The sequence below is a fragment of the Callospermophilus lateralis genome, chromosome 4 (genome assembly GCF_048772815.1).
Source record: "Callospermophilus lateralis isolate mCalLat2 chromosome 4, mCalLat2.hap1, whole genome shotgun sequence".
Classification (NCBI taxonomy): Eukaryota; Metazoa; Chordata; class Mammalia; order Rodentia; family Sciuridae; genus Callospermophilus; species Callospermophilus lateralis.
The window spans coordinates 156,928,089-156,997,254 of NC_135308.1; the positions used below are offsets into that span (position 1 = coordinate 156,928,089).

A 69,166-nucleotide genomic window follows, 5' to 3' on the forward strand; every position below is an offset into this window, starting at 1 on the left:
AGTGTCAGCGTGCGTGCATGTGTGTGTGTGCATGTGTGCGTGTGTGTGCATGTGTGTGTGCATGTGTGCATGTGTGTGCGTGTGTGCGTGTGTGTGCAAGTGTGTGAGAGCGCCCGCGCACGCCTGTGTGTTGGGAGAGGAGCTGGGTGGGGAATACCAAAGCAGCGGGACCCCCACAGGAGGAGCGAGGTCAAAGTCGTGCAGAAACAGCCAAACATTTCTGAAATCTGAAGCACGGGGAGACCCAGTGTCCCCGCAGCGCTATCCCTGTCTACCTGTTGAGCACTTTTCCCACACTTTGGGCCGTTTGCAGGCCTCCTTCCTGACCCCCTGTAGAGCACTCACATTGTTTTATTTAGCTGCGTCCTCCGTTGCCAGGAGGCCCGACCCTGTGCCTAGTGTATGTTCTTGCCGACATCTGTCCCCAGCCTCTCCTTCTCTTTCTGTCTCCAGCTGTTGGTGGGTCTTTGCACTGTGTGGCCACGTGGCGCTGCCTTCAGTGGTGACCCGTTTTCCCCGCTCTGGGAGGCTGTCGCCCCGTGGTGTCTAGGTCTCAGAGCAGAGGAGCCACGGGAATTCCCTGGCTCTTTTGGCAAAGGAACCTGCCCTCGGTTTATTTCCTTATTTTCCTCCTGGATACATCACCTGTTGGTGCCAGCTGCCACTCAATTGTCTCAGCTCCAAAGCTGTCCTTCGGGCTCTGTTGGTGCCCCGCTGGTCCTGGGGCTCCCCAGCGGGGGCCGCTCCAGGGGTGCGCTGCTCTCCTAGCTCAGAGGGGCTCTGTGGCTTGTGCAGCAGCAGCAGGACTGGCTTCATGGAGACCCCCGCTTCCCCACCCTAGATGCCCGCAAGGGCTGGACAGTGTCCCCTCCCACCGTTTGCTGGGTTCTCCTCCCCGTTTCTGAGTCTCTGTCACCCAGCTTCCCCCTCTGTGCCCCACCCCCAGCTGCCTCCAGCAGCTGCTGCCTCCGCGGCTCCCTCTTTTTTTTTTTTTTTTTAAACTTATTTAACTTGATATTTAATTAACAATTCTTTACGTCAAACTCTCCTGCTCTGGTCACTGATGTGACTTCTGCCTCTGCCCAGAGGTGTCTGGCGGGACAGTGTGCCTTCCTTCTGTCCATTGCTGGGTCCTCCTCTGGGCCTTGGTTTGTGTTCCAGGTCTAAGTCCAGAAAGCAGTGGTTCTCTCGCTCTGTCCCCCCCTTCCTGGGGACAGAGGTCTGCCAGCCACACTGCTCTTACTTCCAGGAAATGATAGCAACAGCCCGTGTGTGCGTCTGTTGAGGCCACGAGGTTCCTTATTTCTGCTTTCTCAGTTAGATCTCAAAACAGTTCCATGGAGCAGATGTCAGCATCATCGCCATGGAGTAAACACTGAAACCCAGGACGGGTGAGATGTGCCCGAGAGCAGGTCGAGATGGTAGGTGGCCAGGGCACGGTAGGCGCGTCCCCATTGGCTGGTGCCAGCTTTGCATCCCAGTCCTGCAGCAAACGGGATGAGGCCGAGGTCCTGGACGGGGGTCTGGTGGAATGACAGCTGAAAGGAAGGAGACAGTGACCCAGGCGCTAAGTTCCTGAGGGCCAGTAGGGGCCAGCGTCATCCAGGGACGGGGTACCTGGTGCCATGAGCTTCCAAGAGGCAGCAGTGTGTGGAAGGTGGCGTGGGGAGAAACAGCCTCCGATAGAGGGCTGCGAGGGCTGTCCTCAGGGGACGTGTGATGTGCCCCTCGCTGGGTGGCTTACACTGCAGGGATGTGTCCTCTCCATCCTGGGGGCCGGAGGTCTGAGGTCAGGAGGGATCTGCCCCAGGGCTCTCCTCCTGGCTCGCACGCTGGGGAGACCCGTGTTGTGTGAGTGTGTGTGAGTGTGTGTGAGAGAGACAGAGAGGGAGAGGGAGAGACAGGAGTAGGCACATCCTAGAGAGAAGGGGGACAGGTCCCCCTGATGGTGGGCCCAGGTGGGGACAGGGGCCATGTGAGCCTCCTCTACCAGCTCCCCTACCATGACCCCAACCAGGGCCATGCCACAGGGTCCCCGCGCTGGGCAGCCAGCACCGCACACCAGCCCTCCCAGGTCCCCCAGAGGCAGCCCTGCCCCCGTGCCCCGGGTCAGAGGCCGCGCCAGGCCTCTCCCCGCATCCCCCCAGCACCCCTTTCATTCTTTCACGGAACACGGCCTTCAACCCAGAGAACAGCGTCCTCAGTGACGACCCCGATTCCTGCCCCGTGGTCTCTGCAGCCGAGCCACCTGCCCCGAGCCCGCAGCCAGCAGCTCAGAAGCCTCTTCGTCCTGAGCTAAGCAGGAGGCATCTCCAGGGCACTACGGTTTCTGGGGGCCTCTGGGGCCTGTTCTCCCTCCTGACAGCTGAGAGCCTACACTCCTTCCCACGCCAGGTTCTTGGTCCCCAAAAGCTCAGGGGGAGGCCTGCCCTGCCCTGTGGTCCACCCCAGGTCACGGCCATGCACCCAGGGCTGCTGGACAAGGCCCTGGGCTGGGCGCCCAGCTCCCTGCTCCTCAGAAGGACCCTGCTCTCCCGACACTGTGACCAGCCTGGGGTGAGCACATCCCTCTCCGTGGCTGACTACCCCAGCCACTAGTAATTCCTGAAGTCCCTCTGCCCTGAGCCAGGGACCTGCTCTGGAGGGAGCACTGCTTCCCAGCGGGGTTCTCTGGAAGTCTCCCTGAGAGCAGCCGCCTTATCTGTTCTGCTCAGGGCCGATGCCCACAGGCCCTTATCTTCCTCGGGACTCAAACCACTCGGCTTGGTTCCTCCTATCTCCTTCACCACCTTGGTCTGCCCTCAAAAAGCAGCAGGTGGTTTTGGGGGAGAGAGGCTTGGCCTCCCCTGCAGTTCCCCCATTCTGAGCTCAGGATGCCCCAGGAGTGGGGAGATGTGTGCCAGGCACTTTTCTGGCCTGGGAAGAGCTTTCCTGGCCCAGGGCGAGGCGGAGAGGTGGACGTGATGGGGGTGGGGAGCAGAGCGCGATCCTGAGACCTTCAAACACAGACTGTGCTCCAGGCTGGGAAGGCAGACGGCTCTCCCTGCCAGGGAACCTGCGCCTTTCACAAACACGAAAGAACATCTTCCCAGGGCAGAGACCAGGGCCGGCTGACGGCAATTACCCTGGGAATCTGAGCTCCCCGGACTTGCTCAGCTCTCCACCTCGGGAGCTGTGCTGCATGGCAGGCCGTAGAACTGCTCTGATCCGACCTCATGGCCAACAGCTGAACGCGTGGAAAACCTCGGCCACCAGAGTCCCTTCAGGCTCACCCAAGCCCGATAAACAAAGCCACAGGGAAATTCCAAAGTGAAGTGAATGCTAGCCAGAGGCCGTGCCCACAGCGCCCTTCAAAGACTCAGGTCAGGAAGAGGCAGGATTCTAAAGGTCAATGTTCACCGAGGACCAGACCCGAGTACGGGGTAGGGATGTTGGTGGTGGCGGCTAAGGGGTATCCATCAAAGCGGGCCATCTCCATATGAGGGGAAGGGAGCGTGTCAGGGAGTCGAACGGTAAATCAGATGGCGCATTCCTACTCCTGAAATCCCCAATCCGAAATGCTCCAAACTCCAACACCAGTGAGGGTCACCATGATCCCACCAGCGGACAATTCCACACCTGACCCCTGCCACAGTCCAAATGCATATGGGACAGGGGTGTGTGAAGCAAACGTACTTCACGGTTAGACTGGGGCTCCTCCCCAAGGGATCTCTTCTGCATATGCAAATATTCCAGATATCTCATTATGTGTATGCAAATATGCCAAAATAAAAAAAAAATTCAAAATCTGCAACACTTTTGACGCCAGCACTCAATCTGTGGAAGTTAAAGTTAACCCTGACTGTAAAGCGGTCAAATCTGGGGCGGAGAGAAGACAAGGGAGGCCGCGATCAAGCCAAAGTGGAGGGCGGACTCCTACCCTCAGGAAGAGGGCACCCGCAGCAGAGGGAGGCTGGGCCAGGCGGAGTAAGGGTCTCCACCAAGGCCAGTCGCCCAGTGCCACTCTGGCTGCCTGGGCCACCACGGCGATGGCATTGTAATGAGCAAAACCCAGCACGGGGGAGGGGAGGGGAGGGCAGCTCAGAGTGAGGCTGCCCATCCTTGAGCTGTGACAAGCTCCTTGCAGTACCCCATTGGGGACCCAGGCCCCCAACCCCATCAGAACCTCAGCGACCTCCCTGCTTCCACTCTGCCAGCCCAGAATGGTGTGATGGGGGCAGAGGGCCTCCAGGTGTCCCATGAGAGCACAATGGCCAGAGGCAGAAGTGGCATCTTTCCCAAGAGGTGACCGTCACGTCTCATGGCCAGAGAGAGGTCTGTGTCCCTTCCTAAGCCTGTCACTGGCAAGAGAATTACTGCGAGTAGCTTTGACTGACCAAGTCCCAGGGTCCCGGGGCTGGGGACAGGAATGCATTTTATATCTGCCATCTGAGGATTTCAGTGTCGTGGGGACCTGCATCTACTGTGGGTTGTCCCTGCTTGCTCTCTCCAGGGTGGCTGGTCCCCTTGGAGTCTGGTGATCGTTAATCACGGGCTCCTGTAGGGAGGACGGGACGAGGTGGAAAGTCAACAAGGCTCAGAAGAACAAATGTTTCCCACGAGGAGTGAGCTGGGGCCATCGCAGGCCAGGGAGCCGTCCCTTGCCCACAGTCACCTGCCCTTTCCTGGTGATTCGGGCTTGAGTCCACCACCAACGTGGAACTGCCCAAGCCCGGGGCTGGGGCTGGCTGCCTCTGGCCTTGGGCTGCGCTGGTGACTGTGGTTCCGGGTTCACCTGCTCCGCCTCAAGCACCAGTGCGGCCTGAGCGTCTGCTTTTCCTACGAGGTGGCCGGCCCCGTCCCTCCTCCCACCCAGACCTCAGACCTGAGCCAAACCTTCCCTCTTCCTGCTGAGCCAGGGAACCCAGATTCCATGCGGAGCGAGGCAGTGGCCTGAGGCCCTCTCTGGAGACCAGAGACCAGGGCTCGGAACAGGTGTGGGCTCGCAGCAGGTGAGGAGAAAGAGCCCAAGGTGAGCCGAGGCTCTGGGGAGCCAGGAGACACCTCGCTTGAGGGACGGGCAGTGACACAAGAGGTGGCCAAGGACCTGCGGGAGACCTGCTGGGAAAGAAGGAAATGGGAAGGTGTGCCCAGGAAGGGGTCACCTGGCCAAGCGCTGCTGTGGAGACCAACCGGGCCTGGGCTGGGGGAGGGAGGTCCCTGCTGTGCCCAGTGGCGCCCGATCCTCTGGGTGAGGAAGAAGCGGGAGGTGAGGCACCATGACGGTCACTGGAGACCAGAAACCAATGTCCCTCTGCCGAGCAGGCTGGCCCCGGCCGTCCCCTTTGGTTCTCTGATCTGCCCTCCCCGAGCACCCTGGCCCCCCACTGGCTCTGCTTCTGTTTGCAGCCCCCCCCCCCTCGCCGATGGCCCACAGCACCTGCCCACCTCGTGTCCAACGCCGCTTGTGACCTCCCTTGAAGACGGAGGAGTCCTGAAGACAGAGACTCTGGTGGCTTTGGTCACTGCTACGTCCCCCGTGTGCAGAACCAGGGATTGGCACCAGCAGGTGTTCAGAAAGGGCGGCTGAATGAGTCGAAGGCAGGACGGGGTTGAGAGGAACTGGGCCAAAGGGAAGTGTTGGCTTTAAAGATGGCTGCAGCTGGGTCACGCTCGTGGCTGCGAGAAGCTCTGCTGGGAGCAGAGGAGGGAGAAGTGGGAAGTGAGGGCTTGGTTGGGGGAACTGGGAGCCTTGAGGTGGGCGGGCGGGCTCCTTAACTGGGGCGGGGGACCCCGGGGGTGACGGTCACTGTGTGGCACAGTGTGAGTGTACCCTGGAGTTGTGCCACAAGGCCACCCTGTGAAGAAGAGCTGGAACCAAGGGGACAAGAGGCAGGACTGCCCAGTGGGAAGCTCTTCGAGACACAATTAAGACCTGGCCTGGGGGTGGCGGAGAGGACAGGGAGAGAGGGCAGACCTCTGCAGCCTTTCCAGAGCAGAATGGACACGAATTCAGACCCGGCCACAGTGGGGGGAGGTAAGAGGGCTGGAGGGACCGGATGTCAATAGTTTAAGGAAGGACCTTCAAGCACAGGCTGGCCGTGCCCGGGAGATAGCGAACTGAGGTTTGGTAGTTGCAGTTGCTCAAGAAAGAAGAAGGAAGTCCACTTAGATACCGTAAAATCCAAGAAAGAAAGAAAAAAAGATGATGATTGCAGATAAATGCCCAGAAGCCACTGAGGGAATCCAGAATGACCCATAGAGGACCTTTGGAAGGTCCCACAACTCCCGAGGGTCCTGCAGGCAGACCACCCTGGGCTACTGCATCACCATCTTCCCCACCTGACCCGGCCCCGTCCTGTCTGTTCCATTCTAGTCCATTCCACAGACTCCAAATGAGCATCTCCGAGGCCTCAGTGTTAGGGATAAGGGATGGCATGGAGGAGGGAGGAGGAGGAGGGAGGAGGAGGAGGGAGGAGGGAGGAGGAGGAGGGAGGAGGGAGGAGGGAGGAGGAGGAGGGAGGTGGTCCCTGATCCTGATGGGTAGTCAGGCTAGCATGGGAGACACAAGTGCAGGCAGCCACCAGGGGCCCTAGAAGATGCTAAATCAGAGGTTCCACAGAGGAGGGAGGAGGGAGGAGGGAAGAGGGAGGAGAAGGAGGGAGGAGGGAGGAGGAGGAGGGAGAAGGGAGGAAGGAGGAGGAGGGAGGAGGAGGGAGAAGGGAGGAGGGAGGAAGGAGAAGAGAGGAAGGAGGAGGAGGGAGGAGGAGGAGGAGGGAGAAGAAGAGGAAGGAGGAGGAGGGAGGAGGAGGAGGGAAGAGGAGGAGGAAGAGGGAGGAGGGACGAGTCTTAGGGCAAACTCCACTGCTAAGAAGGTTCACTCCTTGCCCTCTGCCTGACAAGAGCCTCCAGCATCTCCAAGGCCCAGCTCTGGGGACACCTCTTCTGGGGATCATCCTCTGACCTGGCAGGAGGTAAGTCCTGGCTTCCAGTGAGTGGGGGTCCTTCAGGTGCACAGGAGACACAGGCTGGTGCACCCCCTCTGAGCTGCAATTCCTCCCAGGTCATCATCGTATTCTGTTAGTGCATACAGCAGGTGCTCAGGGCTCGTTGGATGGATGAGTCAATCAATGAATGCCAAGGTCTCATATCCTCCTTCACAACCCAGCGCCCTCGTCCTGCCCCTGCAAGGCCCCCTCGTCCCTGGGTGGACGTCGTCTCTCTTTTCCTCACACTGTGTGGGATGCTGTTGGCACACCTGTGCCTGAACAGCGCTGGCCACTTTATATAAAGATCCAGGGAGTGGACGTGGCTCTGCGGTCGCATGGCCTCTGTTTCAATGATTGAACGTTACCCCTGCAGTTGCAGAAATGTCACAGAGCTGTGGAGCACACACGGACAAATGTAGCTGTGCTCAATCAAGCTCTTTATGGAAGCTGAAATTTTAATAACTTCATATAATTTCCATCTGCCAAGATACATTTCTTCTTTTGATTTTTTTCCCCCAAACGTTTTAAAATGTCAAAGCCATTTGTGGCTCACAGGCTAGACACCAACAAGTGGCAGTTTGTGCTTGACCTGGGAACCCAGCATCCCAGCACCTGCTGTGGGACCTACTAAGATGCTGCTGGCCAGTGCACAGATCCCTCCTACTGTCTATAGAAGGGGCAGAATAGATAAGGGTACAGCCTTTGCACATGGATGAGTCTGTCCTCCGCTCATAAGGACACCAGTCACACGGGACTAGGGCCCATCCCGAAGACCTCATTGCAACCTGATCAGTTCTGTAAAGAACCTATTTCTAATAAATAAATAAACAAAAAATAAATAAATAGATGTCCCACGTGGAGGCTCTTGGGGTTTAGACTTTGCTTGTCATTTTGGGGGACACCACCTGACCCCATAACTGAGGGTGCCGGCGCAGGGCGGAGCCGAAGCCCTGCAGGCTGCCGAGGAGGCGAGAGGCTGAGTCGTGTTCTGATGACCAGTCTGCCTCCCCACAGCCCAGAGGGAGGTGCAGGTGCAGACAGGAGAGTGACCGTGAACCCCGGGGTGAGGGGCTGGAACGGGCAGGGTCAGGAAGAAGGCATTTTGAAAATGACCAAGATACACGCACACGGTGATGTGTGCTTTCACTCACACTCGTTCCTTCATTCCCTGGCTCTGTCCACCAAGAGGCGCCAGGGCAGGGGCCCCCCCAGGAAGCACTTGATGAAGGGGGGGAGGGGGGGGATATGGAGCAGATGGAAGGAGCCCCGGCTGCCACATCTGGAATGACGTCAGCATCCAATGCCAGCAACTGGTACAACCCAGTTAATGACCCAAATCTGCATCCAAAGCTGATTAAATAAGTGGATAAATACGAAGGGGGGGGGAGCTCTTCATACAGTAGAACGCCGCGTAATAAGCACCGAAGGGTGGTGGGATTTTGAAATCCCCGGCCGCACTCGAGGTCTGGGTTCTATTTAATTTAGTTAATGAGCATCACGGCGGGTTGAAATGAGTGGAGGAAAAGAGTGAGTCAGATAATTTCCCCACTAGATACTTACTAATTACGAAAAGTAACTTTACGACGGGTTCAACGGGACAGGTTGACACTGCACCTGGAGGTTGCAATGAGAGAATCCAGTGCCACTTCTCGGTTCTTCTGTCCCCAGATGCAGGACCTGGTTCTATCATCAGGGCAGCCCCAGATCAAGGGCCACGCTGCGGGACAACCGGCCTGCAGACTTCAAAGACACCAGGGAAACTGAGGCAGCCGTTCTGATCTAAAGGAGACCGTAGAAATGGGACAGCTAAATGTGACACGCGGTCCCAGGTAGGATCTTGGGCTATGAAAGACATCGCTGAGGCCACTTGTGAAACTGGAGGGGGCCCTTAACGCTCTTTCTATCTTGAAATGGTCTCAGGAGAAAAGAGAAAATGGAGGGAAAATGAAATGTCACCATAAACTAAACCAGCTCTGTTACTGTGGGTTCTTTTTTTTTTTTTTTTTTTTACTGTTTCGGCCTCAGTCTCCTCATCTGTAAGTAAAGATGATAACAGTTCCCAAAGGATGTTTTGAAGAGTGCTAGAGGTGAGGAAGTGCCGTGTCAGACTGTGGTACAGATGCCCAGTCCCGGGTCACTGTACGTAGCATGTCCTTGCCCAGATGGTGCTGGGTCGCCCAGACTCTAGGGAACGGCATCACTTGTAAGAGACGCTGTTGCTGTGCACTGAGGTGGAGGGCAGCCCTATTAGACCCCGACACTGATTCTTCCCTCTTAGAATTTCCAGTGCTGAACGAGAGAGGTCTGAGGCTTCCTGAGATGTGATCCTTGTCCTCTGCCACCCTGTGGGTTAGATGACACGGGAAGGAAGCCCCGGGACCTGCCTCCGTGCTCCTGAGACCGCGGGTCGGACCCGGAGCCTCCTTGTCTGTCTTTCTGCACCTTCGGCATCCTCGGTGCCTTCACAGGCCTCTGGGATGTCCCCACTAATGTCTCTGGGATTTTCTCACGGCCACTAAAGCCCACCGTTTTGGGTAGCTCAGAATATGGGGAAAAGGAGAAAGAAAAGAGGGAGGGAGATTAGGAGAGAAGGAGAGTGGGACTTTCATCGCCCTCCCACAGCTGTTGGTGCCCGTATCTGGTTGTCCCCAAGTCCCTGCAGTCTAGACCTCTCTGCCGGTTCTAAGGCCACTTCTGTCCTGGGAGACATGCATTTGCTTCCGCCGGGAGCCAGGGCTTCTGCTCCTGGGGTGCGTAGGTCCCTGTAACCCAGGTGGTCCCAGCTGCTCCTCCGCCTTTGCATTGGTAGCATGAGACGTCACTTCTGCTTCGTACTCACATTTCAGCTGGCTATTTTTGTTGATCTTTTGGGTTTTGTTTAGATGCAGGGTGCTTCCCTAGAGGGTCCCTTCACCTCCAGGGAGGGGGCGAATTGCTTTTGAAGAGTAGGATTTTCCAGGATCTAGATGTTTTGTGGTGAAAGTGACCCTCAGGCCACCCACTTGTCGTGTCAACTGAAACTAGAGTTCTTCCAGGGTCTTTGGGCACAATGCACTGCGGAAAGTCCCCACGGACAGGTGCGGCAAGATGAATGTGAGGTTACCCGCAGGTGGTCAGGTGACGCAGGTGACCAGGTGACACAGGTGATCAGGTGACACACAGGGACCTTGAAGGCCCTTCCTCAGCCCTCCTGCTTAGTGCCTCGGCTCCCCTCCACAGAAGGGCATATCTGCCTACGGTGGTTGACGATCCTTCTTTCTCCATATTGCTCTGGCTGAAGGGGCTTAGGGACACGTGGTGCAGGGCCACCAGCCTCCCTCGGGGCTTTGCTTGGTCTGTCCTGGGAGACAGACTGGTCTAGACGCAGCAGGCAGCACTGGGAGAGAGAAGGGCAAACTTTACACCAGTGGGCCCAGAGGAGGACCAACTCCAAATCCTAGCCCCATCCTCAGCGTCTCACAACATTTATAGGTTATTTGGGGTCATCTTACACCCATCCTATCACTGGGCTTTTTCCTTTAAAAAAGAATCCTAATCCATGCGCTGGAGGTTTGTGCAGAGACGGGGACATGAGGCATGCTCACAGGGACAGGTGACAAGAGAGGGCTCTGTCCACGAGCATCATTTCAAGAGGGAGTGGTCAGACTCCCAGGGCAGTAATTGACCATCCCAAAGGTCGGACCCAGGTTCCTGGAGAAAGGCCAGGGGGCAGGGGATCGGCCGCCCAGGCATTCACTCTCATTTCACAACCAGGTCTGCTCTGGCCCTCCCGGTCCCCTCCAAAACCCAGTGCACACGGCCTTCTCTTTCCTCACCGGTGGCTTTGGTCACTCCTGGTACGTTTTACACCTGAGGTCATCTCCACCGGCGTCAGGGAGACGGGGTCTGGGGCTTGGCCCCACTCCGTCGTTCCGCCTGGAGGTCTGCCCGTCGGACGGCTCCCCGGAAGTCGCAGGTTGTCTTTGGACCAGGATTTCAGATCAGCAGTGGTGCCCGTCACGGGGGAATCGGGTTGGGATTGACAAACAGAGCAGGGCAGGCTCAGCGACCATGTTGGTGTCAGGAAACGTCACCCCTGGGTTTGTCTAACTGAAATCATTATATTGTTTCCACCCAATCAAAGTGACCCCATGCAAGTCAAGTTTAAAAACAGACAACCCGGTTGAGTGGTTCCTCAAAACATTAACCATAGAATTAACCCATGAGCAGTAATTCCCTTCTGGAAACACTCCCAAAGAAGGGGAAGCAGGGACTTGAGCAGGAAGTGTACACCCATGGCGATAGCAGTATGATTTGTGATCACCAGGACGGACACCAACCCGAGTGTCCACTGATGGTAAACCAACAGTGGTATGTGCCTATGAGGGAATATTACTCAGCCTTGAAAAGGAAGAAAACTCAGACATATGCTCCAACTTAGATGAGCCTTGGGGACATTATGCTAAGTGAGATAAGCCTGTCACAAAAGGACAAAGCAAACACTGTCGATTCTTATATACTTCTATGAAGTACCTAGAGTAGTCAGACCCAGAGACAGAAGGTAGAATGGAGGTGGCCAGAGTTAGTTAAGCTTCCTGGAGAAAGGCTGAGAGGGGAGGGGAACTGACCCTTCCCCAGGCCTTGGTTTCTTACCATAAGGTCTTCATAATTTCATTCCAGGTGGGAAAGGGGTTGTTACTCAGTGGGTACAGAGTTTCAGTTTGAGATGATGAGAAAGTTCTAGAGTTGGAAGTGATAGTTGCACAGTAATATGTCTGCCCTAAGGCCACCAAACTGTACACCTCAAAAATGGTAAAAATGGCCAGGTGCAGTGGTGCACGCCTGTAATCCCAGCGGCTCAGGAGGCTGAAGCAGGAGGATCGAAAGTTCAAAGCCAGCCTCAGCAACTTAGCAAGGCCCTATGCAACTCAGTGAGACCCCGTCTCTAAATAAAGTATTTAAAAGGGTTGGGGGTGTGGTTCAGTGGTTAAGTGCCCCTGGGTTCAGTCCCTGGTCCAAAAAAATAAAAATAAAATATAAAAAAACAGGCGAAAATGGTAAATGTTATGTTTTGTATATTTTACCACAATCTTGTAGAAAGCAGGCAGAGGTGACCTACAGTGACAGAAATGAGTAGCGGTCACCTGTGACTTGGGAGAGGACAGACTCTTCTGGGGCAGAATGTTCTACCTCTTGGTGGGGGTGGGGGATTGTGCGAGCACGTAGATGGATAAATATCCACCGCCCTGCCTCTAGTCCTCTTGTGCCCACGCCTTGGGGTCCCCAGCCTCAGCCCAGCACAACAGGGCAGCTCAGGACTCAGGGACAGAGCCCAGTGGAGGTGCCCAGAGGAGGAAAGGCCAAGACAGGAGTCCAGTCTTCCTCTCCAGCCTGGGGTAATCCGCAGGACTTGGCACACTGGGAGGGGACGTCACACAGGGCACCCCGTTACTGCCCTCCGCCTGCACTTCCTCGGCCAGGGCTGGCGCTGCAGGCCGGGCCCCAGGCCTTTCCTGGCCGAGGAAGGCAAACCCAAGGGGGTCAGAGGTCAATGGCGTTCCAGGCCTGGTCCCCTGGCTGACCTCCTCCCCCGCCCCAGGTCCAGCTTTTCCCCTGGCCTCAGACTCCAGCGTGGCTGGGCAGGCGCTGCGACTGACCCTGACTCTATTTAAACGGTGCTCTTTGTCCATTGTATCTGGGGATTGACCCTCGGTTCCGCCATGTTGCATGGACATGCTGTCTGTCTGGATGACCAGGTGTTGGTGCTCAGTTCTGCCTGGAGAGGGTGCAGCCTGCCAAGCCCCCGGCTCCTCGGAGAGCAGCCACCCATCTCCCCTTTCCTCCAAGGCCCCGCATGCCCAGGGTCTCCTCTGAGCCAAGGACTGCAGGACAGGGTGGCCGCCTCTCGCGGGGCGTCCTCACATGCCCAGCTCTGAGCTGAGGTCTTCCTGCGCAGCCTGTCCCTGGACTCCCTCATCAGCCTTCCAGGGAGTAACGGATGGGGGTCCCGCGGCTGGGAGAGGTCACCTGCAGGTGATGTGCACAAGGTCACACCCTGAGAAGCACTGGACTCAGAGTCCAGCCCTGGTCTGCCTGGCCCCGGGCACCCACCTGCTGCTGTGTCTGGATGCCTCCCTCTGCTCCCCGCTGGGGCAGTCCAGGATGGCTGCCTGGAGGAGGCCCCACAGAACCGAGTAGGAGTTAACAGGGAGGTCTGCCCAGCAGCGACAGATGTCACATGCCCTGTCACAGTTCTGAGAAGCCGTGGTGCTTGCGAAAGGCGCCCCCCCCCAGCAGCACCTCGCTTCCTCTTTCTGCTTCTGTTTCCCGACCGGCAGCTCAAATAAATAGGAAGCTCGGGGCTCACTGCTGCCGGAGGCTCCGGGAGGAGGCCGCCTGTCGCACGCACGCACCGAGGTAGGGCCTGGCTCTGGGCCAGGGCTGAAGGGTGCAGAGTCCAGGGGGGAAGGGACAGGGAGCTGGGGTGGCGGCTTGCTCTGGGGACCTGCGGAGATGGGGACTTATCTGGGGAGGACTCAAGCCCAGACTCCGGGCAGCCAGCGGGCGAGGAGGCAGCCGGGGAGCCGACGTCCTTTGGCCCCATGTGAGGGCTCTGGGCCAGCGGCCTCCCCAGCCCAGCTGGGGTCAGGCACCTCGCACCGTCTGCCTCGGCTTTGTCACCAGGGTGTGGGTGGCAGGGAGGGCACCCCCTCTGCCCTGGGCTTCTGTCTTCCCATCAGTGGAATAGGAAGGGGACAGAGAGTCCCCGGAGAGGAAGAATGCTGGCGACACACAGCCACCGAGCGCCGGGAGGGGAGGGCCAGGTCTCCTGCTCTCCTGGACAACACCGTGGCTTGGTCCAGTCCAGGCCCAGACGTGTGTGTCCTGGGCCCAGATGGGTCAGCTGGTGTGGGGCGCCTGAGCCGGCGACCCCGGGCCTGTCACAGCTGCACCCCCGGGGACAAGGGGGCAGGTGCCGGGTCCACCCAGGGTGTGAGCTTGTGGGGCCTCTCCAGACAGGCCCCGGCGCCCAGCGGGGAGTTTCCAGTCTCAGTTCCCTGCTGTTCCATTTTACATAACCAGACGCTGATTCTTCCTGTCGTCCCTCCTGGTTTTAACATGGCTCTCTAACCAGCAGACCTGGCCCGTTAGCGACAGGCCACTCTTGTCCACTCCTCGGCTTTACATTGTTGGGTCAGTCCTCACAGGGGCCCGGGCCGCAGGCAGCTCCCGGATCTCCTGACAGACGAGTCGACGCCCCTGCTTTATTAGAAATCAGGATGATCCAGACCCAGGGGGCATAAAGGCCAAGTTCACAGCCACCTGCGCCCTGGTTCCCCGTCCCACCCTCCGCCACGTCATCTGCCGGGCGGGTTCTCTAGGTGTGACAGGAGCGCACCGTCTTCCTCTTACAGGACGGGGACTCCGGCACACGCACTGATCCGGGGGTGGTTATGATTTTCCACCTGACATTGTGCTTTGGGAACCCTCCACCTGCTTCCTACGGCTCTGCCTCGTGAATGAGCCCTGAGAGGTGGTCAGTGCCCTGAGAGGTCGCCCCCACCTCGCCCCATATCATAGACGCTGAGGCTGTGGCTGACTGTTCCACCCCCATCCAGGGGTCTCCGGAGCCTGCATTCCCAGGGGCATCAGTTACTGGGCAGATCTTGGTCGTGCGTTTGAAATGTTGATAGGAACTGTCCAATCGTCCCCAGTGGCTGGACTAACACGCACACGGGCACAGACGTGCCTGACAGGCCCCTTTAGGGAAACCACCAACCGTTTCATTTTGTCCCATGTCATGGATGTCCCACGTCTCTCCCCGTAGCCGGATCCCCCCGTTCCCTGACTGTGGCTGGACGGTGCGTCTTCCATGTGCTCATGGCCCCTTCATGATGGACACGGGGAGTTCTTTGCCCATTTTCTGATGTAAAGCTCCACTTTGCAACAGAATCACTTATGAGGCGTCTTGATATTGGATCCACACCTGTGGCAAATACATTCTCCCAGACTCTCACCGACTTTTTACACTGCCACGTTCAAGACGTCTCACGTCGTATAAAAATGTTCTGTTTATGAATTTATAAGTCAAATCTGTCATTAGTATTATTTTTGACCTTCTGATTTCTGGTTTTGTCTTGTACAACCCCAGATATTAAAGAAAGATGCCTGATAACTTAATTAACTTGTTGAGGTACTGGCTCCAGCACTTACCCACTGAGCCACACTCCCAGACCCTTTTTAAATGTTTTATTTAGAGACAGGGTCTCGCTGAGTTGCTGAGGCTGGCTTTGACCTCGCAATCCTCCTGCCTCAGCCTCCCGAGCTGCTGGGATCCTGCGTGTGTCCCTTTGTGCCCAGCTCACTTTTATTTTAAACTATATTTTATTTCATTTGGTTTATTTTAGCTTTGCCTTTTTAGATCTTTAATCCAGCTGGTATTTGGAGGGATGGGTCATCTGTAAGGTGATAATCTAACTTAGAAAACAGCTATGGTCTAGTTATCCGAGAATCATAGTTAGTGTGAGGTCCCTCTGTCCCTCAGTGCCAGCGTGTGACTTCCTAGTGTCCTCCACATTCGCGGTTATTTTCCTGTTTCTGGTCCGACGGGTCCATTCCTTATTATTTTTCTGGCAGACAGAGCAAGCTTCAAGTTAGAACCGGCTGGTCAGGTCTGTTAGAAATCCTCTTGGGACCTTCATTGGGATCACATTGGATTTAGGGATCACTGGGGGCAGGAATGACCCTGGGAGGTGGACGAGGGGTCCCCTCCGTGGGCGCCTTCCCGGGAGAGCGCTAGGGTTCCCCTGACGTGGATGGGGTTTCTGGCACATTCTGGATCACCGAGCGCCCCCCAGCTTTCCCCGGGGTGAGTTTGCTTGTTTGTTTAATGAGGGATGATTCGTGCCTTAGCAAGTATTCCTGGGCATCTTTTGTGTCTCCTTCGTCCACTTCTCTGGGTCTCACAGCTGGGTCCCCTTGTCCCACTTGGCCACCGTGTACCCTTCCTTAAGAAACCTTTGTGACGTGGTCCCGTGAAGTTGCTTTGTCTGGGGTGAATTCGTCTTTTGCTTCTTTATTTCTGTTTTTATTCCTACCAAATAATCTCTCCATAAATTGAGGAATTCTGATGTGTGGGTTGGATTTTGAGTAAGGGGTTTAGGTTTTCTCTTTTCTTCTTCCACTTCTTCTCGGTCATCTGCTTGTCCCTATGCACACCCCTTATTTTTAGTGACTTTTTAAATTTTATTTGTCGATTTATTTATTTGAGATGGGTCTCCCATCTCGGCCTCCCGAGCAGCTGGGACTACAGGTGTGCGCGGCCACGCTGGCTTACACTTAGTATGACTGACCCCACACTGAGTTTAAATTTCGCACCAGCATCTGGGGTTAACCAGCACTCGTGTGCCCCTCCAGCACCAGGCAAGATCCGCACCGCGCTTTCAGTTCCCCTCCGCCCTGACTTCACCCCCCACTTCCACGACGAAGTCCCCTGGTTTTGGTTCAATATCGTTTTCCTGCATTTGCTTCTTTTTACCTTATGCCGTGACAATTTTTCTTCCTTCAACTTTAAGTCTTTTTGGTTTCTTTTTCCAGCAATGCGTGTGATCTTTCTCTCTTTTTTTTTTTTTTTTTGCAATTTTTCTTTCCTGAAATATATCCTAGATTAATACTTTTAAAGAAAAGATCTGAAATTTTTGTCCTTACCTTTAAGAGACCCAAAATTTTGCTGCCTTTGAATGTCAAAAAGAAAAAAAAAAAAAAAAGGAAACATTTTTGCCTCTTGTGATTCTTGTTTATACGACTTTTCTGGGGACTTTTCAAGACGGCACTCTGCTTAAGGTTCAGGGCTGCTTGTGAGGAATCTCTTGCTATGCTGACCTTTGTCCCAGTGAAAGTAACCTGCTCATTCACTTCCCTGTGGAAGTCTTCGCAGAATTGCCCTTTTATTTTGGGAAGACGGGAAAGTTCCATCTGCTTGTGACTGGGTATGGCATTGGTAGAAAGGAACCTGGGGATTGAGCCTCATCTCTCTTATTACAACCCCCCCCCTCTTTAAATAAAGTCTTCCTTGTTGTGTTAAAAAAAAAAAAAAGAAAAAGTCATCTTGTTCTTTGCTTAGCAGACTGTTGTCTCCTTTAAAGACCTGGGAAAGTTGGCAACTGTATCAGATGGGTTGCAAGTGAAAAATTCCCAAAACACAGTGGCTCAGCAACATAGAAGTTCATTTCCCCCTAATGTCCAGTGGTGGGTCATCGAAGGCTGATACAGTTGCTCCAAAGCAACAAGAGGAATCCAGGCTCCTCTGTTTCTCTTGCATGGTCCTTGCATATGGCTCCCATCCCCAAGGTAACCTCATGGTCCAGATGGCTGCTGGAGTTCCGACCATCACTTCTGAAGGGCAGGCTTGGAGGAAGGAGGAAAGGCAGAAGGGCACAATGGACCCCTTCCCACCTGAGTCCTTAAAGCATTCAGTTCTGAAAGACATACAAAGAGCTTCTACTCCCAGCTCCTTGGACAACATTTAGTCACCTGTCCATGACTTATGGCAGGAAAGGATAAAGAATAGAACTTTACTGTGTGCAGCAATAATAAGCCCAGCTTGGGTCTCTGTTTCCAGGAGAATGGGGACAGCCAGGCGCTGGCACTGCCCTCCATGTGTGCCGATTCTCTCTGCCTCTGCTTCTGGAGGTTGGAATTCTTGGATCCTTATTTCAGGTCTCAATGTCTATAAAGCCTCCCACTCGCCCCCGGGCCATGTGCTCTATCAATAAACATCTGTCTCTGCAGTCTGTGGGGTTCTCTCTGGGATTTGGCTTGTTATCGATCCTTAAATTACAGATCTCTATCTTCACACTCCAGGAACTCCGAGTTCTATTTTTTGCACATAAGTCTGGGGTTTTTAATAGCTCTGATATCTCCTATCTCCCTGAGGATGCCGATTTACAGGTCTCAAAGTTTTCCTGTCTTTTGGTCCGTGAGGTCTGTAGAGTTGGCCTAGGTCAGAGAGGACCCGTCTGACACTGGCAATGGGGAATTACAACCTCCTCTTGACACAGTGCCTGAGACTGCAAAGTCCTGAGCCCCCGCCGTGTGGACCCCCTACTCGCCTTCCCTCATCTGCAAAGTGAGGATCCTAACTGTAGCCCACACAGATGCATTAACACCTGCCAGCAGTGCCGGGCTCCTGGTAAACATTAAACAAACGCAAGGCACTAAGGAGAGCTCTCTGGGCACGCGGGAGTGTTCTTTTGCATTCTTTAATGATCTGGGTTCATCTTAATCTTTCCAGTAGGACACAGCCACCTGTTTTCTCTCGTTTTGGTTGCTATGATCTCTGTGTTTGTGTTCCCCCAAAACTCATGTGTTGACTCGTGGGAGGTGGAGCCCCTGAAAGGGATTAGGGTCCTATAGTAGTGGCCAGAGAGCTCACGGCGCCTCCTGCACCCCATGAGATTATGGTGAGGAGTCCACAAGGAAGCAGCCCGCACCAGATACCAAATCAGTCAGCACTTTGATCGTGGACTTTGGCTCCCAGAAAAAGAGAAACAAACATCTGCTGCTTATGAACTGCCTGGTCTGCAGCCCTAACAGATTAAGATATTGGTGCAGACATTGTGTGTGTGTGCATTTTGGGCTTTGCTTTATGATTCTGTTAGTTTTTATAAAACACAGAAGGTTTAGCTTTGCAAACCTGTCTCCGGTCAGTCTCTGTCTCTCTGATTCCTTCGATTGCTTTTAAGTTTAAATAGGTCAAAGGTTCACCTCTACTGTGAAGTTTAATGGGATTCGCCTTTTTGCATTTGAATTTTTGGTTGACCTCCCGTTGGGGGAGTGGTGTGAGGTGGAGATCTTGACTGGCTGTTCAATTATCCTGGCAGGTTTTTAATTGAATATTCGTCCCTTCGCATTGTTTACTGATTCTTCCTCTATCAGGGAAGTTTGACCCTATGATGGCCACTGGCAGGTAGGCAGGCAAGTAGATAGACAGACAGAGGGACAGACACACAGACAGGCGGCGTGGTACGTGCATTCCGAGTGAGGTTTCAGGCAGCTTTGCAGAGAAGGAAGCCACCCTGACTGTGCTCTGCTCCTGGTACTTCCCAGGGCTGGGGAGGTAATGAAAATGAGGAAATCCCCAGCCTCTTCAGGGAAAGGAGAACTGGAGGCAGATGGCCCGTGGTACAGATGCTGGTAAACGGAGCCGGGGCGGGGGGCGCACAGAGAGCTCACACCTTGTGGTGACACCCAGCCTCCAAACCCTGACTCCCCAGCAGCTGGGCTTGGAAGGCCAGGGGGAGCCGGGTTCAGAGCAAACCCCAGGCCTCTCTCTCAGGTGACCGCACATTGGTACCAGGGGACCATGGTCTCATAAGCCTTTGAGCCCCACCATTGCCCCCAGGCCCCTGAGGTTCCAGGGAAGGGCTTGTCTCAGGGCGCCACGCGGGGGCCTGGGCTCTCCCCCGGGACATGGGCCAGGCCCTGGGCAGCTCCCAGCAGTCACATCTTTGTGTAGGTGCAGAGGAGCCAAGTCTTGGAGAGACGAATCACAGGAGCCGGTGACATGGATTGGGCCCAGAGCCCGGAAGGACAGGAGTAGAGACTTCTGGGACAATGAGGACCCGCAATCTGCCCACAGGCAGGGCTCATCTGCACAGCCACATGCAGGCTCAGGGCTGACCGGGAGATGGCGCTGATCTGGGGGCTGCTCCTCCTGGCCCTGCAGGCTCCCTGGGGCCAGGGGGTGACAGGGGCAGAAGGTGAGTCTGATGGCTCCCTCCTTCTCCCCTCCCCCTCACTGCTGGGCCCTGGGGGGGGGCACTCCCACTGGACCCCAGAAGCTCCCAGAACCAGGCTCTGGCCCTCCTCCCTGGGCTTCCCTCATTTCTTCTGCCCGTCCTCTTCCTCCTCCCTGGGCACCTCCCCTGTCCCCATGTCCCCGTCCCCCCTTTCCTGGCGTCCTGGAGAACCTGCATGGTCACTTCTCTGCCCACTTTTCTCAGCGTGGCCCCCGAGGCCCTGCCTCCAGGTTGGCCCAGCCCCCTCTGCCCTCCCTCCTCACAGACCCTCCATCCTCTGGTGGCCTCAGGGTCCCACCTCCGGGTCCTGGGTTCTGTCCCACTTCAGCCCCCGGGGAACTTGACTTCTGTGGTGACCCCAGGAGCCATGTCCCCTCTCCACGCCCAGCCTGGCAGGCTGAGGGCAGGGAGCAGCGGGCCCAGGGCCGGGCAGTGCCTGCGGTGTCTTGGGCCTGGGCCCCGCCTCTCCTCCCTGGTGCACATGGGGCTGGGGGCAGGACCTGTGCATGAGGCAGGTCCCTGTCCTGAGGGCCTGGAGCAGCACGAGGCAGGGCCCTGAGGTGCTGAGAATCAGCTCATCTGTGCTCCTGCCAGGAGGGGACTGTCCCCACCTCAGAGCCCCCAGCCCACACAGGCCCAGGGCCTCTGCAGGAAGGCAGGAGACCCCTCCCCAGGGCTGCACATCCCCGAGGAGCTGGGGTGGTGACAAGGGACACTGAGGGGACAGGAGTGACCCCTCCTGCTCTGCCCACAGAAACCATCCCGCTGAAGACGCTGCGCTGCTACAACAACTACACCAGCCGCATCGTCTGCAGGTGGGCGGCCACGCAGGACGCCCTGTGGCTGCTCAACCTGACCCTCCATCGCAGGGTGAATGGGTGAGTGGCCCTGGGAGCCGGGACACAGGTGGGACCTGCCCTGTCTCTGTGCCTGTCCCCATGCTGTGGAGTGGAGAGGGGCGTGTCGGTCAGCATCGGGTTGGACCACTCACAGGACAAGGGGGGAGGGTGGCCCCAGGATCCCCGGGCCCAGCGCTGATGTCTGATGTCGGGGTCCTGGGGACAGACAGCCTTCCATGCTGATGGGCGGTGGAGGTGAGGTGACCACTGACTTAGGTCCTCCTCCCTGGAGGTGGACGGGGCAAGGACACCAGGCCCAGTTCACAGAGGAAGAGACAGAGCCCAGGGAGGGGAGGCCCCGGCCGGCCACAGGGTGGTCAGCCAGGACAGGCGGCAGCACAGAGGCAGTGTCCCCAGCCCCACCACCGCCCCATGAGGGGTCCCCCGCCCCCGTCCCATGGCTGCTGGGCGCAGGCCACCGGGGGTGGCTGACCTCACTCTGGCCTGTTGGGGATCTGGGTCAGCCACAAATGACACGGTCAAGGGCGAGTCCCAAGGAGCAGGCTGTCCTCTGGAGGCTGCTCCTGGGCCATCTCTCCACACCCCACGCCTCCCTCCAGGGTCCCCTCCTGCTGTCCTGAGTCCTCCATGCGCCTTCCCCTGTCCCCCAGGGCCACCCTCCCCTCCCCCTCCCCGAGACAGCAGAAGCCTGGAAGGGGAGCCCCACCCCCGCTCCCCCCACCTGCCACCCCCCTGGACCTGGCCTGGTCAGTGTCCCTGGCCCTGTAGGGGGTCATGTCCTGGCCACTCTGAGCCCTGACCTGGATCTTCAGGTCTCACTGCTCAAAGACGTGGCTGCCACCACTGTCCCCACCCCCTGTGCCATCGGCAGCCCTGGCAGCTCCTGGCCCTGCGTCCCTGTCCCCGCAGCCCCAGCCCCTCCCTCTGTCCCTCACAGTGGCTCTCCTCTAAAGTTACCTGGTCCTCCCTCCATGAGTCCCCTTCCCAGATCCTGCTGTCCCCGCCTGCCACCTGCAGTGAGCAATACCTCCAGAGCTAGGGAAGGTCCCAACCCTTTCCCCGTCTGGCTCTGGGACGTACCTCTTCTGGATGACCACCGTGTCCTTGTCACTCCTCTGGCACCTGACTTAGTGCCGTGTCACTCAGACCCCTCATGTCCCCAATGTCCCCATGCACCCCTGTTGGTCTCTTCCTCTACTTCCTTTATTATTATTTTTTTTAATCTCAATGTAAAGGCTGAGCTGGGCCTGGCTGGGCCTCGGCTGGCCTGGGCCTGGGCCTCCTCTCTTAGGTCTGGAGCCAGTCTTTAGATCTGGCCTGGGCCGTGGGCACTGCCTCTCAGATGGAACTCTCTCGCCCAGGCCTCGCTAACGGCCGCCACCTGCCTCTCCACATCGTCACATGGAATAGGTGTCTCTGACTCCAGATGTCCCGTCCACATGAGGCCCTCGCGCTAAGGCGCTCCTGCCCCTCTCCCTCGTCTCCCTGCCCTGATTGGGGGCCGGGCGGCCACCCTGAGCAAGGGGAGGTCTGGTCTGGTTTAGAATCTGCCCTCCCCTCCCTCCCCGCTGGCACCTGGCCCCTCCGCAGATGCTGTCCAATTGTCCTTCACATAGCCCTCGATTCTGGCCCTGTCCACCCCTCCTCCCCGACCAAACCACTTCCTATCACGGGGACGGTCCAGCAGCCGCTGGGTGGCCCCAGCCCCGAGGTCCCGTCACCGCCTGGTCCTAACAGCCACCCTTCCTTCACTCTCTCTCAACATTCGCCCCGACCCACAGAGAAACCAAACTCCCGACATGGCCAGGCCCAGGTCTGCTTCGCTCAGGCCTCGGCTCATGGGCAGGAGTTAGAGGGAGCAGGGAAAAGGGATGACATAGGACCCGGAGGACGGGCGGCTGCGGCCAAGAAAGGCCATCGCGACCGGCGGGGGCCATGTCAAGGCTCCCGCGGGGACTGGGGGGCAGTGGTGCCCTGGGTCGGGGCCCCGCGCGGTCTTCAGTTCCAGGCTGCTCTGCCTTCCTGACACACAGGCTGCTGTCACCTGAGGGTCACTACATGTCCTGGGTCCTGTCCTGGCTACCGATTGGGAAGTTCGCGACTCGTGTCTTTTCAGTTTCTTTTCCCAGGAAAAGTTGGACTTAGAGGAGACGGAGGAGGAGCAGAGGGCAGCCTCGGGTGGAGAAGGGTTTTGACGCATTCGGTAGCTTTGGTCACAGTCACCGTCTGCAGCCAGGCTGGTGGGGACTCGCGGTCTGTCCCTCAGCCTCGTGAACTCAATAATGAGTGAACTTCAGTCAGCTAACAGCCGGGGAAGCAGGGGGCCCACGTGGGCTGGCTGGTCCCATTTCCCCTAATCGTCCTGACCACCTTGGGCCTCTTGTGAGCACTGCGTGGTCGGGTCACCGGCCAGTCTGCAGCCCAGGCCACCTGCCCCTGCACTGTTAGACACCAGCGGGTAGCACTGCAGGCCGGGCCCTGCCCCCACCCCGAGACCCCGGGTCCAGGACTTGCCGGCTCTCCCGGCTTCACCCACACGTCCCCTGTCCCCTCCTTCTTTGAACTGCAGCCCCCACCCCAGAAGCTCCTAGACCTCTTGTCCCCTGCTCTTGCTGTCCACGTGAAGTGGTCCCTACTGCTGTGTCAACAGTGGCCTAGCCTTGCCCCTGCCCCCAGGGCAGCTATGTGCAGGCAGGACCTGGGTCTTCACTGACAGCCCTGGCCCTGGACGACCCCGGCACAGGGCAGCTGCTCTGTGACACCTGACCAACGGATGAGTCTTTTTTATTTGTTCTTGTTTTGGGTGGCAGTAGAGTGGGTGTCGACACATCCATCCACGCCTGTGACCTCCCATGGCTGTGGCTGTACACGATGTGGCCTTTCGCTGGCCGCACAGTCACAGAGGAATGTCTCTCCCATCCCCTCTCCCTTCCCTTCCTTCCCCTTTGTCTCATCCAAAGTACTTCTATGCAGCCCTTCATGTGAGTCAGCAGCCACACGTCAGAGAGCACCTTCGGCCTTTGGTTTTTGGGGATTGGCTTATTTCACTTAGCATGATACTCTCCAGTTCCGCCCGTTGACCAGCAAATGCCATTCTTCTTTATGGCTGAGTAATATTCCATTGTGTATATGTTCCATATATCCGTGGATGAACGGATGGTTCTAGTGCACGTTAGCTGACCCTGTCCTCTCCTACCAGGGATCTTCCACAGCCAGTGTCCTGTGAGATCAATAAGGACACGTCCTCAGGGGACTGCCCAGCTCCTCCGTGTGTGCATAGAAGGTGCCTCATTCCCTACCAGGAATTCGCCCTCGCTGACCACGACTACTACTTCTTCCAACCAGACCGGCCGCTGGGCATCCAGCTCTCAGTGCCACTGGCCCAGCACGGTGAGGGGCTGGCCCCTGTCCACACAGGGGCACCAGGGTGGCCAGGCTACAGGAGGTGGCCAGGGAGGGAGTCTCCACGGGCTGGACACTGTCCTGGGGGACAGGAGATGGTCCTCACAGTGGAGGCATCAGGGCAGGTGCCACGTGAGGACGCTGCCCACGCTCCCCTGCCCGCTGCTCCTGCCACCTGCAGGCCCCTGGCTCCCGCCCGAGGGCTTCCCTCCAGGCAGAGCCCCTCCTGGGCTTCACAGGAGGCTCCTCGGCTGGTAGGACCTCCGTCCTCGTCACCGCCCCTCATCTCAGCAGCCCTGGCTGGGGAGGAGGCCCCTGAGGCCCGGGCAGCGCCACAGTCACCACTGACAGGGACGGTCCACTTTCCCTGGGCTTCCTCCGCCGCAGACCCGGGTGGTCCCCTGAGCCCTTGCAGGGATCCCGGGGGGCCACACTGTGGTCTGTGGGGCTCACGCCCCCCTCTGGCTTGGGGGGCAGGCGGCTGCTCTCACAGTGAGGCTGTGTCTGCTGTGCACTTGAGGGACACGCGGGCAGCTCTTCAGACCCGTGGCTCCAGGGAGTCGGTGCCCAGAGGAGGTGAAGTGAGGGCTGGTGGCACGCAGAGGCTGGGTTCGCCTCGCGAGCCTGGGACCTGGGCTCCACCCCAGCCCTGCAGGAAAGGTGCAGGGGCTTTGGAAACAGGTGGCGTCAATGTCCAGCCCGTAGGGACCTCGCTCCAGCCTGAAGCTCGCTGGCTCTGACCGGGAGGCTGGCAGGGGCTGGGAGGGCACAGGGGTGCACCTGGCACAGGAGGCTCCCCCGGGGCAGACCTTGGACACTTCACGTCCTCTGTCGCTGAGGGAGGACCAGGAGGGGGAACATCACTGAGGTAGGATGACCAGGGGAGTAACTGGTCTCCAGGCTGCTCCCTGGCTGCTCTGCTGGAGCCCTGGGCGGGGTCCCCACTCCCCTTCAGCCTCAGGGTGGGGACCGCAGCCCTCCATCATGGGTGCCCGTCCTGGCTGGGGCTGGGCACAGGCTGTTCTGTGCTGTGCCCTGCCATTCTGGGTTGGTGACTCCCCGAGGCCCCAGCTCAGACCCCGTCCACATGGGAGCCCTCCACTTCCCTTCATGAGGTTTGGTATTTGAAGGTCACCTCCCAGCACTGAGCCTCCCAGTCGGGGGACCAGCAGCCGGGGCTCTCAGGGGCCTCTGATGGAGTCACCCAGGAGGCCCCCGCAGACCACTGGGCACTGGAGATGGCTCCCTGGCACAGCAGCCGGCCCCGGACCCACATGGCTCACTGCACCCCACGTTTCTGCAGAGCAAGGGCCACAGGGCCAGGGCTCCTGCCATGGTCACCGTGCTGCTGGGCCGCTCTGGGCGGGGACCCGTCCCTGGTGGCCCCCGTGGCCCTCACGTGCCCTCTGCTCCCTCCCTGCAGTCCAGCCGCCCCCACCCAAGGACCCCCAGATCAGCAAGACCGGGGGCCATTTCCTGCTGACCTGGAGCGTGGCCCTCGGGGACCCCCAGACATCCTGGCTGTCGCAGGGGGACCTGGAGTTCGAGGTGGTCTTCAGGCGGCTTAGCGACTCCTGGGAGGTAGGATGGGGTCAGCTCTGCCCGTGCCGGGGGACGCCAGGCTGGCCCTTCCTGCAGCGCCCTCTCTCCCTCAGGAGGCCACCAGCCTCTACTCCAGGTCCTCCCCGGCCGTCCTGGGCGAGGAGCTCCTGGTGCCCGGCAGCACCTACGTGGCCCGAGTGCGGACGCGGCTGGCCCCCAGCTCGCGTTTCTCGGGACGACCCAGCCGCTGGAGCCCCGAGATCCTCTGGGACTCGCAGCCAGGTACTGGGGTCCACGCGGGAGGTGTCCTTCTAGGACGGGTCTCCCGGGCACTCGGGGCCCAGGAGTCCACTCGTGGCCTTGCGGGCACCTGCTGCTGCGTGTCCTGGGCCTCCGGGGCCAGCCCATGTGCTCGGGCAGCTGCCAGGCCGTCATGGCCTCTGAGGGCTCCGTGTCCTGCACTCTCTGTGACAACCACGACGTCATGGTCACAGCAGCCTTGCTGTCCACTATATGAGAATGAGCGCTGGCCCCCGTCTCTGTGTCCATCCCCACACGAGGAGGCTTGGAGCCCAACTCTGCCTCGGGGATGGGTGGACGTCCCACGGCCTCTGGGCTAGGGGCACCTGGCAGCTGCAGGCCAAGGCTGAAGCCCGCACTTGCTGCCCCAAAGCCTGGGGTCCCCTGTGCTCTGTCCCCTGGTGTCCCCAGAGCTCTGGAGGGAGAAAGGGCAGTGACCGAGGGTGTGTCCCTCCAGGGGACGAGGCCCAGCCCCGGAACCTGCAGTGTGTCTTCGACGGGGCCCACGCCCTGGGCTGCTCCTGGGAGGTCAGGTCCCCCGTGGCCAGCTCCGTCTCCTTCGGCCTCTTCTACGCGTCCAGCCCAGAGGCACAGTGAGTGTCCGTCCCCTCTCCGTCCTTCCCTGCTCTGGCCTGGCCCTGCCCGGGCCTCCTCCTGTCCCTGGGGCATGGTGGACGCTGGGACTCAGCCCAGGTCTCAGCTGACCCTTGGTCCCTCCCGTGTCCCTCCCTGTCCCTGCTCTCAGGGAGGAGGACTGTGCCCCGGTGCTGAAGGAGGAGCTCAGCGGCCTGTACACCCGGCTCCGGTGCCAGATCCCGGTGCCCGACCCCGGGGCCCGCGGCCTGTACGTCGTCTCTGTCCGTCCGCGGAGCGAGGGGAGGTTCATCAAGAGCTCGGACAACAGTGAGTTGGCCCCGGCTCGCGGGGTGCCTGCCGGCCGGTCCTCCTCATAAATCCAGTCACCCCACTGTGACCCCTGGGCACGTGCACAGTACCCTGCCCTGGCCTGCAGTTCTCCCTGAGAGGGAGTGGGGTCCAGTGACCAGAAGTGCACCGCTCCGTCAGCCAGGCCCCTGGTGGCCGGCTCTCTCCTCTCCTGGCCCCCTCAGACCCCCTCTGCTCCCCACCCCAAAGCCCCCCCTTCCAGATCCGGATTGGAGTTTTGACCTGACTGATTTCCAACGTTCCCTCTGACTCGTGAAGTCTTCTAAATCGTGATCTGTGATTTCCGGTTCCTTTGGGGGGTCGAGTTTGTGCACAAGGACTGGGATCTGGCAGGTGGATGTCACTCATTTCTGTGACGTAGCAGGGACCCCCATGCAAGGGTCTGCTCCACACGATGGCCGAATTCGGCTATGTCTTTTATTTTTTATATTTGTGACCAGGGGCACTTTACCACTGAGCCACCTCCCCAGCCCTTGGTGTTCTTTGGCACAGGGTCTTTCTAAGTTGCTTTCTGAGGCTGGTCTTGAACCTGTGATCCTCCTGCTTCAGCCTCCCAGGTCACTAAGACTGCAGGCCTGTGCCATTGGGCCTGGCTTTCCATCTACTCTTCAGGCCTGACAAAGGCAGTAGCTAGTTTTCTTTGTCACCTGGGTTTAAATCCACCACCTGCTCTCTGGGGGTTGCCCCTGCACAAAGGGACTCCTATGGTTCAAGTGCACAGAATATATAAAGGACTTAGAGTGACCTTGGTCCATGGGATAATTTAGCAACATGGAGACATTCACGTTGCTTTTGTAAAAGCCCCACAGAGTCATCAGGTGATGAGCATTCTCTATTTGTCTTTCTTTCTGATTGATAGACTGAAGTTCAGAGTGGTCAAGTAACTTACTTAACGTCTCACAGCTAGCAGGAGGCAAATTGAGGCTGAAACACAGAACTTCTGCGTCAACACCTAGTTTCTGCTTTCTCTGTCCTTTGAGTTTCCCAACTTGTGGTCTCCTGGCCGTGGGAGGTGCTGTCCCAAAGGGGCTTCACCTTTCTGTTTAGCCACAATGTGGTTGGAGACAGGGTCCCCTAGATGTCATCCAAGGTCCTTGCAGCTAATGTGGGCAGACTCTGCAGGGGAGAGCTTGTGAGCCGCTGCTGGCTTCAGACATGTCCCTACCCTCTGGGGAGCAAGGGACCAGAGCCCAGAGTAGAGCAGGTCTCAGAGCAGCTCTGAGAGTCTCTGGAGCAGTGTGGGGACAGGGGAGCCAAGGGCTGCGACGTCACATGTCAGGTCTCATCTCTGCCGCTCCACTGCAGAGCTGCCTGTCGTGGGCAACTCCCTTCACTGTGAGCATGTGCGTGGCTGGTGCACGGGGCCAGGCCGGAGATGACCGAGGTGGCCGTGTGGTCACGTTAAGCATGGGGAGGAGGCCAGGCTGCAGGCCTCCGCACACCAAGAGTCAGGCTGGGCGTCCCCAGGAGAATGGGACACGGGGCGACACAAAGGCCCCCATGGCTGGGACTTGGGGCCTCGGCTGGGGAGGACAACGTGCAGAATGGCCATCCTGAGCCACGGGAATGTTCGGCCGAGGGGCCGGGTCACGGCCACCCCTAAAAGTCTCCCTCCCCCAGTCCAGATGGAGCCCCCAACCCTCAAAGTGACCAAAGATGGAGACAGCTACAGCCTGCGATGGCAAGTGGCGAAGATGTACTACACACACCTCGGCCAGACCTTCGAGGTCCAGTACCGCAGGGACGCAGAGGACTGGGGGGTGAGCCTGCGCCCGGGGAGGGCTTCATGGGGCCGCAGCAGAGGGAAGAGAGAGCACCCCAAGGAGCCCAGCAGGCACCGGGGCCCAGCAGGGGACCAGGCAGAGGTCACCACTGGGCTGTGGGGGCCGTGCCCCTCTGTGGTCAGCAGGTGAAGGAGCTGAGGCTCAGAGGTGAGGGGCGAGGTCCCCTGAGAGCCTGCTGGGATGCAGCAGGGCTGAGACCCCCAGGGCAGGCCGAGACGCTGGGATGGTGGAGCCAGGAGAAGGTTCCAGACTCCTGAACGCCCACCTCAGGGCTAGACTGGCCCACTGCACTGTGTTCCTGGAGCAGCCATAATGACCACTTGTGGGCTGCGCGTCTCCAGGGGGTGGGCCTGGAGGTCCCCAGGGCCTGGGCCTGGTGCTCTCCTGGGGCTGAGGGCAGGGTCCTGGCCCTGTTGGACTGCTGTGCTACAGTGGACGCTGGAGCAGGGTCCTGGGGGGCAGGAGGCCGTGCAGGGCTGCACGTGGCTCCATGGGACAGAGGGAGGAAGGGGGCCAGGGCTGGGGTGGGGGGGTGTGCTGCTGTGGCCCCCACCTGGGCAGCACCTCCACATCAGCCACCTGCCCCCACAGGACAGCAAGAGAGAGACCCTGCAGAACGCCCACAGCATGGCCCTGCCAGCTCTGGAGCCCTCCACCCGGTACTGGGCCAGGGTGAGGGTCAGGCCCACCCCTGGCGTCTACAATGGCATCTGGAGCGAGTGGAGTGAGGCTCGCTCCTGGACCACAGAGTGGGGTATGTCCAGGGCCCACCTGCCCCTCCTGGGTCAGCCCATTAGGGGAGGGGTCAGGAGAAGCCCCAGGGGCCTTGTGGAGGGAGGAGGCCCAGGAAGAAGAGAGAGGGGCTCAGGACGGCCTGACAGGAAGCTCAGAGTCTCCGGGGCCTCTGCTGCCCCTGGCCAGCTGCCCGCTCCCCTCTGCACCTCTCACATCCTCCTGGTACCTGGACGTCCAAGTCCAGGGAGTGCCCCCCCCAGCAGCCCTGGTGTGGGCAAGGCCCCGAGGCCCTGGGCACCCTGACCCCTGAGCAGGGGCTCACACCCAGCCTCCTCTCCCTGGGGGTCTGGCCTCCCCCACCCACCCCACGCAGGGAGCCTCTGCAGCCCCTCCTGACCAGCAGGGCCTTGGGGGTCACCAGTCCCTCCCGAGCCTGCAGCCTTCCCTCCCCACCCTGAGTGTCCCTCCCCTCTGCGGCAGTGCTGCCCACGTGGGTGCTGCCGACCGCCCTCGTCATGGTCACCCTGCTCCTGCTCCTGGCACTGCGCTGCTGTGGCGTCTACGGGTACAGGTGAGGGCCCTCCATGTGGGGTGGGCGACCAGGACCCAGGGCCACCGAGGGCACAGCCTGGCTCCCTGCGGTTCCCGCTCTGCCATCTCCCCGCCCCAGCCTCAGTGTCCCCTCTGTTCCTGGGCACGGGAGCCACTGGCCCTGAGGTGTCTGGCAACTGTCCCTCCCTGGTGGCTGTTGCAGGCTGAACAGGAAGTGGAAGGAGAAGATCCCCAACCCTGGCAAGAGCCACCTGTTCCAGGTAGGTCTGGCTGGGAGGGGCTTCCTCTGCTGCTGTGTCCCCTGTCCCTGTCCTGCCACCTCCCTCCCCTTCCCGTGGGGGGCCATGGAGGGTGTGGGTGGACCAGGCCTGAGCACCTGGAGGGCCTGGCCAGCAGGGAGCTGCCCCTGGACACCTGCAGGGACAGCAGCCCTGCCCTGGAGACAGGCCCCGTGTGGGGGTGCTGACGGGGGGCATGAAGCTGGGCTTCCCAGGGGGCGACCACCTGGGGACACGGTGCCTGGGCCAGGTGCCCTGTGGTCAGGTCACAGGGCAGCTCTGCTGTGGGGGCCTCGTGCAGAGTGCGGGAGGACAGGGAGAGTGTGGGGACGCCCAGGTGAGAGGAGCCTGGGAACAGGTCCCCCGTCCCCGGGAGCTCAGCACCTGGGGACTCACAGCCCCTGGGCCGCCCTCTCCTGGTGCCAGAGGCCAGGGCCGTCCTGACCACCTGCAGGTCCCCCAGGACTGGGCTCACCGAGGCCCCTCCCCCTCACTGTCCTGCAGCCCGCCCACCTTCCCCGCCCCCACCCACAGGCACCCTGTCCTTTCCCTTCCAGAACGGGGGTGCAGGCCTTGGGCCCCCACCCAGCCTGTGGGGTGCCCCCAGCAGGACCCCGCCTGCCCAGGGGCCCTGGGACAGCCTCTTCCCTGAGCAGGAGAGGTGAGTATGTGGCTCTGGGCCTCTGGGGATCCGTTTGGGACAGTGCATAGTGTGTGTCAGGAGTCTCAGGCAGTGTCCTGGGCTCACTGTGAAGGGACCCACAGAGGTAAGTTCACTGAAGCAGGAGGCACCCAGGCAGACATCAGGCAGAACTTCCTGTCTGCCAGGTTAGAGGCCAGAGCGAGGCAGGGCCCTGGAGCCGATGACCTCTCCTGCCCTCCTGTCCAGGGAGGTGCCACACGTCAGTGGGTCCACTGGGTGGCTGAGGGACATTAGCCGCAGGCCTCAGCCCTGTAGTGGCTGCTCATTTTCTCAGGCAGAGTTGATGGACCACTCTTAGAACTGTGGAAGGAGCAGGCGGTGGGCAGGCAGCTTGGCCCTGGCCCCCGTGGCTTGCCAGGAGCAGGGTGCTGGCCAACACCTCTGTGGACAACCTGGAACTAAGTATCACGGATGGACATGTGATCCCTGGTGACATCAACTCAGTCCAGTGTCCCCTGGTGGGGCCTGCTCCCCGTATTGTCCAGTGCTGGCTGTGGAGGGTCATGGTCCTGCCCCCCGGGCACCTGCCCCTCCTGCAGGAGCACCGTGCATGCACAGCTGTCTCCATGGCTGCCTCTCTTCTCCCACAGGGTGCCCTCTAAGGATTTTGGAGACTGTGAGGTGTCACCTCTCACCATAGAGGACCCTCAAGTGTCCTGCCATCCACCATCTGGGCCCGATACAACCCCGGCTGCCTCGGGGCTGCCCACGGAGACACCCCCTGGCCCCCAGCTGGGCCCAGCAGCCCCCTCAGGCAGAGCTGAGAACCGGCTGCCCAGCTTTGACTTCAATGGCCCCTACCTGGGGCCACCCCACAGCGGCTCCCTGCCTGACGTCCAGGACCAGCCGGCGCCTCCCCAGAGCCAGGAGCCAGCGCTCACGGGCTCCCTGGAGTACCTGTGCCTGCCCCCTGGGGGACAGGTGCAGCTGGTCCCCCTGGCCCAGGTGATGGGGCAGGGCCAGGCTGTGGACAGGCAGGGCCAGCCCAGCCCTGCGGCCCAGGAGACCCCCTCCCTGGAGTCCAGGGGCGGCCCTGCCCCTCTTGCCCCTGGGCTGGGGGTGGGTGAACAGGACCCAAAGCACAGCCCAGCAGCGCTGCCCATGAGCTCTGGAGACCCTGAGGACCCTGGTGTGGCCTCTGCCTATGTCACCACGGCAGACCTGGCTCTTGCCCTGCCCACGGTGACCCCATCTGTCTCTCTGGCTCCACCTCTGAGCCCCCCCTTAGTCCAGAACCCCAGTGTCTGTCCTAGGCCACCAGATGGGCCCCTTGGAGCCCCAGACCCCGGGAAGCCAGGGTTCGAGGGCTATGTGGAGCTCCCTCCAACCATGGGCCAGTGCCCCCAGCCCCCCACGGGCAGTCCTGCCTCTCCTGTGTCCAGCACCCCCATCCTGAGCCCAGGGGAGTCCCCGGAGGAAGTAGCCCTGGCATCCCCACCTGCCGAGGGGCTCCTTGTCCTGCAGCAGGAGGGTGACTATTGCTTTCTCCCTGGCCTTGGACCTGGGCCTCTCTCACCCCAGAGCAAGCCCTCCTGCCCCGAGCCCTGTCCTGAGGTCAGGGACCCTCGGCAGCCCAAGCCCCACATGCCAGCCATTCAGCTCTTCAAGTCCCTGAAGCATCAGGACTACCTGTCCCTGCTTCCATGGGACATCAGCAGGCCTGGGCAGGTGTGCTGAGGCCCGCAGACCTCCCCCAAGCCCCGCCCTGTCCATATCATCCCTGCAAGGCCCGGAGCCTTCCGTGCTGAGATGGAGGGGCCTGGAGAATGGCCAGGCCAGCGTCGGGTCCTCTCCAGACACCTTCTCCGCTCACCTGCGTGCTCTTTCTCTCTCTCTCTCTCTCACACACACACACACACACACACACATTTTTCTTTCAAGGTAACTGATTTTGAGGTTCTGGGCTGTTCTAGCTCTACCTCCCTCCCATTTTTTAAAATTTAGATTTCTTGTTTTTTTATTTTTTAAACTCTTCTTTTTTATATTGATTCAGTTTGGGCGTGATTCGGGGGTCCTAGTGGGCCTCTTCTGAGTGCAGCCTGTCTAGTTTGCCTAAGGACATGTTAGCTGCGTGTCCCCAGCAGATGCACAGAGCCTGCTTCTCGCCCAACTGTAGGTGGCACGAGGTTTCAGGTGGGACCTGGGGGGTCAGACCCTGGCGGGGCACAAGGAATGTGGTCCTCCTAGCAACCTCCAGCAGAGAGTCCCCTCCCTATCTCAATTGTCATGCAAAAAAAAATGGTGTGGTGGAGGGGGCATGCCGGGGAAGAGCCTGTGAGGCTGGGAGCTTCTGGGGAGCCCGCTGGTCCTGGCAGGGATGACTGGGGGAGGGGTCTCATGGGACCAGAAGCCCTGGCCATGTTGAGAACTCACAAATCTGGGTAAGGCCAGGTGGTGGCCACAGTTCTAGCCAGATAGAAGGGACAGAAATGGGGGCTGGAGGGGAGGGGAGGGGAGCCCGGAGCCCACATTGCAGAACCCACAGCAGGAGAAAAGCTGGGGAAGCTGCTCCATGAGGGAAAAGGGGGAGATGATCAAAGGGTGGCCAGAAGACTTCCAGCCCGGCCGGGCCAGCTGCCCTCCCTCCAGGGAGACCGCCCGACTCTGGCTCCCACTGTCCACCCCCAAACAGTGGGGCTTCCGCGTCTGGCCTTACCCTGGGGAGCTATGGCTCTATGAAATGTTTGCTTCTCTGATCTACAAATAATAATGGCATTACAGGGTCCTAGTTGGCATTACCTGACGCCTCTCGAGTTTGCACAGGGTTTTGGGTGGATCTTGTCCATTGCTATTTTTTGCGGGTTAAGCCCATTACGGTTTTTGTTAGGTGGGATCCTCTCCTTGTCTGATGGGGTTTTAAAAACTGTTCTCGGATGGCCTTTCATCCATGGTGCCAGTGACTCTCCCGACCCCCCACCCCCGTTAGTTGTTCGTCCTAAACTCTGTGGGGGGACAACTTGGTGCACTCCGTGTTTGCTCCTCTGTTTGTCCGGGGGACGCCAACTCCTTCTCCTCTTTTGGTGCCAAGTTGACAAAGGCCTTGTCCACGGCAGAGCTGCCTTTGCCCGACTTTTATGTCTTTTTCAATTCTTTTTATGTTTTAAGCATTTCATGTAAAATTTTAAGTATTTTGGATCCCACCCACGTGAGACAGGTGTGTCTCTCTGTTTTCCGCAACACAGAGCCGGGCATCTTTGCTGCTTTGGATTGTCCATTTGTGGTCCATGTGTCTGAAAGGCACCTTTGTGAGGCAGAAAGTTCTGGAATGGACTTTGTGTTTTCTGGGCTTCCTGTCCTGACCTCGCTGTCTCCACGGTCCCCACTGTCCTGATGGCCTGGTTCTGTGACTGGTTTTTGCCAATGGGGGAGGGTACCAGTTTCCTTTCTCCCTGGGTTCCCTTGCATTAGAGTTGTGCTGTGGTTGAAGAGAATCGGGAACAACGTCAACAGACATGGAGCCTCAAGTCCGTCAGGGCGTGTTGGTGCCTTCCGTAGTAGTTCAGTCTTCGTAAAATGAATGTATTAGAAAGAATCCCCAAATGCCTGGACATTGTTAAGAGGAGAACATTGCAATAAAATATTTATAATGCTGTTGTGGGGCAGGTCGCTCAGAAAACACACCAAGTCCCAGGTTTGTCCAGACTGAAGAGTCTTTATTTAGCCGGCCAGTTGGTGACTGCCCCCTGCAGGACCCATAACTGTCTCTGCAAGGAACAGTCCTCACCCTGAGCATTTTAGGATATTTAAAGGCAAAAAATACATCAGGGTTGACGTAGGTGCAAGCAAGCAAGGACAGGAGCTGGACTGGGCAGTTAGCGAGACAGCGCAATGGGCACATGGGTAATTCCCACAGGACTTTCCAGGTTGGCACAGCAGCAAGCAAGCAGAAGGGAAGTGGTCAAAATGACCCTAGTTGAGTGCCAGTCAGGGAATGGTCACTAACGTCTCGACAATCTCTGACAAGGTGCATTGCCCAAGAAAAATGGAAACCAAAGAGAACAGTTTTACATGGTATAAGAAATGCTGTTTTGAGTTGCCCAGTGTGTTATGCCAGGTGACTATTAATGGGTACAGAGGCGGGGCTTTCCCACGGGAGGAGCATTTCTTACATGATACGGAGTCTCGGGGTGAAATGGAGTCCGGTCATTGCCCATATAGCCTGGCCCATAACAATATAAAGTAAAACTGAACCCAACCCTGTGTCCATGCCTTGGTGGAAAGGGGCATCCTAGGAGGCGGATTCTGTAAGACAAAAGGATACTTAGTCCCTGGGCCCTGCCATGACTGCGGGGTCAGTTTGAGGGAGGGCTCTGGTTGGGACAAGGCACCTGCCAAGATCCAGGGTGGCACACAGAGTGGGGAGCAGGTGGGCTTCTGCAAAACTCCAGGAGAGAGGAGAAGCACACACCTGAAAGCAATCATTCGCTGGCATCAATTCAAAGTTACCCGGGCGTCCTGCATGTGGCCGCTAGTCACAAGAATGCAGAACTAAGGAAGAGACTGAGTCACTCCTAAAATAGCTGAGAGGGGTTGAGAGCTTGTTCCAGACACTCTGGCTCCAGTGATTTGTGGGACCAACTCACTCCATCTTCATGATCCTCTGATGGAGATGCTGTCCTCATCCTGGTTGTTTGTAGGAGGGAACTAAGGCACAGAGAGGTGGTGCAACTTTCCACCAGTCAACCAGCCGGTCAGAAGCAGAGGCAGGATTCCAGCCTTGGCCCTCAGGCTCAGAGCCTGCCCTTGAGAAGGAGGCTTTTCCTCTCCAGCTCCACATGTGGATGTGGGATGACCCGGGGTCCAGTGACGTTTCCCCTGCCCTGTGTCTCCACATGGCCAGAGGCCACCAGCAGCTGGAGGTCTGGAGGGAGGCTGGACACCCCTGGGAATGTGGAGTCACGGGTGCAGGGTGACGTCCCTGGGCACTGGTGTGGGGTTTTGAGGAAACCCCATGTTGAGGGACGCCCCAGCTGACTCAGGGCTGAAGGTGGCAGAGAGAGGCCTCACGGTCACAGCAAAGAGTCCCCACACATCAATAAGTGTCCACAAGGGGAAAACGGCCCAATGACTTGCATGATCCCTAAAAATTACAGATGGCAATAAAGCTCAAAGGTGCGCTGTCCTCACTGGTAACTAGGCACATTCAAATTCAAATGAGACCCTTTCTTGTTTTTAACTCACCAGATCCGTAAATATGGAGGCGGAGAACCTCTGAGAACGTCCAGAATGGGGGGAGGTGTGGGGTACGGTATTCTGATGCCACATTTCCCCCCCTGGCACTAGGGATTAAACCCAGAGGAGCTTAACTACTGAGCTAAGTCTCCCGCTTTTAAAAATCTTATTTATTTATTTGTTTGTTTATTTATTTATTTAGGTACGGGGGATTGAACCCAAGGGTGCTTAACCACTGGGTGCTCCCAAACCTTTTTTTTTTCATTTTTTTATTAGAAGACACAGTCTCACTCAGTTGTTGAGGCTGGCTTTGAACTTGCCGTCCTCCTGCCTCAGCCTCCTGAGCTGCTGGGATGACAGGTGTGCGACACTGTACCAGGCTTATGCTACTTTTAAAGCAGATCACACTTTAGAGTAGCCTTAGGTTCACAACCAAATCGAGAACAAGGTCCACAGGTTCCCACCTACCCCCCAGCCCCTTATTTCCTTCCCTGGGACCAACATCCTTGCCCAGTGGTCTAAGTCTGTCCGGGCTGCTAAAACAAACAAACAAACAAACAAACCACCCACAGGCTGATTTACAAACAACAGACATTTATTCCTCCCAGTCCTGGAGGCTGAAGCCCAAGGTCAGATGCCACTGAACTTGGTGCCCAGTGAGGGCCGCGGGGTGCCTTCCTGCTGTGCCCCACCGTGCACGGGGTCTCTCTGGGGTCTCTTCTTTTTGACCTAGTCACCCCCAACACCTTGTCTCCCCAGACGATGGCCCTGGGTTTAGGATTCCAACAGATGAGACTGGGGGCGGGCCACAAGGCTCCTCCGTCCCAGGGTGGTGTGACATTGGCTCCAACGGGTGGAACTCCGCTGATACACCTCGGCCACCAAAGCCCCTCATTTCCACTCAGGTGCACTCTTGGTGTCACGCACTCTACACATTTTGACAAAGGGACACCTGCCCAGCCAGCACCCAGAGCAGGGTCACTGCCTGAGGGTCATCCTGTTCCACAGCTCATCCCTCAGCCCCCAGCCCCGGTGACCACCGGTGCTCATACTGTCCCCACGGTCACCTCCTTTCCAGATGGGAGTCAGGGGTTCTAACCTGGGGGCTCGTTGGCAGTGCCCCTCCCAGGCCTCGCCTCAGGCCCGGGACCCTAAAGCTCTGTCCCAACCAGCTCAGAGGCTGGCCCCAGGCACAGCTACGGAGACCACCCCCTGCTTCGTCACAGTGGCCTCCTCGGGACACAGATCCTCTCGGGAAGGAGCTGGGCATGGAACAAGGACGGAAAGCAGGTGCTAAGGCCCAGCTGCGGCAGAGGTGGCAGCCACACTCCCAGGCCTGTGGTCACTCTGCAGGCCAGTGCTGGCTTCATTGCTCGGAAGAGGGACATTATCCCTGGCCCTTAACACAGACCCAGGCAGAGACATCTGGTCAGGACGTGAGTGTGAGTGCCCCCTACCTCCAGGAGTGGGCAGCTGGCCTGGGGAGGGGCCATCAGGAGCCAATACTGGAGAGGAGGTGGTGGTCACCCTCCTGCTGCTGGACAAGGAGCCCCTCAGCAGGTGGGGACACCAGGGTTACTTCCTCCCGGGGCTCCCCTGGGCTCAAAATGGGGGTGCTGGACACAGGAGAGGCAGGACTGCCCGTGGGGGGCTGGGGGCACTGGCCCATGGTTGGAGGGAGCTCCACATAGCCCTCGAACCCTGGCTTCCCGGGGTCTGGGGCTCCAAGGGGCCCATCTTGTGGCCTAGGACAGAAACTGGGGTTTTAGACTAAGGGGGGGCTCAGAGGTGGAGCTGGAGAGACAGATGGGGTCACCGTGGGCAGGGCAAGAGCCAGGTCTGCCGTGGTGACATAGGCAGAGGCCACACCAGGGTCCTCAGGGTCTCCAGAGCTCATGGGCAGCGCCGCTGGGCTGTGCTTTGGGTCCTGTTCGCCCACCCCCAGCCCAGGGGCAGGAGGGGCAGGGCCGCCCCTGGACTCCAGGGGGGCAGTCTCCTGGGCCGCAGGGCTGGGCTGGCCCTGCCCGTCCACAGCCTGGCCCTGCCCCATCACCTGGGCCAGGGGGACCAGCTGCACCTGTCCCCCAGGGGGCAGGCACAGGTACTCCAGGGAGCCCGTGAGCGCTGGCTCCTGGCTCTGGGGAGGCGCCCGCTGGCCCTGGACGTCAGGCAGGGAGCCGCTGTGGGGTGGCCCCAGGTAGGGGCCATTGAAGTCGAAGCTGGGCAGCCGGTTCTCAGCCCTGCCTGAGGGGGCTGCTGGGCCCGGCTGGGGGCCGGGGGGTGTCTCCGAGGGCAGCCCCGAGGCAGCCGGGGTTGTATCGGGCCCAGATGGTGGATGGCAGGACACTTGAAGGTCCTCTATGGTGAGAGGTGACACCTTGCTGTTCCCAAAATCTGGGGAAGGCAACCTGTGGGAGAACAGAAAAGGACACTAATAGGGCCTCTGAAGGACATGGTGGGGCTGGGGGAGAGCAGGGGCTTCAAGTGGGCAGGAGGGCCTGGGAGGAGACCAGAGGCCCTCCGCCCCTTCCCCAGAGGGAGCCCTCTGACCTCACCTGCTCCCTTCCCGCTCCCCTCCCAACCCTTCTGGGGGCCACAGCATGGCCCCTCAGCACCCAGCTGACCTCCGCCCTTCAGCCGGGCCAAGGTCACAGAGTCAGGCCTGCAGCCTCAGGAGCCATTGGCCCTGGCCCCTCGCTGCCTCGGTGCTCGGCACCCTTCCAGGCTCAGCCCTTCCTCCTGTGGGACCCAGTTTCCCACTCTCATCCCCACCCTGGGGCCTTGGCCATTTTCCTAGTCCAACCCTGGGCTCTGGCCACACGGAGCAGGGTCTCAGCTTGCTCCCTGGGCTCCCCCCTCACCCACTCCGGGCCTTCCCCCCGCGCCCTCTGCACTTGCGCCTCCGTGACCTGTGCTCATGCACCCCCCGACCCGAGGCAGGAGGCCGCCTTGAGTCCCCAGAGGGACGGACCACCCCTCCTTCCAGCTACCACCCGGGTCTGGCAGGCAGCGGCTCTCTGAGAGTGGCCTCCTTTGCTCTCCCCTATTGTCACCTCCTGAAGGGAGGCGTCCCTCTGTGAGGACAGTCTTTCACAGGGAAGGACCAGTGGCCACATTTGAGCCTCCCTCCGGGTCTGTAAGGGGGACAGGAGACGCCCAAGCTCCCCTCCACTTGGGACCAAAGGAAGGGACGCAGTCCCCCAGCCGGCCACCCCTGCAATTCAGACACCAGATCCCAGGCTCCAGCAGGTGTGTGGAGTCGGGGGCTGCAGACCTGGCCACCCCGAGGCTGGGGCCTCCTGAGGGTCTACTGACCTGTAGCCAAGGGGCCAGAGCAGACGGATGGGCCCTCAGAGACCAGGAAAGGGGGTCCACAGCCACCCTTTGCCTTGCCCTGAGCTTTCCCCAGGGGACCAGAAGTAAGCGGCTGGTGACAGGCCCTTGTATCATCGCTGGTCACAGGCGAGGCCTCCACACCACCAGGAAGGCATCAGGCCCCAGACCCGGGACTCACGAGTCAGGTCCCCAGGCAGGGGACCCGAGAAACCCATATGGAGGGTCCCCAAAGGAACCTGCATATTACAGAGGCCCCTGCCAGTGGCTGAGAGAGTCTGTGGTGTGGCACCTCCCTGGACAGGAGGGCAGGGGAGGTCATCAGCTCCAGGGCCCTGCCTCGCTCTGGCCTCTAACCTGGCAGACAGGAAGTTCTGCCTGATGTCCACCTGGGTGCCTCCTGCTTCAGTGAACTTACCTCTGTGGTTCCCTTCACAGTGAGCCCAGGACACCGCCTGAGACTCCTGACACACACTATGCACTGTCCCAACCAGATCCCCAGAGCCCCAGAGCCACCGCACAGCCACACACTCACCTCTCCTGCTCAGGGAAGAGGCTGTCCCAGGGCCCCTGGGCAGGCGGGGTCCTGCTGGGGGCACCCCACAGGCTGGGTGGGGGCCCGAGGCCTGTACCCCCGTTCTGGAAGGGAAAGGACAGGGTGCCTGTGGGTGGGGGCGGGGAAGGTGGGCAGGCTGCAGGACAGTGAGGGGGAGGGGCCTCGGTGAGCCCAGACCTGGGGGACCTGCAGGTGGTCAGGACGGCCCTGGCCCCCTGGCACCAGGAGAGGGCGGCCCAGGGGGCTGTGAGTCCCCAGGTGCCGAGCTCCCGGGGACGGGGGGCCTGTTCCCAGGCTCCTCTCACCTGGGCGTCCCCACACTCTCCCTGTCCTCCCGCACTCTGCACGAGGCCCCCACAGCAGAGCTGCCCTGTGACCTGACCACAGGGCACCTGGCCCAGGCACCATGTCCCCAGGTGGTCGCCCCCTGGGAAGCCCAGCTTCATGCCCCCCCTCAGCACCCTCACACGGGGCCTGTCTCCAGGGCAGGGCTGCTGTCCCTGCAGGTGTCCAGGGGCAGCTCCCTGCTGGCCAGGCCCTCCAGGTGCTCAGGCCCGGCCCACCCACACCCTCCATGGCCCCCCACGGGAAGGGGAGGGAGGTGGCAGGACAGGGACAGGGGACACAGCAGCAGAGGAAGCCCCTCCCAGCCAGACCTACCTGGAACAGGTGGCTCTTGCCAGGGTTGGGGATCTTCTCCTTCCACTTCCTGTTCAGCCTGCAACAGCCACCAGGGAGGGACAGTTGCCAGACACCTCAGGGCCAGTGGCTCCCGTGCCCAGGAACAGAGGGGACACTGAGGCTGGGGCGGGGAGATGGCAGAGCGGGAACCGCAGGGAGCCAGGCTGTGCCCTCGGTGGCCCTGAGTCCTGGTCGCCCACCCCACATGGAGGGCCCTCACCTGTACCCGTAGACGCCACAGCAGCGCAGTGCCAGGAGCAGGAGCAGGGTGACCACGACGAGGGCGGTCGGCAGCACCCACGTGGGCAGCACTGCCGCAGAGGGGAGGGACACTCAGGGTGGGGAGGGAAGGCTGCAGGCTCGGGAGGGACCGGTGACCCCCAAGGCCCTGCTGGTCAGGAGGGGCTGCGGAGGCTCCCTGTGTGGGGTGGGTGGGGGAGGCCAGACCCCCAGGAAGAGGAGGCTGGGTGTGAGCCCCAGCCCTGCCTAGGGGTCAGGGTGCCCAGGGCCTTGGGGCCTTGCCCACACCAGGGCTGCTGGGCAGGGGGCACTCCCTGCACTTGGACGTCCAGGTACCAGGAGGATGTGAGAGGTGCAGGGGGAGCGGGCAGCTGGCCAGGAGCAGCAAAGGCCCCGGAGTCTCCGCAGTTCCCGCTGTAGACCCCTCTCCTCTCCCTGGCCTCCTCCCTCCACCACGCCCCCGAGCATGGGCAGAGAGGCGAGCATCATGGCAGAAAAGTGTGGCAGAGAAAAGCGGCTCAGCTCCTGGCAGCCAGGAAGCAGAGGGAGAAGGGAAGAGAGGAAGGGGCCAGGCCCAGGAAATACCCGCAGGGCACCCACCTCCAGTGCCCGGTGACCTGCTTCCTCCAAGTGGCTCTCACCTCCTGCGCTTCCCTCACCTCCCACGGCCCACTCAAATCATCCGTCAAGTGGATTAATCCACCGATGCTTTTAGAATCCTCACAGTCCAGTCAGCTCACCAAAGCCCCAGCTCTGGACATGGCTGTCCTGGAGACCAAGCCTGCAATCCAGGAGGCTCTGGGGGACACTCCCCACCTAAATTACAGCATTCAACCCCTGCAAAATGCACTCCATGTTCAAAGTTCCAGCATGGATCAAGAGTCTCTCCAGAGTCTAGGCCAACCCTTAGCTGCGAGCAACTGTAAAAATTAAAAAGCAAGTTACACGCCCTCCGTGCAAGGGAGCCGATTCAGCCTTCCCATTCCAAAATGGAGGAAATAGGGGAGAGAAAGATGGACTGGGCCAAAAGCAAGGTGGAACCCTGCAGGTCCACATCCATCCTGAGCTCCACGTCTGCTATCTGGGCACACAGTGTGAGATGTGGGCCCCACAGGAGGTCTGACCACTTCTCTGGCTGCAGCCCACCTGGCCTCTCTCTGGAGATGGCTCTTTTCTCGGCCGGAAGCTTTCCTGGGGGGACATTCCTGTTCCTGGACTCACCTTCTTGGGGTTTTCGTTACAGCTTCTGCTTCTCTACAGATTCACCTGGTCTCACAGGGGCTGCCCCAGGGGTTCCACCCTCCTACCCACTGGGTGGCTCCCTGGGCAGTCTTGGTGGAAGCCTCAATGCCCCCCTAACTCCACGGTCCACATTCCTGCAAAACCAGCCCCACAGGAGCAACGCCCAGGCCCTCCACCAGCTCCACGGGCAGCGGGGCCTACTTGGGCCATAGCTGCTGAGGTCTCTGTGCGCCTGGGGGACTCCTCAGCTGAAACAAATCCTGGGAACAGCTTTCTGCGCAGCCCTGCACTAGCAGGGTGACCAGGAGCTAGTCTCCAAGCGGTACTTCAAGAGCTTTCACTTTTAGACTCTTAAATCGGGGATGGTTAGATCTTGCTGATTACTGAGAAGTCCTATTGTCCTGATGCAAAGGATTCAGCTTCTTTTTAATGGGACTAATCAGCATCCACACCTTCCCCAGCCCTGATTTTACATGTGCTTTTCTGGTCAAACTGCAGATTTTTAAAATCTTTCTGCTTTTCTTCCTTCCAACACTCACTACAAAACTGGCTAAAGCCACCAGAGACACCCAAGTCACCACCTGAATCCTGGGCTGCCTTGAAAGTTCTTCCACGGGATTAATTAGTTCATTGGTTTTCAATTCAGCGAAAGTCTCAGGATGTGGACAAAATGTAGACGGTTCTTCACCAGGATATAGAGAGGCCCATGGCCTCTCGTCAGTTCCCAGTGGAGTCCTCATTGTCACGTGCAACCTCATGAGCACAGTCTTTACTGTCCCTGTTCCTGACAACATTCTGGTCCCCCAAGGTCACGTCGGAAAGGTCCACTGAAGTCTGCTGACAACATTCTAAGATTTCCGCTGCCCGCATCTCCTCCTGTAATTCAGTGTCAAAGGCTCCTAGACCACATGGCCATACATATTCACAGCAAGGGTCCCACTTCTCAGGACCCATGTCGACTTTATTAGTCACTTTTCGTCACTGCGGCCAACATACCTGACATAGACAACTTAGGAAGAGGACAATTTCACTTTAGCACCTGGTTCAGAGCTCATAGCCCATGGGCTGATGGCTCCAGGGTCTGGGCCTGAGGAGAGGCAGAACTCACGGCAGAAGGGTGTGGAAGAGGGAAGTGGCTCAGCTCCAAGCAGACAGGAAGCAGAGGGAGAAGGAAGGGGCCAGACACAAGAAATACCCTCCCAGGGCACCCTGCAGGGCCCCCGGTGACCTACTGCCCCACTTCCTCCAGTTGCCGCCACCTCTCCACAGTCCACTCAGATTATCAGTCCAGCAGATAGTAATGAAGTTAGAGTCCTCACAGTCCAAGCCCCACCTCTGGGCCTTGCTACTCCGGGGACCAAAAAGCAGAGAATTTGGGGGACATTCCAAATCCAAACCATAATAGTCACCATGAGAAAGGTTAGGGGCAAATTAAAGCGACAAGTGTAGAGAAGAGACAACACTGAATCTTCAGAACAAAAGTTTCCAATCCTAGATCCCAGTCTATAGCACCTGAGTGTTCACTGCCATGGTAACAGGAAACCAGGCTGACCACAGCAGGGCAGAGGCTGCCGCAAAGGCCGGTGAAATCAGGGGCTGAATCAATAGAGGTAGAAGCCCTTATCTGAAGGAGGTGTGATAAGGAGACCCACTCTGCTCTGCTCTCTCAAGTCCTCACCTGCACGTGTGTGGCAGGCCAGGTGTCACTTCCAGGGACTGGGGATACATTAGGGGGAAGGAGTGCAGGTGGAGAGGGGGTCTGGAGCCTCCCTGCCCACGCCTCCTCTGTCCTCTGCCTACTGGGCTGACCCAGGAGGGGCAGGTGGGCCCTGGACATACCCCACTCTGTGGTCCAGGAGTGAGCCTCACTCCACTCGCTCCAGATGCCGTTGTAGACGCCGGGGGTGGGCCTGACCCTCACCCTGGCCCAGTACCGGGTGGAGGGCTCCAGAGCTGGCAGGGCCATGCTGTGGGCACTCTGCAGGGTCTCTCTCTTGCTGTCCTGTGGGGGCAGGTGGCTGAGGTGGAGGTGCTGGCCAGGTGGGGGCCACAGCAGCACACACCCCCACCCCAGCCCTGGCCCCCTCCCGCCCCAGCCCCAGCCCCCTTCCTCCCCTCTGTCCCATGGAGCCTCGTGCAGCCCTGCACGGCCTCCTGCCCCCCAGGACCCTGCTCCAGCGTCCACTGTAGCACAGCAGTCCAACAGGGCCAGGACCCTGCCCTCAGCCCCAGGGGACCTCCAGGCCCACCCCCTGGAGACGTGCAGCCCACAAGTGGTCATTATGGCTGCTCCAGGAACACAGTGCAGTGGGCCAGTCTAGCATCAGGAGTCTGGAACCTTCTCCTGGCTCCACCCTGACCCACCCTCCTGGCCTCGGTTTCCCCATTCCCTGCTTGAAGCTCTGGGGTGGCTCGGCTCAGGGCTCAGGGGAGCGGGGGTCTGCACACAGGACCCCAGGTCTGCCTGGAGTGTGAGGGTTTGGTGCCCTGGCCTGGGACCCCCTGCCACTTGGGACCAGCTCTGCTCCACATCAGGGTCCAGGCAGGACTCCCCTGAAGCACGTGCCCAGGACATGCCCAGGACTCGGCAATTTCCCAGGGAACCCCATCCCAGCGTCTCGGCCTGCCCTGGGGGTCTCAGCCCTGCTGCATCCCAGCGGGCACTCTCAGGGGACCTCGCCCCTCACCTCTGAGCCTCAGCTCCATCACCTGCTGACCACACAGGGGCACGGCCTCCACAGCCCAGTGGTGACCTCTGCCTGGTCCCCTGCTGGGCCCCGGTGCCTGCTGGGCTCCTTGGGGTGCTCTTCCCTCTGCTGCAGCCCCGTGAAGCCCTCCCTGGGCGCAGGCTCACCCCCCAGTCCTCTGCGTCCCTGCGGTACTGGACCTCGAAGGCTGGCTGTATCTTGTCACTGTGCTCCGCTGCCCAGCACAGGCTGAAGCTGCTTCCATCTCTGGTCACATTGAGAGTCGGGCGCGCCATCTGGACTGAGGGGGAGAATTTTAGAGGTGGCCATGACACCCATGCTCCAGAGAACCTTCCCTGTGACCCTGGCGGCCACCATGCTCTCCGTACCAGCCTGGTCCCCCAGGTCCCCCCTCTTGGGGGTCTTTGCCCTAACTCAGGAGTCATCGTCTCCTGTGGCCGGAGCAGCCCTCCTGGCGAGGTGACCAAGCTCCCTGCGGTCTTCACAGCCAGGGGCCGCCCTGCGGGATCCCGTGGTCGCTGAGGAAGCTGAGCGTGGCCATCCCGAGCCTTAGACTCTAGGTAGCCTGGGTGGACTGGGAGGTCCTTCTAGTAGCACTAGCCACAGGCACCTGCCCTTTGGGGAGCCTGGAGGGGGACAGGCTGCAGCCCCACCCCTCCCCCCCAGCTCGGCCTGCCTTATCTTCATGGCAGAGGGCAGTGGACAGGGTCTGTCCTACAGGGACAGGCACAACAGGCTCATCGTGGGAGGGCAGGTTCCCAGGGACAGCCTCCTGCAGGGCTGGGACAGGGTGCCCCTCTCTTTTCAGGTCTTCAAAGCACAGAGCCCAAGAGCAATCACCGTGATGAGTGCGCGTCCACCCACGTGGTTATTGTGTTATTTCTGCTTCGCGTCCAAGGCCACGGTGGGGGGGCTCCTGACCCCTCCCCTCTCCCCATCCCCAGAAAGTCCATGGGGACCGGAGGTACAGGGTGGGGACTCGGGAGGGAGGAGCTTGTGGGGGAGACAGAGGGACAGACAGCGGACAGAGACTGTGGGCGAGGATGCCATGTGGTCCTGAGCTCTTGCCCTGCGCCAGGCTCAGGAGCAGCCCAGTCAACGAGACAGAGTGTCCACGCCCCTGAGCCCAACGGGACAGAGGAATGGGCTACATGGCAGGAGGTGGTCAGAGCCCTGGAGGCCAAGGTGGCTAAGGACGGAGCCAGGAGGCGTGGGCAGGGCAGATGGCAAACACGACCCAGAGGCTGCACAGAGACGGTGACATTGGAACAAAGGCCCAGAGGGGTGAGGGGACCCAGTGCTCAGGAGGACGCAGAAGACGCCACCAGGGCCAGGGGACAGCCAGGCTTGGGGCGGGCAAGAGGTGGTCGAGAGGCTGTTGGGGACGTCTCTCCGTGTGGCAGGAGTGCTGGGAAGGCTTGGGCAGAGGACGGGCACAGACGCGGTGGGTCACAGGGGCGGCTGGGGGGGAAGTCGTCACAGTAGGACCCGCAGAAAGGGGGACGGGCACGGCGGGCGGGCGGACGGGGGCCAGGACCAAGTGGGACCTGCGGCTGGACCAGGTAGAGCCCTACCCAGAGGCAACCGAGGATCAGTGACAGGCACCAATTCTGGGCGCATTTGGAAGACAGAGGCGGCAGGGTTTGCAGGTGGAGAGGAGGTGACATTTAGGAGCAGGAGAGGACAAGGAGGACCCAGGTTTCTGGCTGGCAGATAAAAAGCCTAGAGACGATTGGAGAGGGGACGAGAGGCGGACAGCGAGCTAGGAGGGACGATGGACGTCCTTTGGGGCATGCCCGCTGTGAGACGGTCACTGGACACTGCAGGAAATGTGGAGAGGGCAGGGGAGAAGCAGGGCCATTCAGACCAGCGGCCTGGGATCCAGAGGAGGGGCCTGTGGCCAAGGGCAGCAAGTGCATTTCCAAAGAATTTCAAATAAAGATTTCAGGTGTGTTTTGATCACTTTGGTCTCTGGACCCCACTCCCTCTCAGGGAGAACCGCAGGCCAGGGCAGGGTACTGTGCACGTGCCCAGGGGTCACAGGGGGGTGACTGGATTTATGAGGAGGACCGGCCGGGAGGCACCCCGCGAGCCGGGGCCAACTCACTGTTGTCCGAGCTCTTGATGAACCTGCCCTCGCTCCGCGGACGGACAGAGACGACGTACAGGCCGCGGGCCCCGGGGTCGGGCACCGGGATCTGGCACCGGAGCCGGGTGTACAGGCCGCTGAGCTCCTCCTTCAGCACCGGGGCACAGTCCTCCTCCCTGAGAGCAGGGACAGGGAGGGACAGGGAGGGACCACGGGACAGCTGAGACCTGGGCTGAGTCCCAGCGTCCACCATGCCCCAGGGACAGGAGGAGGCCCGGGCAGGGCCAGGCCAGAGCAGGGAAGGACGGAGAGGGGACGGACACTCACTGTGCCTCTGGGCTGGACGCGTAGAAGAGGCCTAAGGAGACGGAGCTGGCCACGGGGGAACTGACCTCCCAGGAGCAGCCCAGGGTGTGGGCCCCGTCGAAGACACACTGCAGGTTCCGGGGCTGGGCCTCGTCCCCTGGAGGGACACACCCTCGGTCACTGCCCTTCCTCCCTCCAGAGCTCTGGGGACACCAGGTAAGAGAGCACAGGGGACCCCAGCTTGGGGCAGCAAGCGCGGGCTTCAGCCTTGGCCTGCAGCTGCCAGGTGCCCACAGCCCAGAGGCCAGGGGATGTCCACCCATCCCTGAGGCAGGGTCGGGCTCCAAGCCTCCTCGTGTGGGGATGGACACAGAGACGGGGGCCAGTGCTCATTCTCATATAGCGGACAGCAAGGCTGCTGTGACCATGACGTCGTGGTTGTCACAGAGAGTGCAGGACACGGAGCCCTCAGAGGCCATGACGGCCTGGCAGCTGCCTGAGCACATGGGCTGACTCCGGAGGCCCAGGACACCCAGCAGCAGGTGCCCGCAAGGCCACGAGTGGACTCCTGGGCCCCGAGTGCCCGGGAGACCCGTCCTAGAAGGACACCTCCCGCGTGGACCCCAGTACCTGGCTGCGAGTCCCAGAGGATCTCGGGGCTCCAGCGGCTGGGTCGTCCCGAGAAGCGCGAGCTGGGGGCCAGCCACGTCCGCACTCGGGCCACGTAGGTGCTGCCGGGCACCAGGAGCTCCTCGCCCAGGACGGCCGGGGAGGACCTGGAGTAGAGGCTGGTGGCCTCCTGAGGGAGAGAGGGCGCTGCAGGAAGGGCCAGCCTGGCGTCCCCCGGCACGGGCAGAGCTGACCCCATCCTACCTCCCAGGAGTCGCTAAGCCGCCTGAAGACCACCTCGAACTCCAGGTCCCCCTGCGACAGCCAGGGTGTCTGGGGGTTCCCGAGGGCCACGCTCCAGGTCAGCAGGAAATGGCCCCCGGTCTTGCTGATCTGGGGGTCCTTGGGTGGGGGTGGCTGGACTGCAGGGAGGGAGCAGAGGGCACGTGAGGGCCACGGGGGCCACCAGGGACGGGTCCCCGCCCAGAGCGGCCCAGCAGCACGGTGACCATGGCAGGAGCCCTGGCCCTGTGGCCCTTCCTCTGCAGAAACGTGGGGTGCAGTGAGCCATGTGGGTCGGGGGCCGGCTGCTGTGCCAGGGAGCCATCTCCAGTGCCCAGTGGTCTGCGGGGGCCTCCTGGGTGACTCCATCAGAGGCCCCTGAGAGCCCCGGCTGCTGGTCCCCCCACTGGGAGGCTCAGTGCTGGGAGGTGACCTTCAAATACCAAACCCCATGAAGGGAAGTGGAGGGCTCCCATGTGGACGGGGTCTGAGCTGGGGGCTCGGGGAGTCACCAACCCAGAATGGCAGGGCACAGCACAGAACAGCCTGTGCCCAGCCCCAGCCGGGACGGGCACCCATGATGGAGGGCTGCGGTCCCCACCCTGAGGCTGAAGGGGAGTGGGGACCCCGCCCAGGGCTCCAGCAGAGCAGCCAGGGAGCAGCCTGGAGACCAGTTACTCCCCTGGTCATCCCACCTCAGCGATGTTCCCCTCCTGGTCCTTCCTCAGCGACAGAGGACGTCAAGTGTCCAAGGTCTGCCCCGGGGGAGCCTCCTGTGCCAGGTGCACCCCTGTGCCCTCCCAGCCCCTGCCAGCCTCCCGGATCAGAGCCAGCGAGCTTCAGGCTGGAGCGAGGTCCCTACGGGCTGGACATTGACGCCACCTGTTTCCAAAGCCCCTGCACCTTTCCTGCAGGGCTGGGGTGGAGCCCAGGTCCCAGGCTTGCGAGGCGAACCCAGCCTCTGCGTGCCACCAGCCCTCACTTCACCTCCTCTGGGCACCGACTCCCTGGAGCCACGGGTCTGAAGAGCCGCCCGCGTGTCCCTCAAGTGCACAGCAGACACAGCCTCACTGTGAGAGCAGCCGCCTGCCCCCCAAGCCAGAGGGGGGCGTGAGCCCCACAGACCACAGCGTGGCCCCCCGGGATCCCTGCAAGGGCTCAGGGGACCACCCGGGTCTGCGGCGGAGGAAGCCCAGGGAAAGTGGACCGTCCCTGTCAGTGGTGACTCTGGCGCTGCCCGGGCCTCAGGGGCCTCCTCCCCAGCCAGGGCTACTGAGATGAGGGGCAGTGACGAGGACGGAGGGTCCTACCAGCCGAGGAGCCTCCTGTGAAGCCCAGGAGGGGCTCTGCCTGGAGGGAAGCCCTCGGGCGGGAGCCAGGGGCCTGCAGGTGGCGGGAGCAGCGGGCAGGGGAGCGTGGGCAGCGTCCTCACGTGGCACCTGCCCTGATGCTTCCACTGTGAGGACCATCTCCTGTCCCCCAGGACAGTGTCCAGCCCGTGGAGACTCCCTCCCTGGCCACCTCCTGTAGCCTGGCCACCCTGGTGCCCCTGTGTGGACAGGGGCCAGCCCCTCACCGTGCTGGGCCAGTGGCACCGAGAGCTGGATGCCCAGCGGCCGGTCTGGTTGGAAGAAGTAGTAGTCGTGGTCAGCGAGGGCGAATTCCTGGTAGGGAATGAGGCACCTTCTATGCACACACGGGGGCGCTGGGCAGTCCCCCGAGGACGTGTCCTTATTGATCTCACAGGACACTGGCTGTGGAAGGTCCCTGGTAGGAGAGGACAGGGTCAGCTAACATGCACTAGAGTCCTCCATTCATCAGATAGCCACTGAACGGCTGCCACACGTCAGGGTCATCCAGGGTCCGGGGTTGTCACTGCATATGGCAGATCCCTGCGCCCCGGCCACCTGGGGACAGAGGCACTGAGGATGGAAGGAGCAGGGACCTTCCAGCAGACTGTGGCTGCAGACTTTCCCGAGGGCATCCTGAAGGGGTAGTCGGGAAGGTGTCTGAGGGAATGGCCTCCGGGCTGAGCCCAGGACAGGGCCCAGGGCCATGCTGGCCTGCAGAGCTAGAGGGACAAGAGACAAGGAGCAAGAAGATGGCCCAACCAGGCAGGAGGAGCCAGTGAAGGGGCATTAGGACGGGGGCAGTCACGTGCCTGCGGGACACTCATGGGTCAAGTGTAAGACGGGCTCAGGTCCAGGTCAGGGACGGAGGTCACTGGTGACCTTGACAAGGGGAGAGGGGAAGCAGGGGGTGAAGCCTCATCCGAGTTTCAAGGGAGATTCCTGGGAAAACGCGTCGTGGACAGAGGGAGGGGCTGGCCTGCGGGGATGGGGACACAGGGCCAGGAGCTGCTAGGGCTGCCGTCACCGCTGGCGTCTGGAGCCCGGCATCCGGCCACACTTACAAGGTCATGGGGATGAGCCTGGGGGAGGGCACCATCAATGACGCAGAGGGGCAGGGACAGTGGTGGCATCTTCAGGCAGACCTGAAGATCCAGGTCAGGGCTCAGAGTGGCCGGGACATGACCCCCTGCAGGGCCGGGGACACTGACCAGGCCAGGTCCAGGGAGGTGGCAGGTGGGGGGAGCAGGGGGTGGGGCTCCCCTTCCAGGCTTCTGCTGTCTCGGGGAGGGGGAGGGGAGGGTGGCCCTGGGGGACAGGGGAAGGCGCATGGAGGACTCAGGACAGCAGGAGGGGACCCTGGAGGGAGGCGTGGGGTGTGGAGAGATGGCCCAGGAGCAGCCTCCAGAGGACACCCTGCTCCTTGGGACTCGCCCTTGACCGTGTCATTTGTGGCTGACTCAGATCCCCAACAGGCCAGAGTGAGGTCAGCCACCCCCGGTGGCCTGCGCCCAGCAGCCATGGGACGGGGGCGGGGGACCCCTCATGGGGCGGTGGTGGGGCTGGGGACACTGCCTCTGTGCTGCCGCCTATCCTGGCTGACCACCCTGTGGCCGGTCGGGGCCTCCCCTCCCTGGGCTCTGTCTCCTCCTCTGTGAACTGGACCTGGTGTCCTTGCCCCGTCCACCTCCAGGGAGGAGGACCTAAGTCAGTGGTCACCTCACCTCCACCGCCCATCAGCATGGAAGGCTGTCTGTCCCCAGGACCCCGACATCAGACATCAGCGCTGGGCCCGGGGGTCCTGGGGCCACCCTCCCCCCTTGTCCTGTGAGTGGTCCAACCCGATGCTGACCGACACGCCCCTCTCCACTCCACAGCATGGGGACAGGCACAGAGACAGGGCAGGTCCCACCTGTGTCCCGGCTCCCAGGGCCACTCACCCATTCACCCTGCGATGGAGGGTCAGGTTGAGCAGCCACAGGGCGTCCTGCGTGGCCGCCCACCTGCAGACGATGCGGCTGGTGTAGTTGTTGTAGCAGCGCAGCGTCTTCAGCGGGATGGTTTCTGTGGGCAGAGCAGGAGGGGTCACTCCTGTCCCCTCAGTGTCCCTTGTCACCACCCCAGCTCCTCGGGGATGTGCAGCCCTGGGGAGGGGTCTCCTGCCTTCCTGCAGAGGCCCTGGGCCTGTGTGGGCTGGGGGCTCTGAGGTGGGGACAGTCCCCTCCTGGCAGGAGCACAGATGAGCTGGTTCTCAGCACCTCAGGGCCCTGCCTCGTGCTGCTCCAGGTCCCTCAGGACAGGGACCTGCCTCATGCACAGGTCCTGTCCCCAGCCCCATGTGCACCAGGGAGGAGAGGCGGGGCCCAGGCCCAAGACACCGCAGGCACTGCCCGGCCCTGGGCCCGCTGCTCCCTGCCCTCAGCCTGCCAGGCTGGGCGTGGAGAGGGGACATGGCTCCTGGGGTCACCACAGAAGTCAAGTTCCCCGGGGGCTGAAGTGGGACAGAACCCAGGACCCGGAGGTGGGACCCTGAGGCCACCAGAGGATGGAGGGTCTGTGAGGAGGGAGGGCAGAGGGGGCTGGGCCAACCTGGAGGCAGGGCCTCGGGGGCCACGCTGAGAAAAGTGGGCAGAGAAGTGACCATGCAGGTTCTCCAGGACGCCAGGAAAGGGGGGACGGGGACATGGGGACAGGGGCGGTGCCCAGGGAGGAGGAAGAGGACGGGCAGAAGAAATGAGGGAAGCCCAGGGAGGAGGGCCAGATCCTGGTTCTGAGAGCTTCTGGGGTCCAGTGGGAGTGGCCCCCTCAGGGTCCAGCAGTGAGGGGGAGGGGAGAGGGAGGGAGCCATCAGACTCACCTTCTGTCCCTGTCACCCCTTGGCCCCAGGGAGCCTGCAGGGCCAGGAGGAGCAGCCCCCAGGTCAGCGCCATCTCCAGGTCAGCTCTGGAAGTGCAGGCGGATGACACAGGTGAGGGATGGACAGGCTGGGGGTCACATGGCCTAGACTCCTGTGTCCTGTGTCCTTCACAGCCAGAGGCTGGCCAGACCCAGGGGGCCAGCTCTTTGTTCTCTGTCCTCTGCTAGCGGTTCCTCACTCAGGGCCTAAGGAAGGCGTATGGAACAGGATCGGCCGGGCCTCCTCCCCCGACTTGGCCAGGAACAGGGCAAAGGCTGCGCTGGAGGGAGGGCGGCCTGAGCTCCCGTCCTTGAGCGGCCTCTCCTACCTGGCCTTGGTCTCCTCATCTGTCCCCTGGCGTTGGTCTGGACGCTGTGCTTGGCACTCTGCTCTGGGGGTTTGCACCCCACATGATTCTGATGGATATGATTTGGGATCCTCCTCTGACGGGGGGAGGCAGGATGCAGACCTCTGGGCCACCCCTCTCCCAGCATGGAGTGCCTAGTGTCCTTCATCCCCGGCCCCAGCCTGGCACTGCCTGTTCCCTGGGTGCTGCAGGAGTTGAGGCGGCTCCTGTTTCCCTGCTCTCCTTTGTGATATCTTCAGAGTCAAATGTCTTATCTTCTCTTCCCCCCAATTTTTGAAACCCACAAAACACACAAGCATGCACACCTATGCACACCGCCACACACCTGCTCAGGAAACCATGATGCAAACTGACGTCCCACGAGGCTCTTAAAAAAGTTAAGGGAAGGAGCTAGAAAGGGTGGGCAGAAGGGGCGATTGGCTCCAGGGCTTCTAGGTGGAGAACGATCGTGTCTCACCCTCCGTCAGGCCTCCCCATCCCTCCCCTTCTTTCTCTACATCTAGCAAACCTGCCCTCTTGCTTTACTCCAAGTCTCCGTGTGCCCTGCCCTCGCACAGCTGAACAAACCACACCAGGAGAGAGGATCGGCCATTCACACCCCAAATTGCAAGAACCGGGGTTCTCTGTCAAGTCCTAGGGGGCTGTCGGGGCGGGAACGGTACCACTGAATGGTAGCAGCCACTTTTTTTGTTGTTTTTAAATTGTTGATGGACATTTATTTATTTATTCATTTATTTTTATGTGGTGCTGAGAATCGAACCCAGTGCCTCCCACATGCCAGGCAAGCGCTCTACCACTGAGCCCTGGGCCCAGCCCAGTACCAGGCACTTTTACGGAGTCCCAGCGCCCCTACCCTGACCACTCCCCAGTAGCTGCAGACCTTTCAGGATCGTTAAAGACCACTCTGCCGTTTAGTGAATAAAAGGAAGGGGTGCAGCGATGAAAGGGAACAAGATGCAGGAAGACATTCAGAAACAATCACCACAGTGACATGTGGCAGCAACCAACCCTGTGTCTCCGCCAGGCACTTGGGAAGCAGGTACACTAGCTAAGGTTGGGGCTGGAAAATGTGCCAAGGGACACGCGCTGCTGACTCCCTACGCGCATGGGCCACAGGGAAGGAAAGCTCTCTAGTCCCCAGCGAAGAAGCAGGGCTCCTCGTAATGGCTCCGACACGGTGCTCGTACATGACCCTTGTTCTGCCGGGTCACAAAGCAAGCGCAGCCAATCCCCCACATCGCAGGCGGGCAGCTATAAAAAGGTGGCTGTGCAAAGGTGACCTCTCTGCACCCTCGGGCGCATCGGAGGGCAGACCGAGGACCACGGCAGGCATGGGCTGTGGAAAGCCCCACAGAAGGCCACCACACCTGGCTTTGAAATGCTTTGCACCACGTGTGGTACCCTGCTGGTGTGGACGATGACAAGGAGACATGCTCTACTACTGGTCAGATGGTATGGGAATGGGCCCAAAATTTGGACGCGTGCTGTCCTTTCCTCTGATCTTATGACCCAAGCGCAACAGGACTAATTGAGTGAATGGGTGGGTGGCCCCCAGAACAATGGGTGGGTCCTTGGCAACGTGGACCAAGTGACCGTGATGTCCATCAAATGGACATGGCCATAGCACACGGCCCACTGCCTGCCAGACATCAACATGAGGACCTGAGAGTGCCATCCAGATCTGAGCAATGGGTCTTAGAGAAGACACCTCATGCCACAAACGAGAACCCTGGGTGAACTGCTGTCACTGTTGATGCAGGACCTGCCCCGGGGGCCCAGAGAGTCCGCTGGCCACAGGAAGAGCAAATAAGGCCTCGATGGTGTGGGTCCCGGGTCCCTGGGGAAGGGGCTAGAACAAGGCATGGAACTAGAGCCTAGAGGTGCAGGGTCACCTCTTCCTTCTAATAAAATGACTAACCCAGGGTTAGTGTTAGTCACTAGAGAAGGACCTGTCACTTCACTGTGGTCTGTAACAACCCCCCTGCAGAGACCACAGGGACAAACGGGGCACAGTACTGTGACCTGGGGTGGGCCCAGGCTGGCATCTTCTTCCCTGGTCTCATCAGCCTCTTGCACTCCACCCTTAGAGCTCCTCTATCCCAGAACCGGCGACCCTGGCAGAAACGCAGAACCAAACCAGCCGCGGGGCCTGCAAGGCACTTCCTTTGTCGCCCCCTGCTGGTCTCTGGGGCACCTACAACCAGCCGTCCAGCTGCAATGGACAGGCGCGGCAAGCTGGAGCCCCGCCCGCTGCTCAACTGCTGACCAACTGCCCTTCGGACCTGGACTGAGACTTACTTTCTTTTAAGGACACCAACATGCCTTCCTGTCGGTCTGGGGGCAAATGAACACGGCCGAGCTTTGCCGAGGTGCGCTGTGCTGGGTGGCGCACAGATACCGCAAAACCAAAGGGCCCGGGCAGACGCATTCCCTACGACCCCACAGGGATGGAGATGGGCATGTGGCACCGGTAGATGGCCACACGTGCCTTATAATTGGAGTGGCTTAGGGAACAGCCCACGTGCTTCCCAGGTCACCTGCGACCCTACCTGCTGGGAGTGACAGAAGCTCTGCAGAGCTGCAGCCTCGATGTGGGCTCCAGGTGGCGCCCCCATACTCTCAGAGCGTCACTCAATGAAGACTCCAGAGGCAAAAGGGGAGCTTCAGAGCAGAGTGGCACCAGGGTGGGGACTGCCGCCTGGGCCCTCATGAAAACAGGGTTGTGCATACACCCTGACCATGGTCATGAAGAGTGCTGGCCCCAGGTCACAGACCCACATCACCACCATAAATGAACATCCTGATCCTGCTTCTGCCGGGTTCCAGTCCCCCCCGCCCCCCCAGCCGGCTTGCTCTCCCAGCTCTGCTCACTGTAGTTGGATGCTCTTGTACAGTGATGGGATTTGGCTACGACCTACATCCCCATGTGCCACCTTAGGGACGTCATGAAAGCTGGAAAATGGCGCAATGAGATTGTAAGGGCATCCAGGCACAGGGCGGGTGGAGAAAAGGAGGACAGGAAAACACCCTGTCCTCGCGGTTCTCAGCAGCCGAGTCGAGTTGAGGCACAGTGAGAGGAGCTGGGTCAGAATGCCCAGACACGTGTTCCCCCGAATGGTCCTGGCTGTCCCTGGTGTATCCTGGGAATTGGGGCAGGTTAGTGCTGTCTGTAGAACGCTGCTTTCTTGCATGCGTGCCAGGTCCTCGGGATGCTGGGACACAATGGGACAAAAGCCGCTAAGCTGAGGCTGGTTCTGTAGCGCAAGCTACAACCCTCACCTCGCGGTGCCTGGAGCAGATCGGAGCGCTGAGCAGAGGGAGGTGCTCATCTAGCCGCCACTGGACAGTGTCACGAGGGAACCGAGGCGTGTCCTTTGGCAATGCATGGGAGGCACGTGTGCAACCGAGGTGCACTGCCCAGCCTGTTGCCACTGAGTGTTCCCAGGAGCCTCACTCCATGAGCCCTAGGTCTCCCTAGACATCTGTCAGCAGCTTGACCGACCAGCACACCTGGCTGTGGGCCGTACAGACGGACTCAGTTGTAAACCGTCTTCATGCAGGATGCTACTCACGCAGACAGAAAACCTTAAGTGAACTATTTTTAAAAAGCTATTCGAACCAGTGAATTGAACAAGGTCACAGGATGAAGGACAGTCTGCCACCCTGGGGAAGGGGTGGCTGGTGCTCCTGGAGAGTCCATGTCCTCATACACCTCTGCACAAGGGCAGCTCCGAAATCGCCCTCCCCAGGCCACACCAAGCTTGAACCTGGCTGGAGCCGAGTTCCCTCCTCCGCCGTCTTCTCCCCCCACCAGTGAGGTCCCTTGCACACGCGTGCACACACACACACACACACACTCACACACTCGCACATCTGGGGGGCAGAGCTGGGTCGCAGAGATCATCCTCTCCAATGTGCCAGGTGTAAAGATGGGGGGAAGTATTCTCACCGTCCCACACCTTCAACACAGCACCTCTGTGGCAAAGCAGGGGACAGAGCAGGGAACTGATTCCCACGCTCTCTCCTCCAACCTCGCGTTGCCTGCCTGAGGGGCTTGATCCCCAAGTCCCCAAAGCAAGCCGCCACTTGACACCCCCAGCTCCCTGTCCCTTCCCTCCTGGACTCCCCCCACCCAGCCCTGCCCTGGGACCCAGGCCCTACCTCTGTGAGGGGGACAGGCCAGCCTCCTTGGGGAGCCTCCAGGCAGCAGAGAGCTCGGGCTGCCTATTTATTTGTGCCACGGAGTGAGGAAAGGAGGAGCAGGAAGAGGAAGTGTCACCCGAATTCTCAGAACAGGGGACTCCAAGTACCAGGGTTTTCCTTTTCTTTTTCTTTCTTTCTTTCTTTTTTTTTAATTTTAGGTGTCAATGACTTTGCGAATGTTGTCCCTTGCGTGGGGAAGATTTCCACACCGCTCAGTGACTCTGCAAACTCCACCTGTGCTTCAGGTCTCGGCTCCAGTGGGGTCTCCTCCTTCCGCTTCAGGGGGCTGCAGAATACAGAGCAGGTCAGAGTCCCAGGGCCACACAGACCTGGGGTGACCGCCCCCCAGCATTGCTGACAGGGTGGCCCTGTGCAAATCATCTCATTTAATTTCCTCATTATCTTTTGTGAAGATATTTATATATTAAACAATAAAATATTTTTGAACTAAATAACGATACGGGAGCCTCGTGGAAGGTCTGGGTTCTGTGAGAAGGGTAAGTTTGGGCCCTCATGAAGAGCTTATTGTCCAGCTGCAGTGGCCTGTCTGGGTTCAGACCTTAGCTCTGCCACCTCCCAGCCGTGTGGCCTTGGGCAAGCCGCTCAACCCTCCTGTCCCACCAGCCCATCGGATAGTGTCCCTGATCTGTCTGTGTCAGTAGAACACTGCTCAGATAGAACTCTCTAGAAGGGTCTCTGTCCTTCAGATTAGTGGCTCAGGGAGATACCGCAGCCTTCCTCTGAGATTTGTGACGACTGTGGCAGTCCCTAGCGATCATTTCTAGTGTTTAACTGTTTACATTTTAGCCCCCAGAGACGTAAAACCATGAGGAATTTCTTTCCTAACACATTCTTCTGTCATTTTGTGGTTTAGATAATGAGCAAAACACAATTATCATTAACGGTGCCTTCCTTCTTCCTCTTCCTCGTCTTGGTCGTTATCTGGCCCAAGAATATTTGGTCCCAGCTCCTCTACTTGATTTTGAACTTTTTTCCTCTTGTCAATTTGGATGCCACAAAGTTGAAATCTTATTTCTGACATACTCCTTCCAAGACATAGAGAATTCTCAAATAGAGCTTTTACGTGAAGGATCCACGGCCTAAATAGAATTAAACCACACACACACAAAAAAAGATAGAGTTCTTAAAAGGATTTTATTTCATTTAAGGGATGCTAGTTTTTCAAGCTTTAAATGATACTTCTCTAAGCAATAAAAGCTCTACAAAGATGAGGCTTGTAATATAATTAAATCTCTATTATGCGGCCTCTTATGGTTATTTAAATTTTACAAGCTTAAACATCTATAATATAATAAAATCCAGAGTAAAAGACCAAGCTACCAGAGACGCAGGCACTGAGACCCCAGGAGGAGGTGGGTGGAAGGGGAAGCCGAGGGAGATCGACTGAGGACTTCCAGCAGAAGTTGGGGGAAGGCAGCAGCAGGCCCTGTAGATCCCCGCGCCCTGGGTCAGAGGGATGGACGGACTCCCGAGTGGACAAAGTTGGCTTTGATCCAGGCTGGAACGTGCTTGGCTTGTACGTCAAAGACGCCAGGCCCACGGCCCAGCTGGCAGCCCACACAGCTCTCTGGTGGTTCTGGGGATCTGCACTGGGCTGGACACTGGGCAGGGGAACAGGGCCAGGGACACCCAGGAGCAGCCATGGTGGCCAGGACCCAAGACAGCTGACATCCAGGCAAACAGGACCCCTATAAACATCTTCCCAGCAAAAACACTCTCTTAACATTTGTATTAGTGACCAGTGGATTTCCCCACCCAACTGTGCAAAGTTCTTAATAGTGGTTTGTCTTCATAAAGTTAAAGATAGCTTTCTCCATGGTTGATCAATTCAGCATTTTACTCTTGACATAATAAATAAATGTGTTTACAGACGACTGTTCCAGTTTAGCCCAAAAAGTACGTAAGCAAAAAAAAAAAAATCAGGTACGGGGGAGGGGTGGGGGGGTCCCACAGATTAGAGACAGGCACCAGGCTCCTGGGCTGAGAGGCCCCTAGGAACGAGCACAGGAGCTGAAGCCCGCGGCTGAACCTGGGGTCTGGAGGCTTGTCTGGGAGGTTGGAGAGGGCCTCTGCTCTCCTGGGGGAGCAACTGCGGGGATTTACCTAGAAACGTATTAAGCCAAACAAACCTCATGTGGTCTGGAGTATTCGTGCTGTATTTAAGAATAAAACAGATTTTCTTTAAAGGATAAAATCAAAAAAAAAAAAAAAAAAAGGACAAAATCCCAATCTGAAAATTTTGAAAAATTAAAACCTGGGACAGAACAGGCAGCATCAAAGCGTCTTCTTCTATGAAGTCCTCCTCCGCCGCCCGCCACCTTCTCCCCTTTCTTCCTTGCCCGGTCTCTGACGGCAGGTGCTTCAGCCCTCTGCTCACGAGATGCAAGAACAGAGCTCAGCTCACCCTTCGTCAGCCCCGCCCGCGCCGAGCGCCCCCTGCAGGGGCTCTCCCATGATGAAGTGAGTCCCCTCTTCCTGCATCTGTCTCTGGACACGTGGAAGCCCAGGAACCTCAAGGGTCCTCAAGCCCAGGGAACCCCCAGGCTCCTCTCCCCTCCACAGAGACCCAGTGAATTAGGTTCCAACCGAACAGCCCTTTCTGCGTCAGCCTGGGCGACATAGTAAGACCTGGTCGATAAAATTAAATAAAGTAGAATAAAGTAAGATGCTGGAGTTGAGGCCCAGGGTAGAGGCTTGCCTGGCATGTGCGAGGGGCCCTGGGTTCAAGCTCCAACACAGAAAGAAAAGAAAGATAAAGTTAAAGATACAGGGAGGCAGCCCCCCGCCCTCGGCCTTCCCCAGGCCCAACCTCAAGGAGTCTGTTTCCCAGTCACCGCCTCCTGCCCGCCTCCTGCCCACCTCCTGCCTCCCTGTTGGCATGACTGCAGCCATCTTCCCTCCCCACCCCCACTGTATGAAGAGTCCTTATTCCCGAGAAGTAGAAACCACCCGAGATAAAACCTCCCGGCCTGGAGATGGGCCCGTCTCTCCCTGCTCTCTCACTGGGAGGTGGGAGACAACTTACCGGCTCCAAGATGGGGACGTACAGGCTTCCCTGTTCTCTCCTTGAGAAGATACAGGGACATGTCTGCCTCCTTGTCCCCCCTCTGCCCGTCTCTGCTCCCAAGAAACCAACTTCCTTCCTCAAGATCAGGGGATGCTCACTGTGTCAGTCAAGACTGAACCTCTCCCTAATGTGTGGCCCTGATTCTAGCCTGCATAAGGTGACATTCAAGGGGGGGGGGGGCGGGTGGCTGCTGCTGTCCCTCTCTCTGCTCAGAGCTCCTGACAGTAAACCCGCGTCTTATGCCAGGTTTGTGTGTGCTCAGTCCTTTCACACCCTCCTCCAGGGCACCAAAGCCAAGCCGTGCCCACCCCTCCCGTGGCCCCATCCCCTCAACCAACGCCCCTTTTCTTGTATCTCATAAATTCCTGGTCTGTTTCTTTGGATTTTTCAACATAGCCAAGACCCTTTTTCATTTTTGTAAAGAGAGCAGATCCCCAACCACAGGCCTTAGCCTAGAGGTGACCAAGAAGGCCAAGGAGACACCAGCCCCTGACACAGGGTCACAAGGAAGGGACACCTTTGCGAGGCTGCCTCGGGGTGAGCAGGTGAGCACAGAGGGCAGGGTGTGGAGGAGATCAGATCCGCGGCCGCAGCCAGGCCAGGGGAGAGCCTGCCTTGCCGCTAAGCTGGGTGGCCCCATGCAAGTCACCTCAGTTGACTCCTGATTTGCTCATCCATAAAATGGGGGAAACCCCAGCTGTCCTTCCACCTTGTAAAGTCATTGTGAGGAGTAAGTGCCATCGGGATGGTCCCCCCGGGAAACTCGGTGCTCTTTCTGGGGGGCCGCAGCAGGGAGGAGACACCCAGGGAGAAAGGGGCTCTGTGTCTGGGGACCCTGGGGGCAGAGGGGGGCGCTGTGGAAGGTGCCAGGGTCAGCAGGTGGGAGCAGGGAGACCATCCCAGCCTTGGGCCAGTGTCCAGGACCTGGGCTGGGCTGCGGAACTCTCCAGAGCCCTCCAAGGACAGCCGGCCCCTGGTCCCTGAGGACTGAGCCTGCCTCCCCGCTCTTGTGAGAGCAGTCCGCACCCGCTGTGTCCGGAAGCATTTTATGGAGACGATTGAGCCCCACAGTGGGGTCCCAGCCTGCGTGCACATCCTAAGTCCCACGGGGACCGCGGGCTGGGTAGACGCGCACCTGTCCCGTCCCTTCATCCCCAACTGGGAGTGGAGAGGAGGAAGCCAACTGCCATTAACAAGAGTCAAAAGCATCAGACTTGCCAGTCAGGCTCTGAGGGCCCTTCGACTTACGTTTTCCCGATCACTAAAGTAGACCAGAAAGCCAGCCCCTAAGGCAGGAGGGAATGCTGGGCGGCCACCCATCTGCTTTCCAGAAAGTGGGTGTGACACAACCCACTTCCTGTCCCCGGCTTGCTGAACACTCATCAGTTCTAACCAAAATATTTAAAAAAAAAAAAAAAATTCTTTTTGCGTCTTCAGGAAACTTGCCACACGCGAAGCGATGACTGGAAGTGTCCAGTGGAGAGTCACACGTGACTGCAAGTGCCCTCGTGGCGGGGTGCGGGGGAGCTGATCTAGGCTTTTATTGCCTCTCGGCTGTTTTCCAGTTCTGCAGCGTGACCGTGACTGACAGCAACGGAGACTTGTCTATAGATGGGCCGATAACTCCTGCTCCCCTCCCCCAGCCTCGCACCCCCCACGCTCGCAGCTCATTTCAATCTTCCCGATCTGCAAGTGGAAACGTGCCTGGTTTGGGGGGGCTCTCCTTAAATGGGGCGTAACATCTGCTTGGTTCCCTTGCTAATAACGAATTGAATAAAACCCTTAACACGTGTTCCTTTTATAACTGCACGATTTTATCCCTTTATATAGATTTAATCTTGACAGCGTTTGGTGGAGACTGGAGGTAAAACCGGGCCGTGCCCACATCACAGGGCTGGGGACCAGGGGAGCTGCTGGCCACTGAGGGTCGCTCCCACAGCCCTTCCTTCCTGTCCTCCGGCCCTTAAGGAGACTGGAGGGGGTTGGTCACCAAGGGCTGTTCTGCCAGGAGATGGCGGGGTGATGGCTTTCATCACCTTGATGGTGGTGACACCAGGAACTGACTCTGCCCCCTGCAGCTCGTGTCCCCACCTGACCCCAGCCTTATCTCCAGGGCCGGCCTGCCATGAGGCCGCCCCACGTCAGCAACCCCCATTGCAATCTCTCAGACTTGTGCTCACCACTTCCTGGATCATTCAGAACTACCAATTGCAAAGAATCAAGTTATCCACCAGAGAGCCATGGAAAGTTCCAGACTAACCACAGTCCGTCCAGAGAAAAGCAGGTTCTCAGTCTGCCGGTCCCCATGCCCACCTCCACAAGGTAATTGCACACACTTGCAACTAGGAACACAGGACACAGAAGCGGGGCACCCTGCAGGACCTGGCAGGTCCTCGTCAATAGCAGTGACGGAGGCCTTCCCAACCTTTCCTCCAGCTCCCCCAGCCTCCTCATGAAGCCAGCTCCCTGTGCTGTGCAGCCCCCCAGCCCAGCCTGCCCTCTCTGAGCCCAGCAGCTCCCTGGTGGCCCGGCTTCTCACTGGAGTCTCCCTCCCAGGCTCCGGTTTCCCGGCCACTCTGATCTGCACACGTGTGGGATGTCCCCCCACCTTGAGGACAACTAGACTCTCTACTTCCAAACCTCCACTTGCACAGTCTCTCCATCAGATTTCTCCTCAATATTGATGGGTAGAATTGGGAGGGGGGAGGCAAGTACCGACTTTGGGGGCTGGGGTTGTGGCTCAGCGGTAGAGAGCCTGCCTAGCACGTGGGAGGCCCTGGGTTCGATCCTCAGCACCACATAAAAATTAAAAAAATAAAGGTATTGTGTCCAACTACAACCGAAAAATAAATATTAAAAAGAAGAAAGCACCAACTTTTGTTTTTGAATTAAGAACAATTGAAAAAGAAACTATCCCTTATTGTCCACGCCACTTCCCACTTCGAAGGTCTGGTTCTGGTGTTTTGTTGAGACAGGCCTCACTATGTGCCCAGGCCAGTCTCAACCTCTGGGGTTCGAATGGTCCTACTGTGGGTTTCTCATTCCACAAAAGAACAGTGAAAACATCCTCACTCAATCCTGGTCTCCACAGGGGCTTTGGGGACCTCGTCCCAGGGTGCTGCCCTGGCAGATTTGACCGTGAGACTCAGACGCATGCAGCTGGGGTTTCAAAAATTGAAACTGTTAGACCGAGAAGTCTTATGGTGGCACTTCTCTTGCTGAGTTCACAGACATGGTCCAGGTCTGCCCCCTCCAAGCTTGACTCCAGGGACTCAGCGTCATTTCCTGAACCCAGACTGTGTTCTTTTTTTTTTTTCTTCTTCAGTTGTAGGTGGACACCGTACCTTTGTTCTATTTATTTATTTTTACGTGGCGCTGAGACTCGAACCCAGCTTGCCTCCCACGGGCTCGGCGGGCGCTCTGCCCCTGAGCCACCCCCAGCCCCGACACATGTTTCTCTGTCCTAAAAAACCCAACAGGAGCTGGACGGTGTAGAATGGCCAGTGCGGTGACCTGGGCAAGTCTCTCTGGGAAGCCCCTGATGGAAGCCAGGTGTCACCAGCCTCAGGCCCCCATGTGGGGGGCTGGGCAGCCAGTGTGGCAGGCACCAGATGCCCACAAGGACAAAAGCCCATTGAACTGTGACCAGAGGTAGGCAGGTAGCCTCTGCTGCCCCTGGGGTGCCCAGGGCCAGGTCGGAAAGGCCTCCCCTCTCCAGGCAGAAAGCAAGGTGATTCCTTTTAAGCCCCTTAAAAGGGCACTCCTTGTATGACACCAAAAGACTCGTCAAAGAATGTCCCTCTTTATTTCCTATTCATGACATGCCTGGGCACAGGGCGGACATCTGCCTCAATCTCCAGTCTGTTTGTAGGTGGCCTTCCTCAATCTCCTGGACCATCCCAGAGCCTGGTTCTGTGCCCATTCTCCTTCAGATGGTGCCCACACCAGCCCATGGCCCCCAGGAGCCCCTGCAGTGGCCAGATGGAGCGGGTGCCAGGGCCCTGTGATGCCCAAACACAGCTTTCGTGTAGGTATTTGAGACGCTGGCAGAGTGACTCCCCTCTAATACTAAGGAGAAGCTGGCCCCATCCAAACAGCTTTTGGTATCATGAGATCCCAGTTTCAGGGCGCATGAGCGAGAACCAAGACAGGCTGATTTGTTAACTAACTCCACGGCTCTGCCACCCTTTGGCCTGAGTTCTGTGACCCACGTGATTCTGGGAACCCTGCCTCCTGACTCTCCGTGTTCCGTATTTTACTGGCTATGATCACACTATTGCTCTTCCAAATTATCTTTATAATCCACTCAGCAAGTCATGAAAATGTCTTTTTGTGAATGTTGCACTAAATGTAACTCTTACTTTGCAAAAAAATCTGACGGTTTGGACCACGTGGTAATACGGGACCTTCTGAGCCAGTGACCACGGGTTCCCATATACTGGGGGATCCTACTTCAGCAGATTTTTGAAGTTTCTTCCAGGTTCCCACTGGAATCATTCCCGGGTTCGTGAGATGTTTCAGGGCCGCACCCTCCACCCCTCCCCCTCCCCCTCCCCCTCCCCTTTCTCTGTATTTTTCTCTTGCTCTTTTATGCCTGCTCTCTCCCCAAGCCATTTTATTTCATTTGAGGATCATCACTAGAAGGCAAAGCCATTGACCCTTGTGCGAGGAGACACCCAGCTCCTTCCCGATGTCTTCTTTGATGAACGATTCTTAATTAGATTTCATAGGTGCCCTGGCCGCACAGTGGTGTGAGCCTGCCCCAACGGGAACGATGCCGCCTTTCATTTCCAATGCTTCTTTTACTTATGGCTCCTGTCCAGTTGCATTAGCCAGAATGTTCAGAACAGCCCTGACCAATCTCAGAGTCTCCCCTGAGATTTACAGGGAGAGAACAATGTTTTCCCGCTCTCAAGACTTCCTGTTGACTTCTGAACACGTTCTGTATCCTGTGGTTCTGCACAGGACGGCAGGGTTCACGCTCACGATCCGCATCCAGGGAGATGTCTCTGCCTCCTCCACCCCCCACGTGGCCTCGTGAGACAGCGAATAACATGAACCGCCGCAAGGCTCTCGTGGCTGGACCCCGGAGGCCAGTGGCGGGCTCTGACCCTGGGCCCCAGTGTTCCCCGCAGCCCCACGAAGCCTTAGCAGGCTTCTTGCTCACTCTAAACCCTGACCCGCCTTTTCTTAGAGTATTTTCCTTAGAAAACTTAATATTAAAAATTCTTTTTCTGGGCTGGGGATTCAGCTCAGTTGGTAGAGTACATGTCTCCCATGCACAAAGCCCTGGGTTCAATCCCCAGCTCCACGAAAGAAAGAAACACACCGATGCAGGTAAATCGCTTTAACAGCCTCCTGCCAGTTTTCCAACCTAGCACATTCTCCCCCAAGGACCTGGGCGCCCTCTCCCTGTAGTGTCACCACCCAGGAAGATGGGTGGGCTGGAGCCTAACTCCCACTGGGTCCTTCCTTCAGGTTATCAAACCACATCAAGCCGCAAGGGCACAAGAAAGCTTGCTTTTCCTTTGGGTGAGACCAGTTAGCCAGCACACGCGGCCCAGGACCCTCCTCACTCCCAGGTCTGAAAGGCCTCCCCACACTCCTCGTCCTGCAGGGTGGAGTCCAGTCTTGGTCCTCGACTCTCTCCTCTACCGCGATGGCGTCAAATAAAGTCTTCCCTGTCTGATAACTTTGACGCAATCTTTGCTTGGACAATGCCCACAGGACAGGTGACAGGAAACTGGTATGACAGTCCATGGGAACCCGAATCAAGGGGTCAACTGAGCCAGGGACTTTTAACGTATAGAAAATTCATTTACGGGGTCTCTCCTTTAATTCATTGCACCCATTGATTTCCTAACTTGGTATTTATTATTGGAATGAGTTCTACTTGGTCTTAGATTCCTTAAAAAAAAAAAAAAAACTGATGGATTGGATTTGCTGATATTTCACTGATGATTTTGTGCCTGCATTGATAAGTGTAGCCAGAAGATCTCTTTTTGTGTTGCCTTGATCAGACTTGGGGAACACGGAAGAAAAAGTCCAAACAAAAATAATGAAGAGCATTGCTTTACCTTTGGACTTTCAAGATTTAACACCATTTGAAAGTTCTGGTAAAGAGCAGCAGGATTTCTCTTTTTGATTTTTAATTGATACATAATAATTGCACATACCTATAGAGTATGCTGGGATACTTTGAGGCATGAATGTGTAATGCTCACGGTAATTATATATCCATCGCCTTGAACACCGATCATTTCTTTGTCAAGAACATTCAAAATTCTTTCTTCTTGCTATTTTGACATAGACAATAAATTATTGGGAAAGATAGTCAATCTACTGTGCTACAGAAGGGAACTTTTCCCTCTCCCCTTACTGGGTTTTTGGACCCCATAACCACCCTCTGTCCAGGCCACCCCACTCTCATATTTTCGGCTTCTCCCTAGTAGGGGACACTCGACCTTCTGCTTATACAAGATCAGCTTCCATAGCTGAGGGAGCAGGGATAGTTCTGCCTTTCCCTGCCTGGGTACTTCATGTAGCATGATGTCCCCCAGCTACCGTCCACGGAGGTGACCCAGTCTCTGAGGATCACGAGTCTGGAAGAATGTTGCCCAACTTTCAGTTGAATCATTCATGTAGACCGACATCATTTTTGGAGCTATCATCCATTTTCATGAACTGTGTAATTTAGCCTGAACGGTGTTTCACAAGCACTTGAGACAAGTAAATTATTCAAAGAGTCTTAATATGTGTCACTAAGAATAAATGGTGTGTTTATAGCATCAAGGGACCTCTTCCCCCGATCCCAGGCAGGAGTTTGAGTTCAAGCAAAGCAAAAATGGGAGGTGGGGGGTGGGAGGTGGGGCGTGGAAGGTGGGGGGTGGGGTGAACTTTGAGCCCCCCGCCACCCCCTTCCCCCGCCAGGTTCCGAGGAGCACCGAAGCTGACCTCCGGTGCAGAGAGGACCTTGCCCCCAGGTCCAGATTCTCTTTCTAAAAAGGGGCCTGCGTGCTTTCTCCCCACAGTCCCAGGATGGGAAGCTGCACTGAACCAATTGGGAAGATTTCCCTCACCTCAACCTTCCCAGGTTCTAAGGAATCGCACGGGGATTATCTGTTATTTCAAAGTAATTTGCCCCCCAGGAACTCACCATTTTAAATGAGCTTAAAAACTTTAAAGAGCTTGCCCGCTAAGCCATGGAAGCCTGATGTATTTATAAGTGGTTTATTATTAAATAAGCTTTTCTATTTTTTTCTATGATTATGCTGTTTTCCATTGAAAGGAGACTGTGGGTTTCCGGAAACACTCATCAGTGTCAAGGCAAAATATCGTACAGGTTAATTGTACATTTCATTTAGATTTTACAAATATTGGCATCAAACTCCACACCATGTTTTCTTACACTGTATTAATTTTCTCCCTCCCCGTGGCAGTATATACTTTTTTCATTTGTACATTATATATGCTTTTGCTTTCTTTGAAATTCTGATAAGCTGGGCACGGCGGGGACACCTGTCATCAGAGAGACTAGGGTGGCCGAGGCAGGAGGGTTGGAAGTTCAAGGCCAGCCTGGGCAACCCAGCAAGACTCTGTCTCAAAATAAAAAAGGGCTCAAGATGTAGCTCAGCGATAGAGCGTCTGCCTCGGGTGTGCAAGGCCCTGGGTTCAATGCCGAACCACCAAAAAAAAAAAGAAAAGAAAGAAAAATGCAGACAAAGGAAGGATAAAGTCATAAAATACTTGGAGAATAACATTTTGGATACCTTCCCCCAAGTAATGCACACGTGCACTCATTCACTCAGTGTTTTCTAAACCAGGAGCAGAGAGAGACCTGGTTGTGGCCTCCTGGGTATTAACATGCCACCTCACTGGGTCACTATGTCCTTCCCCGGGAGCATTCCTCCATGGAACCTGAGAACTCAGGATGACATGACCCACAGAGGACCCTGGGGGGCGCCTGGCAGCATGACTTGCCCTGGCTCATCCCCGGGGCCCAGGTAGAGAAACTGGGAGGTGGTAGGCTGGTCCTGAGAAGGAGGGGACCGCAGGAGGGTCCACCGTGACTGATGGTAGGTGGCCCAAGGAAGGGGACACTGGCTCGGAGCAGAGGCCTCTTCCACCAACATTCCAGAGACAGGAAATGAAAGGAAGTAGGAAGTGGGGGGGGCTCCTTCCTCAGAGATGGAGCTGGCTGTGGGGTGGAGGGGAGCTCCCTCGGCCCAGCACCGTGACAAACGTGTCCCATCAGGGATCACGATATTACACGGGAGTTCTCTCAGGGAATAATGGCGATGTCACATTGAAAGAAGAAGAAATTGAGAAAAACAGATCAGTAGGTAATTTACAGAAAAAATACAACTTGTCAATAAAAATGTCCCAGAACAGGACTTTCCCACTCCCCCTCTTCCCTGGCCACCCCACTCCTGGTCGGGAGAAGCTTGTGGCAATTCAAACACGGTTTTTGGCATAAAAGCAGATCAGAGTTATGCTCTGACCAGTACTCGGCATGGGCACATTGACCAGGGTTCGTTCAGGAAAGCAAAGCCCTCTACACATTGTGAGTGTGAGGAGTAAATGTGGCCCTGGGGGCTGACGATATTGATGGAAAGGGAAAGAAAGCAAAGATGGGGGACGTGATGGCAAAGACCTCACCATGTGGCTGGTTCTGGAGTTTTCATGAAGCTGCGAGCCTCATTCACACAGAGAGGCTGCATCTGCTCCCTGAGAGCTATGACTCCCCACCGCTCCTGCACTCCCCACCAGCCTCCTGGGGTGCCCCATGTTCAAACAGTCCACACTGAAAAGGATTCTGGGAATTGTAGAAAAGACTTCAACTGGGGTGATGCCAATTGATTCAGACCAACTGATGCTGTCCACCTGGACCCACACGCCCACGCAACCCGTCTCTAAATTCCAAATAGAGGTAGTATGAGGATCCAGCCCTCCTGCGTGAAACCAAGCTGCGCTCACTCTCGCCCCCAGAAGACCTCTCCAAAGTGTCATTTACCTCCAACTTCTCCTAACTCTGTCACAAAGCCCCCTTAATATCTTAAAAATAAATGTTGAGCCAGGCATGGTGACGCACGCCGGTAATCCAAACAACTCAGGGAGTCTGAAGCAGGAGGATTGCAAGTTCAAGGCCAGCCTCAGCAATTTAGGAAGACCCTTTGCCAAAATAAAAAATTAAAAGC

At 58.5% G+C, this 69,166-nt stretch overlaps 2 protein-coding genes across 2 annotated transcripts; one reads left to right on the top strand and one right to left on the bottom strand.

Annotated features, from left to right (window-relative positions):
- The first annotated feature begins 13,281 nt into the window (after positions 1-13,281).
- Csf2rb (colony stimulating factor 2 receptor subunit beta) lies at positions 13,282-34,406 on the top strand. Its single transcript, XM_076853279.2, has 14 exons — positions 13,282-13,364; positions 19,465-19,708; positions 20,502-20,625; positions 23,807-23,997; positions 25,433-25,590; positions 25,665-25,833; positions 26,309-26,444; positions 26,597-26,754; positions 28,417-28,556; positions 29,172-29,334; positions 29,796-29,886; positions 30,070-30,127; positions 30,703-30,806; positions 31,439-34,406. Exons 2-14 carry the CDS (start codon positions 19,636-19,638, stop codon positions 32,523-32,525), a joined length of 2,652 nt encoding a protein of 883 aa, XP_076709394.2. The 5' UTR covers positions 13,282-13,364; positions 19,465-19,635; the 3' UTR covers positions 32,526-34,406.
- Positions 34,407-37,274: 2,868 nt separating this feature from the next.
- On the bottom strand, positions 37,275-52,345 carry LOC143398562 (cytokine receptor common subunit beta-like). Its single transcript, XM_077109245.1, is given in 13 exon segments — positions 37,275-38,428; positions 39,889-39,992; positions 40,570-40,627; positions 40,811-40,901; positions 43,912-44,074; positions 44,927-45,060; positions 46,888-47,045; positions 47,197-47,332; positions 47,806-47,974; positions 48,049-48,206; positions 49,643-49,833; positions 51,356-51,479; positions 52,273-52,345. Coding segments are annotated over 13 exon segments (2,475 nt in total). The 3' UTR covers positions 37,275-37,512.
- Positions 52,346-69,166: the final 16,821 nt, after the last annotated feature.

Coding starts and splice junctions, on each gene's coding strand:
- Csf2rb (XM_076853279.2), top strand. CDS start 19,636: ATGGCGCTGATCTGGGGGCTGCTCCTCCTGGCCCTGCAGGCTCCCTGG. Junction 28,557..29,171: donor GGGACGCAGAGGACTGGGGG/GTGAGCCTGCGC, acceptor CTGCCCCCACAG/GACAGCAAGAGAGAGACCCT. Junction 29,335..29,795: donor CTCCTGGACCACAGAGTGGG/GTATGTCCAGGG, acceptor CCTCTGCGGCAG/TGCTGCCCACGTGGGTGCTG.